Source organism: Mugil cephalus, chromosome 20 (genome assembly GCF_022458985.1).
Source record: "Mugil cephalus isolate CIBA_MC_2020 chromosome 20, CIBA_Mcephalus_1.1, whole genome shotgun sequence".
NCBI lineage: Eukaryota > Metazoa > Chordata > Actinopteri > Mugiliformes > Mugilidae > Mugil > Mugil cephalus.
In genome coordinates, this window is record NC_061789.1 from 5,495,046 (window position 1) to 5,561,052 (window position 66,007).

The following is a 66,007-nucleotide window of genomic DNA, read 5'->3' on the forward strand; positions in this document are numbered from 1 at the left end:
TCGGTCGGTTGCTTGCTTGATCTCTTGGTTGGCTGGTTGGTCTGTTGTTTGTCTTGTTTGTTGACTGACTGATTGAGCGACCACTTACACCAACCAGGCATAACATTATGACCACCTTCCTAGTATTGTGCCTCCAAAACAGTTTCAACTCATTAGATAATGGACATGGGCCTTTTTGAGGGCAGGGGCCTCTGTGGACCATCCCACAGATTTGGGATCTGGTGAATTTGGAGACCAGGTCAACACCTTGTGATGTTTTTCATGTTTTTTTTTTTTTGCTGTTCCTTAACACATTTTTTGGTTGCATCCTGCTGGGGATGGCTGCTGCCATCAAGGAGTGTCATTGCTATGGGGTGGGGGTGTCTGGTCTGGTCTAGACGGGCGCTACACGTCTAAGTAAATCCACATGAAAAAATGCCAGGTCCAAAAACACTTTTTCTTCACCTAGTCCGCATCTCCTGTCTGCGGTGATTATGTTTCATATGTACAACCCCCTCCCTGCCCTCCCATCGCTAATTCCTTCCTCACATGTTTGGCTCAGTGCATGAGACAAGGACTAAAGAGGACGAACTGTTAATCCAGTCTTTCCCTTGTGCTTTCACAGGGCACGCATACGTACACACGCGCTCATCATTAAATCAACAGCGGCAGTTTACCGGCTTTCGGATATGATGGGGTACAAAAAGACGCTCCACCTCAATAACTGGATTAGTGGGACGAATGGCAGCAATAATTATATGGATTAGTTCGCTTTAGAAAATGAATGTAAGCGGTTCAGCTCGTCTGATCGTTAGAGGAACAATCCCACTGGTTGAATGAGAGGAAATAATCCCACTGTGAAGCATGACACATCATCATTGTTTTTAAAATACTGCACCCTGAACACATCCACCAAATCACTTTTATTCATCCAGCTATTTATTTACAGTCACATGATATAATACACACTGAAAGTGAAACCACAAACACACACGCATCGATACGTACACTCAACACACGCCGCAAACAAGATGTCATCATCCAAACACAGACAAATTAAATTGAGACAAATTAAAGACAAGTAAAAACACGCAACTGCTAGACATACGACAGATTTCACTGGAGAAAAAAAAATAAAAAATGTTTGGAAGAGCGGGTAAACAAGGGAAGAAAAAGAAACTCTGCAACAGTATTTTAGAAATACTCAAACAGAAGGGACAAAACATTAGGGACACCCTCTCAAGAGATCCTTGAGGGCATCAAGCTCTGGAGGCTAGTTTTTTGTAGCTTTGTTAGCTTGTGTGCTCACACTATGAGACGTGAACAAATAAATCAGATTCCAAGTTGTATTTTTTTTTTTTTTTTTTTAATTTCTACTACTACTACTACTACACATATTTCCCCTTAAAATTTTTGCTGACCTCCGTGTACAGTTTTAAGGATGACCCTAGAGTGTAGTCTACTCAGCCAACGTTTGCAGATTAGCTATCAAACAATCAAGAGAAAACAGGAAGTAAAAGAGATTCTGGGAAATGTGTGCAACCATCATACCAAAACATCACAATTAACAAATTAGTGGTATTTCTAAGATATGTTTAACTTCCCAACTTTATGGAAGAGCATTACTAAATTATAGGAGTGCAACTTAAATGTGTGTTAATTAGCAAGTCTTGCAGTTGCATCCATCTCCCCTGTGTATGAATAAATGTGTTCCCGTATTGTCTTCAGGTCTGTTTGACTAATTCTGTGTTACAACTTCCTCTCAAGTGTCTATTGGACACTTCATCCATGGGAACCACATTTATATCAAATTATGTGATATAGAAACATTCAAAATGGGTCAAATTTGACCCTGAGGTCAATAGGAAGGTTTTAAAAAAACTATTGAGTGGGTTTAGCGGATGGGGGCCTTCAGAGCAGCATCCACCTCCTCCTCAGTCAGCAGCGTGTGCCACTGGGCAACAGGACGTCTGGGGTTGGCCAACATGTCGGACCAGTGGCGCAGCCCAACGCCCGACGCTCCGTAGCCAATCCAGCACTTGCCGATGGGGTCGTTGCTGCCCAGCTTGTCGTAGTCGTACACGGTGATCAGCACCTGGAGTTTCTGTGCGAGGAGACGGAGGAGGTTCAAATGTACTCTTTCTTATACTATTTGTTTGTTTGTTTGTTTTTACAGTTATACAAATCACCAAAGCAGCACTGCATTATTGAAGAGAACATGCTAACAGCTCTGGTAGATCAGCTAAATGCTAATACTTACAAGCTAACATTTGCAAAAAAAGACAATGCTAACATAATCCTGCCTTTAGAAGGCATCATGTTTACCACGTTCTCCATCCTCATATTTTAGCATGTTAGCCTTTCGCTTTTTAGCTTTTTAGCATGCTAACATTTGATAATTAGCCCTTAACATGAAAATGTTGAGATTAGGGGAATGGCTTTTGTTCCTTCAGCAAACAAACGCAACTCAAATTCAATGTAAACTTGTTTACATTGAGTAGTTTGAGATTGTATCAAAGTTTGACTTTGCCGACATTTTACAGATGTGTGACATGCGCAAAATGACGAAAACATCACATGACTGATCAAAGATGAAAGGTGTCTTGTCTAATCAGCATAGTGGTTGATATTGTTTTTACACTCTTATTATTAAAGCAACGGCTTAATTCGTAAAGTTTGTCATATCCACTTTTGCTGTTGTGCTGTTTAGCCTCATAGTAGCCGATCTTGAGTGTTTTTCCAGTGGATCCTCTGTTCCTTTGGTTCTAGTGTCTATGGAAAGTAGGGGATTGTATACAAAGTCCCCCACTATAAACAGGAAGTGGTTAAACTGTGTACAAACCTGGATCTGGGAGAAGGGGATCTCGAAGCTGAAGCTCTCATTGAAGTAAGGATTCAGAGTGTTTTGTTTTACCGACGTCTTCTTCTTCTTGAGTCGCTTGCCGTTGTGCTGTAGCACCACCTTAACGAAGGGATCTGAGAGAGAGGTATGATATGTAGATTAGCCGAGCCACCGACTAAAATTTCAATCTTTAGCGTAAGCGTGCAATTAAAGTATGCGTCTTCACCTGACAGTCCTCCAACGTCCATCTTCTTCAGATTCTTGGCCTCCATGATGTTGACCGTCAGCTTACCGGCCGTGGGGACGTAACGAAGGGAAATACAGATATCACCCAGTTTCTCTTGCTGTCAGGGGCACAAAAAATTATATTTAAAACATTTAATATATACATATCAGTTTAAACGTTGCTTGTCTTGATGGATAAATAAAACATGTACCTCCTCTTTTTCTCCTCCGACCAGATCCTTCCATTCGTGTATCGGCTGTCCGAGGTCTATAGAGTTCATCGGGATCTTGATTTCGCCGATGACATCGTGTTTCCCGAAACGGTCAAAGTCAAATACTTGCAGCACCAGAGTCTGGCCACCCAACTCGCTGTAGGGAATCTAGGGAGAGAAGGAAAGTATTAAGGTTTCAAATGTTTCACACGGACAGCAGGACTAAACAGATTAAGTGTACACACCTTAAAGGTGAAGGTCTCATTGAAGACAGGACAGAGGTTCTTGCGCTGGACTTTCGTCTCAAACTTCTTCTTCTTGTCCGGCAGCATGTAGACTTTGACGTAGGGATCTGAGGTCCCACCTATGTCCATGGCCGGGAGGTCCTGCGCTTGGAGGATGCCTACTACCAGCTGCAAGAGGAGGATGAGGCGGTTATTTAAAAAGCCCTTCCTCTCTGATGCTGGCTTCATCGATTCCAGTGAGGTCATGTGAGTGAACCTACCTGATTATCAGTAAAGTTATAATCCAGTGAGTACTCCAGTTTGCCAAGGAACTCCTTCTCCTCCTCCTCCTTCTCTTCTCCTTCCTGGAATTCAAACATTGTTCTTATATTTATTCTCATTTGATGCCGCAAAGGATCACAATTCCAGAAATGTCCAAATAATTGCTGCGTTCAAATGTACGAGATGGTCTCTGTTTAAAGCCGCGACTCCCCACCAGTCATGTAGAACTGAAGAAGCTACTCGGATGAAGCATCTTTTGATATATACCATAGTCTGGATGACTGGGAACCTTCAGAGAACATCAGAAACTTTCAATCGTGACAACACTGGAAGTTGGCTTCCATAAGCCACCAAGACTGGGAATATCAATATTTTCCTCAGACATTTTATAAAATTACAAATAACAGTCTACTCGACTAAATAACAAGAATTTAAGATGATGCAAGTCAATGGGCACTTCGAGTCCCTTCTGTTTTATGTAATTTAGGAACTGTGTGCATCGAGATAAACTGTCACTAGCCCAAAGTATTTTACAAACCCAAAACAGCGTCTAATCTCAAAATGACAGCAGCTATCATCCCATCTCATCGTGTCTACCCTGGGCACGCTACAGAGGTTGTGCCAAGTTTAAATTCCAGTCATTGCTTGTCTCGACCTGAATAAAACCTGAACAGCTGGGGACAGTTAAGCAGTGATTACGATCAAACTCCATCTGTTATGTTTGACATGTGGAGGGAGTAGGAAGCCAAAATGGAAAACCCTGCTCCCAAAGGGATATTTCACCATTATCTATTTTGTGGGCCAAGAGCTAAAATGACAACACTGATGCCAATCATTAAATATGATACTTAGCTTAGCACGAAGATTACCAACAAAGGAATGAGCTATTTTTCTTACCTTATGACACAGGTGTCAAACATACAGGCCCATAAACAGCCCACCAGAGGGTCTGATGTATTTGCAAAATGTGAAAATTACATAGAAGACTGCATTTTTCTATGAAAATAACTGCTGTCCCTAATTTGTCCAGTGTTTTAGTCAGAGAAGTGGAAAGAACACAACACTGAGACCAAGGACTAAACACCAATGTGCCCAAATTACACTTTTACCCTAATTTACTTGTTCTTCTAATTTAATTTAATTTATCATTTAATTTTATAATTTAATTCTTGTATTTTTATTTAATTTTTATATTGTTTATTTAATTTCAGAATTTAATTTAATTTATAATTTTAATTTATATTTTTTTATTTCTTTTTTTTTACATTTTCTAATTTAATTTGGTTTCTATTTTTTTTTTTTTGCTCCTAATTTACTTGTCATTCTTTGCACTAAAACAACCCAGTACAACATTAAAATTTAATGAATTGTGCTATTGAATTGCGCTATTACATAACATGTAATAAGATAAGTTAAGATAAGATAAGATGTGCCTTTATTTATCTCACAATTGATGTTAACAGCAGCAAGATGGTTGTGCAATAATGAACAACCGGACACATCTTAAGAAAAAGAAATGCAATATTGTGTTATTTCCCCGACTCTTACTAAAACTAAGAACAGCAGTTACTTTTATTGAGAAAAATTGCAGTTAATGTCTTCTGTGTTCTAGATGCCAACCTTAGCCACCAATCTCTCGCAATAAAAACACCCCCCTCAAAAAACAAACAAACAAACAAAAAAAAAAGTACCACAAACACTCGCCATTGTCTTGGAGCATCACACCAATGGGGCCACCAAGCAGCACAAACAAAAGAACTCCTCTTCCATATCCCTTTCTCACCTTCTTCTCTTCTCCATCCTCTCCATCCTTATCCTTCTTCCTTCGCCCTCGTCCTCCTTTCCTCTCGCGGGCCTTCTTGGGCTTCTTGCCCTTGTTGATGCACTTCTTGTAGATGCAGAACCCCATGCAGGCGACGAGGGCAAGGACCACCACCACAATGGCACCCACAGCCCACATGGGCACTGGAGCGAGAGGAAAGAGAAAGGTAGTTCTTGCAAAAGAGCGACGGTGATGCTAACTGGATGAGGAGGCTAGCATCAGGTCTAAATATCTAAATATCCCTAGTATGTGCTCAGCAGTAATTTAAATAGTGCTTGTTACCAAGTGTTGGCAAACTAACTGGATAAACAAAGAGGGTAAAGAAAGCTTTAAGTCAGCATGTTAGCATTTAGCTTAAAGCACATCCTTATAAAACTCCTAGCATGATTGTATATTGTTAGCCTAAGAGCATAATTGCCTGAGCCATATTTGAATGTTTTCAGAAAACATTTTAGCATGCCCATTATATATTTTTTTTATTTATTTTTTTTGTTTGTTTATTATGGTAACAGTAAGTCAAAAATTAACTGAAGCAATTATGCTATTAGGCTAACAACATCTCATCATATAACTCTTACCAAAATTTGGTAATAATGATCATATAAGTAATTATACTTTTATAATATTCATTATTTTTGTGATATTTTGGCGCATTTTGGCTTCCATACCTTTGGCAAATTTGCCTGAACAGACATTATGTAAGTGAAGTTCCCTTCACGTTCCCACCAGGATGACTTGTAATAATACTACACAATAACCCTTCTTGTCTGAAAGACACGAAAGTTTTGATACATGAGATGGACTTACTTTTGAGTTTATGATCTTGAAGAGAAGAGCACGGTGAGAGAGGTGACATGAAGAAATGAGAGAGGACAGGATTAAAAAAACAAAAAAAACAAATGATTGATGGGAGTGTTTTGATACCAACGGTAAGGGGATGAAGTTTGGAATGAAGAACTAGACGTTTTCTTTTATCTCTTTCTCTCTTGTTTTTTTTTTTTTTTTTTTTATTGACGTGCGACACATGTAGGCCTTACTTGGCAGGTGTGTGAGCTCATTGAAGAACTTGTTCTTCATGCTGGCAAACTGGTGGCTGTTGTGGTGCGATGGGGCTGGAGGCGGCGGCGGCGGCTTCTCCTCCTCCTCAGCCGCCCGGCGGAGTCGCAGCCCCGCCTCGTTGACCAGTCGCATGGTTTGCTCTGCAAAAAGTCAAAAGAAAAACGATTCACATTCAAAGCTAAACGGTGCATTAACATGTTTTCTTTTTTTCTCAGAGCTATATCCTCCCCCCTACACGTCTCCCTTTTTCAAATGTGTCCTTTGGCGAACTTCATCCTCTTTGGCCTTCCACCTGGCGGTAATCTCTTTAATCCTCTCGTCTCACTCCACTGAACACTCACTCTGTCCTCGGCCCCAAGCTTTATTCTGCCAAGCTCATTGAATATACAAGAAAAATAAGTAAAACCAGCAACAAAAAGATGTAAAAAGCTTTAAATATGTGTGTTGCATTCGAACTGCGTTTCCCTCTGAAATTAAGCGAAAAAAGAAGCACAGTTGGGCAGAAAATTACGGCAACAAAGTGAAGGGCCTCAAAGGGGCGCACGTCCTAGAAGAGGCTAGCAAGGATATAGTGGCAACAGATAGTGAGCTGTGGCACAAAATACAGATAAATAAAAAACCTGTAGCAGCACAAAATAGGGAGGAACTTGCCTAAACTTAGACTGAGTTAGTTGTTTGGTGCATGATGCAAATACAAAGTTCCCTGAACGTTTACCATCGTGGATCCTAGCCCCAAATTCACCAGCATGAGAACGTTATGTAAATGCTTGTTGTTTGTGTGCTACTCGGCAACTGTTGCCTACAAGCTAACAAGCTAACAAGGCTAACAGCTTGACAAGCTAATGGATGATTAAGTTAATGTTAGAAGTCGTAATAAAACAGTGAAGCTGTTGGTATTATCTAGGTTTTCATTACATATAAAACGTATGAAACATGATTTCACTTGTCAGCAAACGGTAACAAATAGGCAACAACGGAAAAGAAGTTAGGTGATTTATCTGGGCGTGACAACAAGGCTAGCTCCCACCAGAAGGTCCAGTCGTTAATTACGAATTACTGTGTTTTTCTAATTTTTATACTAAGAGTCTGAAAGAGAGATCTCTTGAACGACTTTTTTTTGTGAGTGCGTGGAGAGAAACTGAAAAAAAGGGGGCTGTTGTTGCGCACAAAAGATTCCTTCTTGCTCAACTACAAGTTTTTTGTGCTCGAGTTTAATTTTTCCTCAAAACGTAGTTTGTGTGCTTGCTCAAAACGTTTTTCTGCGCTCATGTTATTATACTGCTCGCTCATAAGTGAGGCTCAAATATAACTACATACATTTTAACTAACAATTGTGAACATAACACAACATTTAGACCCAGGACTGAACCGTAGGTGGCAGCAATGCACCACATTTACACTTATTGTTCTTGAGGCGTTGCAGGTTGTTCATAATATATTTCGTAAAGGGAAAGTTCATTAAATATTCTTCCCTTTTCCTCCTTCCTCCCTAAGTGTTGCTTGCAAAATGCACAACTGGTCTTGACTAGTAACCGTTCTAGTAGCTAAAAGGAATCCATCCATCCATTCTTCCTAAATAATAATAAAATAAATACATTTACATTATTAATTCCAGCTTTTATTCCATTTATCTTCTTCTTCTGCTCCTTAGTTTTAGCGTTTAATGAGAAATGGTTTGAATTGAACTTATTAAGACTTTAAGCAGTGTGACAAATAATAAAATAAAGAGCAGGTTTTACCTTCTGCCTCTGTCACCGTGGAGAAAAGCAATAATTAAATAAAAAAAAAAAGGAGAAGAATAAGCGGAATAAAAGCTCAGTTTGTGGTGATCATGCCTTATTCTTTGAGGACTTTTGCTTCAGGGACCTCCAGCTGTCAGTAGTTGCAGTCGCACACATTTTCATCCCTCGTCCCTCCGTCGCTGCACGCAGCAGTGTAACGAGATTAATTGCCAGAGGTAATCCCAAAATCCGAGGCTTAAACAAATTAAGGACAGTTCGCCTCTCTGGGCGTCCGCCCCCTTTTCTCCTCCCACCGCCACCACTCGGCCTGTTGTTCATCCTCCATCGTGACAGCTGACGTAGCGACAAACCTCCACATTGACGTACACTTCATACACATCCTGCTACATATTTACGTAATGAGATTTGGTTTAGGTGGCAGGCTTGGTTACGTTGACCTTTGTTGACTCTTATGGATTAGAGATTAGAGATGGAGGCCTCGATGCTGTATTTATTTACATAGAAACCTAATCTTCAGGCGTAAGAAAAATATTTAGTAATTTCTGTAATTGATGACTTTTAAAAAATGGATTTAGACTAGAAAGCTTTTATTCTTTATCTGGAAAATCCAACGCTGTCAGTAATGTCCACTCTGATCTGACTAAATACTAAACCAAGGAAGAGTGATTTTACAAAACAAAATACCATTCGATTATGTAATTTAACTTTTTTGCTTATTTCACTATGAAAGGTCAGAAAATCTCCTGTGAGTAAGTACTTTTGACAGTTTTTTCCAGACTAGACTTTATCTTTCAATATCGGGTAGTTATTTAGAATTTACTGCTTGGTGTAAGAGTGTAATAAGCTCCCTGTAGAGCTACATAGGAAATTACTCAGCTTTCAGAAACTGTTGCAAATTTTCAGATGATGCAAACCGTGGCGTAGTTACAAATCAGTTGCAAACCCATGCACATTGTATGTCCTGCTTTGCAAGATATGATCATATCAGAGGTGACTTGCCAGTCCATTAGTTACCCTAGTGAAAACAAATCTTTGTGTATGGTACGATCTATTTATTTAGCTGTGTTTTCATTTTGGAGGTTGTGGTTGTGGTCAATGAGCTCACACACATTCATTTCTATTATCATTATTTTTGACAGTAAACTGTCATGAAATAAGATTCATTGCAGGATATTGATATCATCTTTGCGTAACAGCACACACCGAATTTATTATTTTTTATTTATTTTTATTTTTTTTTGCATTGTTCTGCATGCCCGGGCCGTGTGTGTACTTTTGCACAATACATCATTCCAGATTGAGCAATGAACTCCCCCCAAAAATCACACATCTGATTTCTGGGTCGCTGCGGATTTAGACCGAACTCAGAGAACAGCCGAGAACTGACGTCAGAGAACCAGGAACCTGGTCGTGGATGTGTGTGTGCGTGTGTGTGTGTGTGTGTGTGTGTGTGTGTGTGTGTGTGTGTGTGTGCGTGTGTGTGTGTGTGTGTGTGCGCCTCTGTCCAGAAACTGGAGACTAGACTAGTGGAACAAAAATCCTCCCCAAATAATTTATCACTGACCTATTTAGAAATCTAAATACCAAATAAATAAATAAAATGAGTTGGAAGATTATGTGGCGAGAGCTCTGAGGGAACGCTTCAAAATAACAGATGCCCATCCAAACTGAGATAATAAAAAAAAAAAAGAGGCCTCCAAGTAATATCGGCTTGTCAAAACAAGTCAGCGGTTTCTTCAGTTCTGACATATTTAACAAAACTCACATCATGAGCAACAAAAGAAAGAGCCACCGAAGCCTACGTGTCAAGATTCTGCCTCGTTTCAGTTGACTCCTTATTATGTAAGAAAGGCTTAACGCTGCCAGTCACTGCACTTTATTAAAAAAATATTTTAAAAAATGTTGCGTAAGTGAAAAAAAAAAAAAAAAAAGAAGAATAAAGGGTCATTTTGTGGTCTTGATTTATAATGTCACTTATACGTCCTTATGCTAATGGTGGCTATTGGTCAGTCCTCCGGTCCAGACAGAAATATGTTGATTATTATGCAGTGTTTAAATGTTGTGCAGACATACATGGTCCACAAAGTTAGAAGTGTGCTGACTTTGATGAGTCTAAATTTTACTATCATCATCAGATCGGACCTTTAATTTGACCAACACCCTGTGATTTGCACTAATTAGCAAATGTTAGCTTAAACTAATGCATGCTAGCATCGAGTCTTGACTATTTTTTTTTATCCACGCTAAGAGATATTGCGAGAACTTTAGTAATCCCTGAACATTTACCATTTTAATTTGACTCATTATTGCGTCTGATTTTTTTTTTTAATGCTCATTTAGCATTTTTTTCCTGTTGCTCTTCCTCGTGTTTGTTTTTATATAATTTGTACATAATTTCCCATGTCACCCATCGTGACGAAGTCCTAAGTGGGCGGAGCCTGCGGTCGCTATGTTGGATGAGCTTTGCTCCGCCCACACACGGATATTCCAAATATGGACATGGAAGGGGGGTCGTGTTGGGGCGGAGCTAAAGCCGTCTGGACGTTAAGACCCGCCCACCCAACTCTACACTACCTGTTAGCTCAGACTATTACCTGTCAAGGTAGAACGCCCTTAATTATGCAGAATTTTGAACCTTAATTAAAAAATAAGCGATCGAGTTGGAAAACAATTCGCCCGCCTGTACAGTTGTCATGAATAGAGAAATAAATGATTCATACCAAAATCGTTTTCGTACCCGGCTGTAAACATGTTTAATAATGCTGTAAAGTTGGTCTTTTTAACAAGGGGGTCACTGTGAAACCCAGCAGTGAAGCCAAAAATATCAATTCATCCGTCATTAATTGGTTTGTTTGATTAAGTGTCATAAGCCCCGCCCCCTTCCTTGTTAGCAGACGGGAAATCAGAATGAGCGAAACTAGATTTGAACACTTGATGACATACACTGTCATTAAAGCCTTATCGTAGCCAAAACTTCGAAAAAAACATCGACACGATTAGAAGAGTGTAATGTATCTGAGGTCTACATTACCATTACCAGCCACCAGGCGGCGACAAAGATATTTTAGCTTCATTTATGTGGAATGTCCTTATGTATGGTCTATCTGAGAGAAAAACAATATGTTTCCGGTGTTTTCTAAACTTGGGGTCTTTTACAGTTTTTCTGTAAATTCACAGCTTTGTATAAAAATCTTCAAGATGAGAATCTGCATTTTGACAAAAACCTCAACAACTAACATTGGTGCTATAGAGAAGTATGGCACGTGCCTTCGCAGGAACACAGACACTACAAATAGAGGTGTATTAGCCTCCTGTAATCCACTTAAACTAATCTTTGCCACTTTTGAAAAACACCGTCACACTATGTGTAAAAAGGTAATGGTTTCTTCTCTTATTAGAAACTTCCTCAGTGAAAATGTTTGATCAAAAAAATAAAGAACAGCGTAAAGATTAGCCTTGAAGTCTAAAAAGTTACTCATTTTCATTAACACTGTGACCCTGTGGCTGCTTCTTACCAGATTTTCAACACAAGTAAAATACTGGTGAGCACACACAGGCGTACGGGGGAAAGAAATAGGAGGAATATAATGTAAAATTAACAGAAAATTAATCAGAATCATTTTAAAAAAAAATGATAAAAATGCCAAATATTTTCAAGCCTAAGCATATTTAATATGTGCTGTTCTGCTCCCAATGAGTTTAATTTTTATATCTGTATGCTTCCAACTAGTGGTACAATAGAAAAACAGCTATTTTCTAAGCCTATTTCTAACTATACCAATGAAAGAAAATCAAAATTAAAAATAATAAAATCTAATACAGTGAAAAGTAGACTATAACTCACCTGATTTAGCTTCAGTACTTCTTACTTTTTTGCCTTTTGTTGTTGTTATTATTTTGCATCCAAATGTACTCCACCAGAGATTCACCCCGACTGACTAAATACAAGTCGTTGTGCGCAACTCCATCCCCCCCTCCCCCATCCGTGTTAATCTTTGCAATATCCCTCACTGCCAGCTATTTACTGTCCACCTACGCTGCAAATAAATAAATAAATAACACGCCAGTCTTTTCCAGACAATTTGTCTATTGTAGTGTAACTAAACTTGTTTTTTTTTTGTAATTCTGTCATACACTGGTGACTGGTATTAGAAGAGGAGCGATTATTTTACACTGGTGGACGTTTTTTAAAATTTATTTTAAAGTGAGTGATTGGACCTTACGCATATTACGTGCAGTTGACTCTTTGGGCTCTCATGTCTTCACTGTATCTCAGTGGGTGGGTTTTGACCTGTTCGCTGCTTAAATTATGTTTTAATTACAATATTTAATGGTTAAAATGGTTGAATTCTCACTTTTAAAACATCACATAACCTGACCAGTGGAGTAGTTTTGAAGCTCAGTGTGGTGGGTCTAGCTGCCGCCATCTTGGCAGTGCCTGACTCCGCCTCCTCCTCATGGCTAATTCAAAAATAAGCAAAGTAGCAAAAGAGGGAGCGTGAAAGAAGCCGACGTCTGGCTCGGCAACTCAAAGCGGGCCATGACTTTTATACATAACTTTAACCCTTTAAAACCAAATGTGTCTACTTTATTATAAGGATTACGGTAGTAACGTCAATAATCTTTGAACTGTCTTAACTATCTTACAAAATTATAAATAATATAAGAAATTAATTAAAGAAATATATACTCATAATGTATTTAAATAGGTTCTTAAAATACATTTTGCTTTTATTTTAAAGAGGCCTGTAACTTTCTCATTCACACATGAATTTTAGACTTAATGTTCTGGGGAGTTTATGCTGCACATCAAACACTAAATTAGAAGCCAAAGGATTTCTGAAACTGACACAAACACCTTCTGGGTGTCTTTATACTACAGCTAACTTTCTAGCAAAGCTGACTGAACTGTCGGCAATAAAAATATATATATATATATATATATGTTGAGCCATCATCTGTAAAAGTGGTTCAACATTTATTCTGTTGTAGTTCTTTTAAAGGCAGATTATCCTGGAGTTTCATAAACTGACAGGCTTTGTGCCTCCATGTTCATCATTAACATTAGTGCAGTACCGAGCTCCTCCAGCAGATGGAAATGGAACACCACAATGGATAGATAGATAAAGAGTTATATACATATATATAAAGGTATGTAATTTGTACTTCTGCATAAAATATACAACTACTGTATACAATATATACAAATGCTACATATCATACTTCAAAATATGTCTCCTTAGTCCAGAGCCACCAATTTAGAGTCAGCTTGCTATAAAACAAATATGTACATTATGTGTAAATCTGGGCCAGTGTCGCACTTCAGTCACTGGGGTGAAATATTTAAAAATGTAATGCTTCTCATGTGGTTTTACTCTAAACGGTGTTGTGAAAGGCGCCTATAAAATGTCTTTAGTCCACTGTCCTTTGGACCGTTTGCAGCTACAACGCTGCACGTTTTCCTACCATGTGATATATGGAAGGTTTACCTCATCTTATGAAAGGAGCCAAAATGAACACTAGCATTTCATCATTCTTGCTTAACAGACTTTTGTCATAAAAATCGAGTTGTTTAAAGTAAAACTGCTTTTTGAGTTTAACACCATAATCCAAGGTAAAGAGGAAAATAAAACTTGCACGCTGACGTAACAAAGTTAAACACGGGACCAGTGCCATGTTGACTTGTGGTTATGCAAGCAGCTTGTGTGACCAAAGTTATCCAGCTGCAGCTCAAAACAAGCTTTATCTGGTCAATATAATGCATGACTGCGCTAACATTTCACAACATCCCATTTTCTAAACGCACCAGAACGAAAAACATACTCGACAATGCGCCTGGTGCTTCAAATACTAACATTTGATTAGGGACTGAGACAAACGCCAACAAGTATCCAGCTCAAAATGTTTATTCAGGTTAAGAGCAGATCAGAATCAGTCACAATTTACGTTTAAAAATGTCAAGTGAGAAAGCCAACAGGTACAAAGACGTTACCATATAAACTTCTACACGACATTTAAAAACAAAAACCACAACATGCGAGATCAAGATGCCTACGTCATCGGTTAAAGCAGATTAAACATCGCGTTAGGCTCAGTGAACAGACAACCGGAGGGTTTAGTTTGAAGCACGTGTAGACGATTTTCTTTTATTTATTTTTTTCCTTCAACCTCCAGGTCCACTCGTGGGCGAGCTGCCGTTTAGCTCTTGCTCCCCAGGGTGTGCTTGTCGAAGAGGTACTCGGCCATCTTGTTGTTGTGGGCGTCCATGCGGGTGAGGTTGGTGATGTGGTCGCCCAGCTTCTTGATGGCCTCCACCTGCTCGTTCAGGTAGTGGGTCTCCAGGAAGTCACACAGCTAAAAAGAGAAATGAATAAATCAGGACGTTAGTGTTGAAAAGAAAGCAGATTTAGATTAAAAAGTGGTGCGACGCCAGGTTTAAAAACTCACATGGGGGTCGGTGTGCTCGGAGGCCAGCTTGTGGAGGTCCAGCAGAGCCTGGTTCACATTCTTCTCCAGCTGCAGGGCGGCCTGCATGGCCTCCAGGCCGCTTCCCCACTCGTCACGCTCGGGTTTCTGCGCAACGAAAACATGCGATTACAACACCGAACCATCTCCTGCAACGCTGCACAACTACAACGACAATTACTCTCGTCTTGTACCAACCTTGATGTCCTGGAGGAAGATGCGTCCGCCCCTCTTGTTCTGGAAGGACAGCAGCTTGTCGGCGTGCTCCCGCTCCTCCTCGCTGTTCTCCTTGAAGAAATGGGCGAAGCCTGGGAGGGCCACATCGTCACGGTCGAAGTAAAAGGCCTGAGGTGGACAAAACAAAAAATAGAAAACAAAAAGGTGGTTATTTACATGGGTCAACCATTATAATTAGGCACAAAACAGCTGTGACAAGTAGTAGTTGTGGTCAGGATCACGAGCCATGACTCATCTAGTCTAGTCAGTGACTAAAGGAGCAACCTAAGCATGACACAGCAGGTTGTTATCAGCGAGCCACCAACCAGGAAGTGCGGTAAGAACAAGCGAAAACACCACAAATTAAAAAATAGATAAAAATTTAACAATACACACTATTACTAATGGCATTTCAAGTGTTTTTCAATCTTTCTCACCATTGAAGTGTAGGTGTAGGAGGCAAACATCTCCATGTTGATCATCCGGTTGATTGCGGCCTCGCAGTCGCGGTGGTAGTTCTGACGCACCTGGGAATCCATTTTAGCTGGCGTTTCTTGTGCTTTTTCTTAACAAAAACGGTACAAAAATAGAGCTTTGCGTAGACTTTTTCCTTTCACAGTAGTGTAGAGAGTAGACGAAAAAAAAAACAACAAACGTTTCGTGTCCTGGGTAATGATGAAGTTTTCGGGACGAAGAAAAAGAAGGTTCCGTTCAAACACTGTTGAAGCAAGAACTCCTCTACGGTTTCTTCCCTGGTGTGAAATGGAAGACGGAGCTCTGCCTCTATTTATACCCAAACCGCGTCCTGGTGACGTCACCTGAGACGTTTCCACCAATCACTGCCGACCCCGGGAGTCTCATGACAAAAAAAGATGACGTTGCGCTTTTTTTTTCTTCTTCTTCGCATAAATGAAATGTAGTCACCCGACCCGCTGCCGTGACTAAGCACTTTTTTGGCTTTTTGTAAGAGAATTTATTTATATTTTAACTGTAATTCTAATTATTATATTTCACAAGCTTAATCATGTTAAGTCAAAGGTTGTTTCTAAACCGCATGTAAAGTCAACCTCAATTAAATCAAAATAGCGAAGTGCTGTACAAGCAGAACAAGATAAATAATACAAAACAAGTTAAAATAAGCGATAAAATATCAAATAAAACTGTGTTTTTGCATAGTAAATTCAAGATTTCCTGCTTAACTTGGATTGAAGGCCAACAAGAAAATATAAAATATATATAAAAATATATAAAAGGGTCCGCTGTTCCAGAGTTTGGCCGCCAACGCCAAAAAGGCTCAATGGCCTCTCTGTCTGAGCCTGAATTGTAGGGAAGTCCAGTAACAGCTGGTCTGTTGATCGCAGAGCTCTAGCTGATGTGTAGTGGCAAAGTAATTCTGAGAGATAAGCCGGTGCCCGGCTATTAAGACTCTTAAAAGCTAGTAAAAAAAATTTAAAATGAATCCTAAAATAGACTGGAAGTCTGCGTGGGGATGCCAGTAGCGGTGTAATGTGATCTCATTGTTTTTCCCCAGTTAAAAAAAGCTATATGAAAGAGGTTTTAATGTTATTTTCAATTCAATGGTCAATTCAATCTTAAATAAACGTCGATGGACTACTGGCTGGCTATCAGTGTCTCTACTGTGGAATCACATTTCCTTTTGCGTCATCTAAGATAATTCATAAAGCAATGAAAGTAAATAGGGAAAGGAGTAGTATTTTGTATAGCTAAATTCAGAATTTAAAGTTTGTGCATGGTTGTCAACGTTATCAGTAACAAATCATTGGATAACTTGTGGCCTAGTTAGCCCACACCTACCGACATATTTTTCATGCCTGGTTGTGTAATGTGCAGATATAGCATATTACTATAAGCTACGACCCATTAAAGGAGCATGGTCACGACATGACACGATCAAAGCTAAAGCAAGTATTTGCTAGCAATGCGTTTATAAACCAAAACCAATCAAACCGTTTTTATAAGTCTACCCCGCTTACCACCATCTTGGTTTCCCGCTTCCTGCCGTCTCCTCTTTTGTTTTTGAAAACCAGAGGAATTTCGCTTCATTGCGCCAGTTGCTAACAAGCAATGCTAACAAGTGCCCAAACCAAATGTATTTAAAATTGGCTGTTAAAACTAGCAAAGGCTAACATGTGTGGGGACCCCTAGAGGGGATTGTGGAGCATTGTCCTTGCATTGTAGGAACATCATAGGTTTTATTGTCATTGCAAAATGAACCAGACGGTAGCCATCCGAGGGCCGCCTTTGTCTTTTCCCTGGCGAGGCACCAAGCGGTTGCTCAATTTGCCAGTCCAGACTTTGTGCTGATTTCTGGGCTCACCACAAAAACCCACTAAATACAGTACTTGGTTTAACTTCATGAGCAACCCAAGTGTTTTTTTTTTCTTTTTATTGAATTACTCAATACTGGAGCTCTGTCACAAGACTGTGGTTTATCCCAAGTCATCGCAGTTTGTTGAGATAGTGTATCTAAGGTGGTAAGCAGTAACAAAAAGATCAGACGGAGTTCAACTATTGTGAAAAAAAAGCTGATAGCAAAATGGGACATGTTATATATACATATATGTGAGTTAATTAGTACTTATAGTGGTGTAAAGCTAATCTAGTGAAAGCATGAAATGGTCTACACGCTCTGTTAATCATTATCATCTGCTCGGCTTCTAAAGGGAGGTTAAAACAGGTTATCTGCTTTAGCTTATCCCAATCTTTTTTCCTTTTTTTTTTGAAAGTATAGCTAAGCACTACAAGAAAACACCACTTATTTGTTAGATCATTTTAATTTTCTTGTAATGTGGACGTACATCTGTAGCCTTGCTGTTAAGTAGTCATGATATTACTGACTGATATAAGGCCACGTGCTGGTGTGTTGTTTACCTAACGAATGTACTCAAGCTACGAGGAGTTCAAGGTGTCCCAAAGATCTCAATCCAACCCACTTGAGTATTTTCTTGGGATGTCATGGGCAATTAAGTCTGATCCTTGGAGGCAAAATCTCACAACTTACAGGATCCAATTAAGGCTCCAGAAACTGAATCACGCCTCTAGAGGTTTAGTGCCTCAAAAAGAGAGCAAAAAGAGAAACCTACAAGATAAAAAGAAGGTGGTCACGATGAAAAAAAAAGTGCTTTTACTTGTATGTATTGTAGATTTTATTGTGTATTGCTGCCATAGTTTGTATCTTTTATTGCCTCCGAACCAGAGAGCTGCTGAAGCTGATGTATTTCTGCTGGACAATGACAATAAAAAACTTCTTCTTAAAAGGCAGGTGGTCATAATGTTATATCTGAATCATTGTTGCATCAGCACTAGCAGCTAGCAGCTAGCTTAAAGCCAGGTAGCATCACATGCTTGTCATTCAAGTAACCAACTTGCGTAACATACATTCCTCATTATTATAAGGAAGTGGCACTAGTTTTTCAAGAAGAAACGCTGATAGTGCGACTTCCTGTGATCTCTTGATCCATAGAGCCAGATTTAAATTAAAGAAACTACACCTGTCCCTTTTAAATAATGAATGCATCCCCAGATTCCTAGAAACCCGGTTGGCTTCAGGTGTTTCTTCTTGGAAGTTCAAAGTTTCCAACCTGCATCGGAAACTGTTGAAGTTGTAAGATGTTGTCACTGTACGCCTTATCTACGTATATAAATAATGACTATGCCAGCTTTTATGAAAGACGCACACGATAAACTCTTTGTTCCATAAAACTAGAGTGATTTTAAATTGAACTCCTGCTATTCAAAGGAGGTATTTAGATATGATCCTTCTTATATTCGATGCTTTGTCATCCGACACCAGTCAGGCTTCTGGAGAGGTAGCTCAAGTTCAGCTGCCGATTTGCGCTGAGTCATTGCCGTGACTCAGCATTTCACAGCTTCATACTTCCTGTTTTTTGTTCAGGGAGGAGACTCATAGCCACAGAAACCTCTGCTGGCTGGAACCAGTTTGGGAGAATTTAAAAAAAAAAGGAACAAGAAAGCAAGGAATAAGGAACCAAAACTGGACACGGGTGATGGAAAACACTGTGTTCTGACCAAAGCTTGTAGAGTCCCACAGCTTTAGACATGAGCTTCTTTCACATTATCCCCCTCCTCCCCTGTGGTTACACCACCTTTCCTTGAATCCAGTGGAACTTTAAATATTAATATGTCACCAACTTAGATTTTTTTTAGAACTAAGTCCTAATAATAAATAAAGGTTTTGCTCCAATAGTGATTTGCAGCACACAGTTATGTATGTAAGTAAATCTCTACATCTTGACTTTACTGCCCTTAAGATATAAACCCTCTCCAAAAAGACTGCTATGCTAGCAGCTCTGTGATGCTAAACTAACTGCTAACGTGTTCACACCGTCGTCACATTCTTTCTCGTTTTTATCTGGAGCACCAAAAACTTATTCTGGACCCTTCTTAGATTCCGTTTCCACCACCAGAGACAGAAAGTTCATAGAACCACGGTTACATTTGTAACTTTTCCACCATGCTTCCCACCTCTTCAAATAAATTTATGTAAAATGCATCATTGCAGATGTATTAAAAAAAATTTAAACTCTGGCATGCCACTTCAACTCATAGAAAAACGTACCTTTATCCGCTGATTAGCTTAGTTAGCACTGCATACATCTGTTAGCGAGAGCTTGAATGTATGTTATTTCTATTTTATTTATCACAAGTCCCACACTATAGATTTGACTTCCTGAGACCCTGCGTTCTCATATGGGGACATTACGTATTAGGTTTTATTGCTGCTTATTCTGCTTCACAAAAAATAAAGTGTCCTCATTAGTGGACACTTTATGCTGCCATCTATGTTAGCAAAGGGTCAATACACTAGTTGGTAAGAACATGATAGTATTCCATCGGATTCATTCTACAGATGATCACAGGAGAAAAGTGGACGACTATCTATCTATCTAACTTATTTATGCTTATTCACGTTTCTAGTTTGATATGACGCACAAATTTAACACATTTTATCAATAGCAGCGAGCTACAACCTCACTTATTAGGAAGTACTTGTTTGAGGAAGTTGGGACTTCACTGTTCTGACTTCAATTCTGGTTTTGCTCAGTCATGTCCAGGTACTAAAATAAACAGTTTTATATTTTGTCACACATTGGTGACTTTATTATAATATAAATAATGAAATAATCCCAGTGTCCACATATGAGGACATTATTTTTCTTTTTTTTTTTCCCAAAAAAAACTACTACTTCCTGTTGAAAGATGATACTTAGCTTTTATAATTCTAAGGTCCTAGATTTAATTTACCATGTTAGCTTGCAAACATTTGCTAAATAGCACAAGCTACAATATATAACTGAGGAGGAAAGTTGGTCGTCTGTTATGTTGATTTGGAGAAATACTGCTAGCAGGACAACAAAGCGACTAGAACAGTGTGTGAATTCATAAAAATCATCTTTTAATTATGGCTTTCAGACGACGAGGTCCACAATATCCTTCACCAGAAACTCACAGTTTATCTTGACTGGGAATGTTTAAACCTCGTAACATTGTACAGTAATAAAGACACACGGCTGAGACAGGGTAATTTTTTTGCTAGGTCGCAGACTCTAAGGCAGATAAGGGTTAGAACTGCAGACTGGAAAAAAAAAAATACATGATGCATGAAAAAGAAGAAACGTAATCAAACCGTACTTCTTAGTGATTCTCTGTAAAATATAAAAATTGCATTTAAGTAAGTATTTTCTTTTACTGCATGTCAACATCTAAATGTGGCACCTGGGTTTTTATTTCACTTCCTATTCTGGAAATGCAAAAGGAAAAACCTGCCTCGACTGTTTTAACCACAGCGAGTAGTTACATGTTCAAATCCACTTATATTTTAGCATCGTTGTGAACATGTGACCTTCAATTCATCAAACCTGTCCCTGTTTTAAGTGCTTTAGGAGTTAATTGAGCATCTGTGTCTCACTCTTCATTTTTTCTGACTGTTTCTTTCACATCTACAGTGGGTATATGTAACTCATCATCCTTTTTTTTTTTTTTTTTTTTTTTTAAATCTTGTCTTTGCTTTTTCATGCAGTAGGAATCCACATGCTCTTCCACTGGATGGCGTTTCTCCACATTTCCTCCAGTAAAGCGGGATGACAGCGCCTCCAGTCCTCCCCGACGTCTTTCCCCTCCTTTTGGCAGAAGAGGCGCAGGGTTTTCAGAGGGCTGGTGCAGGTGTGTTGCAGGTACTGACAGCCCTGCGGCAAAGGAAACCAGAGAAAGAAGATTAAAGTTAATTCGTTAGATGTTAGGGCTGCACAGTTAATTGAATTTTTAATCGTGATTGAATGAATGAACCTGATAGTACATTCAAAACACGGGCTCTGCTGCATATTTAATCAAGCAGTTCCTGGTATCGGAAGTATCGATATTTCAGTATCGGTTTGCACATCACGAGTTCTGGATTTAGGACGAGTGACACGATACGTTCAATGGCAACCAGACGACCATGTGTGTAAATTTTATTGTTTATTATTAAGCATTTATTCTAATTTAAAGTTTCATTTTTCACTGGTCGAATACCATTTGTTTGAAACTAGTGCAATAAAAATAAATTTTTTAATTTTTAATTATTTATTATTTTTTATGCGATGAATAATCGTGATACTGTTTGTTTGAAACTAGTGCAATAAAAATACATTTTTAAATTTTTTATTATTTTTTACGCGATGAATAATCGTGAAACTGTTTGTTTGAAACTAGTGCAATAAAAATACATTTTTTAAAATTTTTTTTACATGATGAAAAATCGTGATTAAAATAATGATCAAAATAACCGTGATTATCATTTTGGTCATAATCGTGCAGCTCTAGTAGACGTCCAGACCAAGTCAGGTTGTCAGCGTTGGGTTCTTACCTCAGCGCTGCCCCAGTACCAGACGGCCTTGATGACACTGTGATTAGCAAGAGCAGCCGTCAGCTGATCTCGACTTCCCGTTATGACGTTTACTAGACCTGCGGGCAGGTCTGACGACTGGAGCACCTGAGGAAAAACATGTGATTTAGAAAAAAAAAGAAAAAGTCGATTCACTCATGTCATCATTATGCAGCTTTTAGTCAACACTACACAAGTGAAATCATCACTTCAGGGCAGTTTTTAGTTGCTAGAAGAGAGTCTGCTTATTACTTATTATTCAGCTCAAACACTGACCTGAATAAACGTCAACGCCGGCAGTGGGTACTTCTGACTGGGGACCAGGATGACAGCGTTGCCCGTGGCGATGGTCGCCCCAAGGAGCGTTACCATGGAGAGGAGGGGATTCTTGTCAGGTAGCACCACCCCCACGACTCCCAGAGCCTCAGGGACGGAGAGGGCCGAGCCGGACTTTGGCATGGGCTGAAACCACAAGAGTCAAATGAAATATTTACGACCTCTCCTCATCATCCTTTCAATGCTACAGTACTGTGTGGCTAAAGTTACTTCTCAGTAAAGCTCTTAGCGTTAGCATCTTTTATTCAGCTTCATTTATCATAACTGAAATGACCTAAAACTAACTTAAACTAACTGAAACTGAGGTTAATCCACTTTTTCAAACCTATACTAGTTCATATGGATCATTGTTGAGTCCAATTGTCCTTAATTTGATCTGATAATCCACATTTTCCCTGGTCTCTCTGTATTTACTGCTTCATTTCACCATGTTTTTGCCACCCAGGGGGCGTGGCCTGGGACCCTCTTACAACACGTATAATATCAAAGGCCTCACCAGAGATCCTCCCTGGATCTTGTCGCAGTAAGCTGCCCAAACACTGAGCCTGGCCACGCTGAGCTCCACCTCCTTGTCAGCGTCCTCCATGGACGCGCCGGTCTGGACGTTAATGGACGCCGCTACGTCCTTCCTCTTTGCCTCAAGGCCCTTAGCCAGAGAGTAAAGAGACTGAGCGCGTGCAGTCGGGGTCTTTTTCATCCAGCTACAATCAGGATGTTCAAAGGAATAAAGTGATTATAGAGGAACTTTATTTAACTTGTTAGAATATTTATTTTTTTCTTTTTACAGCAAATATAATACAGGAAAATCACTGTTAGCAAATAAATTAAACTCTTGATATTTACTTGTGTATTTTACTGATTTACCGAGCATGTACAACAACAAAGTACAGAACAAATGTGTTTTTCTATCAGCTCCCAAAGTCAAGTTGGACTTTGTCCGGTGATAAATACGCACACACAGAAACCTGGGCTGTAACTTATTACACACATGTCTTTGTGCGTCTGAAACCTGCATAAAAGGTTTTATTTTTTGTAAAGAAGACTACGTTTTTGAGGAAAATGAATATTTCTCTGTAATAAATCAGCTGAGATGAGAGAGAATGAACAATTTGGGATGAAAATGTGGAAGATTCAGATCCGACGAAGCTCAAAATATCTCCACGATGTTTATGAAACACTTAATATAGAAAGAGGTTATAAATATGAAACCATATGGACTCAGGATAAATATGTCCTTCAACGTTGAAAGTTTTCCCCTGAACATGAAGATTAAGAGACTGTCGGGTCGTCAGAACTCTTTCATTTCTGTTTTTAACTGTTTAATCTGACGACTGTGGTATATATACATATATATATCTCATATATCAGGGTCTGATAAAACTAGATGAATGCAGGTAAAAGTGAAAAGTGTTAATGATTACTGTCGGTTCACATGTTTAAGTTGCTCAATGCTCCGTTTGTGTTCATGGGTATTTTTGTGCGGCTGCAGCTCTCACCCGGGTTGGACTTTGATAGCAGCCTCCACGGCGTTACGGACATCTTTCCGTCCTCCGTCTGGACAATAGGCCAACACGCCGTCGCCCCCTGGTGGCTGCACCGTCACACTGCCGCCGGACACCGACTTGCACGTCTTACCGCCGACAAACTGAAGGTAGGACCGAGGAGAGCTGAGAGGATAACATATGACATAAATATATGACATATAATAATAATGATAATAATAATAATAATAATATGAGAAAACATTACAAATGTACCTAGCAGAGTTTGGATCTTCGGGGATAATAACTGTAGGTGCAGTTGTTCCAAATGTTGAGTAGTCCATAGAGAGAGGTGAGGCGCGAGGAAGAGGAGAAGCTGTAGAAGATGACGGCCGCAGAAAATGGTAAAGACCCTGTGAGAAAGAAAGAAGAGCAGATGATTTATCTGCAGAGTGGTGTGTAGGGAACAGGTGGTGCACTGGGGCTCCAAAACAAACTAAATATAGTAAAAGGTTCTTAGAAAAGCAAAAATATGACAGAATACTTTTAAAAATTGCAACTGTAATTGTACCACCTTATGTCGATGTACGACTAGTATACTCATAGAAACTAGGGTTACAGCACGATAACTACTAAGCTTAGAGACGATGCAGATGTGACAGGTGTGAGATGGTTCATAGTATTCATAATTTATAATTGTAATCTAAACGCTATTTAAAGGCTACTGTTAAATAAATAGAGCTCCTCCTGTTTTTCCATTTGTCCTCATATTGCCTGAATGTCCTGAACAAAGCTAAGTGGCTAACAAGCTTTTAGTAATTTTGCTTATTTAACTCAGTTTGCACAGATCTCAGAGAGAAACGTCATTTCATTCTTTCTGCATTGTAGTTGCATGAATGTCAAAATGACAATAAAGCTGAATAAATATTTTACTACTCCCCAGTCGGACATGCGGCTCTGGAGGCGTGAGCAATGACTGTAACTATAGACTGGATATAAATATGGACATCGTGTCCCCATTTCCTTGCACAGGCCAAACTGATGTGGGGGATATGGGTGGTGCCATTTTCCTCCAGACTCACGATGCCCCGCCCACACATCCTCCAGACTCATATGCCGCCCACTACATCCCAATCAGATGCCGCCCACATCTCAGACTCACGATGCCCCCACTTCTCAACTCAATGATGCCCGACACATCCTCCAGACTCACAATCGCGTTTTTATTTAATTAATTCTACATTCATCTCTACAAGGAAATGTTGGATTATACGCTTTTTTTTGTGCTTTGTTTTTGTTGGTTGGCATGGCAACTGGTAGTCATTATGTTACGTTTTGTTTCTATGGCGTCAAATAACTTAATTAAAATGAAACTTTGACAATAGTCACTTGAACACGCATCAATATTATATTTACTACCTAAAATGACAGAACCCATCCTCAAAAAAATTATTTGACGAGCATTTTAGTGTTTTATTTTTGACCCAAGTCCCGCCCACTAACACAAAAGGGGGTGGAGCTTATGATCTATACTGCTGCCAGACACCAGGGGGAGCTCTACTTGCTTTAGCTTCACTTCAGAGGAGCTGTTCATCCATCTTTACGTGGTCTATGACAGTAACCCACCTCCTGGCCTCCGTCAGTGCAGGTGCCGCTGTCTTTGTGACCGCAGGCTGGGAGACAGGGGTCGGACACGGAGTGAGAGTTCACCCAAACTGAGCCGACCGACAGGCTGGAAAGACACGAACGTGAATCCATCAGTGAGAAGAAATTTAAATAAAGTGGAACGTGAGGACAAATAAAAGAGTATGCACCTCTTGGCTGTCTCCAGAGCCAGGGTGAGGTCTTCAGTCCAGATAGACGCTGCCTGGCCATACGGACTGTGATTCCCTGCATGAAACATTACGTTAAAAAAAAAAAGCAAAACACTTTAAGCTTTATGTGACAACTAGTCCTGGTTCTTACCGAGGGCCACTGCTTCTGTGTTGCTCCTGAAGGCCATGAGAGGCAGCAGGGGTCCAGGAGGGGGGCTGACGACGAAGGACGAGGACGGGGCCGCCCCACAGAGAACCGTGGGAGGGTACAGAGCACCTGAAGACGGGACGGAGCAGGACTGAATCAACTGTGGGAGGGAGAGAAAAATGAATGTCAGGAAACACGAGATTTTGTTCTCAGCTGACCAGCATACAAACAGAAGAGGACGAAGACGCTGTGATGCTACAGGGACGTGGTTTTTGATTGGGACAGACACAAAATACCGTTCACTTGCACTTAATCTGACACAAAAAGACATTAAAGCTTCACATCCTTCGTAGCAAGACGCTCCTTTTCCTTCCTGGTGGCTCAAAGACCTATATTTTTCAATAATTTCAGAGGTAGTATACTGAATGTGTGCTTGTTATTGTTGTACCTTTTAAATTGCATAAATCAAAGGGAGTTCCTCTTTGCTCTGCAGGTTTCAGGCCGGTTTTTGTAAAGCGTCTTGAGACAATTTACATTGTTATTGCCTCTATATAAATAAAACTGAATTAAACTGAATTAAGTAACCAGTAACTTGATGAGCTGAGTGGAGGCGTAGGAGGTTCATTGTTTATTATTCATTGTACTCTGTAATTTAATTTAATTATTCCCTTCTACGTTCTTGTTTTGTTGTGTTTTTTAAAAAAACACAAATTTTAGGTTATTTTCATTTTTATGTGTGTATGTGACCGTGTAAATATGCATGTTTTGTTTTTGTTTTTTAAAAAAAGGAAAAGTTAAATTGTATTTGTGTAATTATTGTATTTTTCCCAATGATAATAATAATAATAATAATAATAATATGTTTTCCACATATGGAGGCCTTGAACTGACAAAATATAGTTAAAAAATAAAAAGAAAATAAATACATCAATAAAAAGAAATTAAAAAAGAAGTCAACTTCTTAACTTTGTTTGATAAAAAGTCAGAAGATGAACTTGTTCTGTGACAGGTCTTCGTTTTGTGACTCACCGTGGCCCCCTGCTGCTGAGCCTCCTGTACTGCAGCGTCCACCAGGACCCGGTCTGCATCACTGGACAGCGAGACACACTTCCTCCCCGGCATACGCAGCTTGAGTCGGGCCACGACGGCGTCCAGCACGCTCTCCTGAACGCACAACACCCAGTGGACCTGAGGACGGAGAGGGGACTCACTGGTCACACGGGTTAAGTCTTCATCCTTCTCTCAATCCATCATTTTAAATCCGCGTCACCTCTTTCCTCTTCTTGAAGGCGGCGTCCATCACTTCTTCTATGGCGCTGTCAATATCAGCCGATTCGAAGATGATGAACGGACACGTCGCGCCCACGCACGAGGACACGGACACGGGGACGCCCGCCCCCGCTGTCGCCTTACACAGCGTCACCCCATCCTGAGAGAAGAGAAAAGGACAAGAGGACGTTATCATGGGAAATTAAACCTCAGGTTAGAAAAGTAAGACCTGTTTCCTTTCACACACACACCTGCTTGTTGCCGCTGTAGGTGACGTAGCTGACGCTGGAGTTCTTGGCCACTTTAGCGGCAAGCGTCACGTCACTTCCTGTTAAAACGTTGAGAGCTCCAGCAGGAAGTCCAGCTCCGGTGAGAAGCTGGGACAACAGGAGCGCTGGGGGGGCGGAGCTTCGACCAGGGACCACGATCACAGAGTTACCTGAAGGAAGCAGCCATGAGTCACAACACCTCATACACCAGATTTAGAAACATTCAAAGCAAAATCACAACATCTTTGGTTGATTGGACATTTTTTTTTATAATTTTCGTTTAATTTCTACTCAACAAATTTATATTTATTTAAATAAACATTAACATGAATCCAACATATTTAAGTAAAGGGGTAGCTTAATATTGAATGCAAAATGATGATAAACAAATAATAAAAATAACAAAACAAAAAACTAATACATACATTTAACTTTCCAGTTTGGGATGAATTAATCTAAGTAACATCCACATGAATCAAGATGCCACGAGACGGTTTAAATGTTATTTTCCTCTAATAGTGATCGCCATTCAATTAACAGCCTGGTCTCTTATAAGGGCGGGCGGTGTGGTTCGGGTCAAAGAAAAAAAATAACCATATATTTGAGTCACTGTAGATGCGCTAGTGTTTGTTAACGTCTCAGTCGGTTATAGACGCAGTAACAACCAGCGCCAACAGATGGCAGTACGAACCCAGGTTATCATGGAAACACCATCAAAACAACAGAGATTTAGCAGCGTGGCGCAAAGAAGAAAACTTGACGTGAACTTCGAGGATAAATACAGGAGAGGAAGCTGAAAAACACTTTAATATTGACCCGTGAAGAATAAGATACTGGTACGTTATGGCCATTTAAGTTGCTGTAAATTTTTCATATGTGTACGGTACTGATATGAATGCTTTTTTATTTGTTTGTGTTTTTCTTTTCTCAAAAAAAGCAAATATATCAGTATGAAACAAAGGGACCTAGAAATAAAACCTGCCTCCAATAATGAGCATGTATTCTGGGCAGCTGAATAAATAAAGGCCACTATTAGAGGAAATACGGTAGTTCTCCTGTCAGTGGTTATAATGTTGTGGCTGATCGGTGTGTGTGTGTGTGTCTTACCCATGGCCAGAGCTGGGAGGACTTTGAGCATGAGGTTATAGAGGGAGCAGTCATCAGAGGTAACTACTGCCACCACACCTGGAAACAGGAGAAAGAAACTAAACCTCAACCAACAATTTAACAACCGAGATGTAACGTGTTGTTGTTGTTGTTGTGAACTCGTTGTCGTCCCCTCACCCAGCGGCATCCACTCAGCGAGGAGCGTGTCTCTGAGCTCGGCCCAGCCGCCGTAGAACTGCAGCAGCCTGACCAGGGCGGAGGTGGAGCAGGCGGCCTCGCACAGATCGCACAGCTCCGACAAACACTGGCCGTGCTGCCCGAGGACGCTCACCGACCTGGAGGGAAACACAGCGTTAGATCGACCCCGGCTGATGGAAAGGAGAACGTTTTCCACCGACGTGTGTGAAGAAATGTGTCGGACCTGAGCAGCACTTTGGATCTCTGGCAGCAGCTCAGGCCGCTCCATTTCTGGTAGCCGCTAACGGCGGAGGAGGCGCACTGGGAAACGTCGTCGTCCTCGGCGCATGTTGTGGTGCACACGGTCGCACCTGGAGACACGACACAGGCACATTTTTACACTGATGCGGCACAAATGAAAGGAGATATAGCGTCCGTGTGAACTAGATACGCGACGCTCGACACTGAGGCTCCGAAAGCCTGTTTCACTCTATTGGTTCGAAACACTGCGTCGTTTTTAGGCTTTTTATGTCACAATGAAACAGATTTTCATTCATTAAGAGGAGACGCAGGTGTTTAATACCGTCAAGAGAGAAATAATAGAGAATTATTAAGGAGAACTTGTTTATAAATAAAAACATGTAAAAAAAAAAAAAAGTAGTTTTCTTAATGACAATCAGGAAAAAGTACATCGTCCAAATCCTTGTTACCGTTGCAAGTGGTTTTCAATGAAACCTCCGGTCACTGTATCAGTCATCTCACATCGTAGCAAAAAAAATGTAAATCAAGTTTCAAGTAATAAGTCAATTTACATTTCAAAATGTTGACACGGATGCTTGAGAGGGATTTGGCTGAATCATTTCGTGGCTGCTATAACTGCAGCTGGCCACTAGATGTCACTGTCCACGTTTAAGGCTTCAAAGATTTGATTTGATTTTTTTCTTTTTTCGGTACAATCGGGAAGAAGAAGCCCCCGAAGCTTCACAAGGCTTCATCCGCCCGTCTCTAATGTAAAACGTTGAAATCTGTCTGTTCTTTCTCACCTTTAGCATCAACCAGGGAGCGGCTCTGTCTTTCTGCTGGACGGACAAACTTTCCATCGATGAAAAGACCCAGAGAGCGGGAATGATGGTCGAGCCAGGCCTGAAAAAGGTAAAAGTTCAGCTCTAAAGCGAAAGGATTTGAACGTAAATGATAAATAACACCTAGAAATAGAAACACAGGAAATATTTGTTTTGTTTCAAAGCAAAACAAATGAATCAAGTGACTTTAAATCAATCAAAAAAAAAAAAACACCTACATGGCCGACAGGTTTTGTTTTATTGATGTTCCTTTATTTTTTTACTATGCAATTTTCTTATTTTAGCACGTTCAAAATAAAGTCTAATCAAATTAAATCAGTTTTCTCGTTTTTTAAATTTACAAAAAGTAGTTACAGGGTGCAACTTATAGGATGCAAGTCAGGCGGAAACATGCAGCCATGAAAAAGAGCTGCATGCAACTAATGAGTAATTCATTGGTCTAATTAAATGTGCAGCCACAAACCGAAAACTGAAAATAAAGAACAAGAAAACAAATCTTTACAAATTTTTCCCCTTTTTCTTAACAACAAATATTTTTATTTACACTAATAATAATATTACCATAATAATAATAATAATAATGATAATAATAATAAATCAACCAAAAGGAAGCAGCTCAGCTTGCTTCCAATTTCGACTGCAGTGATAATTATATAAACCTGAATGAGGCTCATGTGGCAGCAGGTAGGACCGGTTCCAAACCTCATGTTTTATTGGTCAGGAGGACGCCACCTCTGCTCGGGAGGTCCGAGTCCGAGAGGACAGGAGCGTGTCAACTATTTACACATAGACGACCAAAGTTCAGAGCTCAGCTCGTCCCTAAACTGAAGAGTCACATTGAACCGGATCATTTCCACCAAGACGAAAAAGAGAATAGGGATCTGTCAACCTCTGAGAATATCATTTATGAGCCTCTTGACAACTGATTAATGTATTACAACAATGGCATTTTAAAAACTGGGCATGTGTGGTCGCTAATGTAATTGCTGCCAATTTAATGTCTGATTATAAATACAGAAGGATGAAGGGTTTGAAGACTGCTACTTCACTTCATAAATATTAAACTGTTGCACTTTAATTAAGAAGTAATTGCAGAAAACAGCAAACATGTGTCTACAGGACAAAACAATTGACATTTTGTGTCAGCGGATCAGTTTGAAATGTTGTAGGGAGTAACGAAACAAGAAGAAGGAACAGCAGCCACGGTGATAACCTGTTGGATGAGGAGCTGCACACCTCCACCTGCTCAAACGTCAAGCAGCTGGTGGCTGACATGATGAAGTTGTGTGGAGTGTGAGATCACGGTGGCTCAGAGAAATAAATCGCCTGATGTCTTTATTAAAACAAGAACAGTTTGCTTTGCGCCTCTTAAATACGTGCAGCATTAAACTGTATTCTGCTACCGACAGTAACTACGAGGTTTCGCTAAATTAAAGAGGAATTAAATATGTGTGTATGTAAATATGTAAAGTTTGCAGTTGTTAGATCTTAAACTACCCAATTAGGAAAAAGAAAAATAAGAAAATTTGCTACAGGACTTCTTTCATATCCAACTGTACAAATCACCTTTCTGTAACAGATATATACTGTATATTCTTCTATCTGTATTTGTTCTACAGTTGTTTTTTTTATGCTTAACTAAGCTATTGTAACCAAGTAATTTCCCTTATGGATCATTAAAGTCTATCAAAGTCTAAAATTATACAAAAATAAATAAATAAATAAATTAGTGACGTTTGCTGTTTTTGGAAGACAGAAACTCTTATTTGTCCCACTAGAATCAGCTTCTTACTACACCGGTCTCTAGTCTATTTAATTCATGAAAAGTAAACTGTTTTTGAACCTTTACCTCCCTCCTCTTGACACATCACAAGTAACTTCAGTTCACTCAAGTTAAGTCACATGTTCGTCTGGTTGGTCGCAGCTAATGAACTCCACATGGTTTGACTAGTTCCCCTGCAGAGCGCAGTGCACATTTTAAGCATCAGACGTACTTCACCCTCTCTCTCTCTTTTTTTTTTTTTTCTCGCTGTAACATGTGAGTCAAATAATAAATTAAAGAAGTTTACCTGCGCTGTTGCAGCGCTGGGAGTTGCTGCGGGTCCCTTGTCCATGCTTTGGAAGATACTGTACACTGTCTCGGTGGCGCTGCCGGCCATAATACAGGGAAGTCGGCGAGGAGGAGGAAGCTTTGCGCCTGCTTCGAGATAAAATTCCGGGCTGAAGGATTTATTTTGAAGTTAGAAAGATTCCTGCGTTAAAATCAGGTGCGACGTGCAACCACCCTTCACTCCTTCTTCTTCTTCTTTCTTCTTCGTCTTCTTGTTGTTGATTTCCGGCAGATTAGACGCGTCCAAGGCGCAGTGCTGCCCCCCACAGGCTATTGTTGAAAGGTCAAAGAAAAAGTAAAAATAAAAGTTGGATGAGTTAGCGATCCAAGCTAAATTAAGCTAAGCTAAGCTAAGCAAACCAAGCACTCGTTTATTTACTATATTTACATATATTTTCTCTCCTAAATTGTTTATTTTCACTTATATTCAAGTAGTTTCATTTAAAACTTAAAGGTTGTTAGCCTAGAAACTAATACGTTTTATGTAATGTATGTATCTAATAAAACTTCTAATTTCTTTGTTTGATTTATGTCTTTTTAAATGTTTTTTTTTTCTTGGCTTTATTGATCATATATTCTTTAAACGTGTCTAGTAACTTAGATTCTTGTGTATGATCCGGTACGATGAGGAAAACCATGAACGGCATTCAATCCACGCCAAGATGTGATTTCAGCTCATTGTTATTCTTGGAGGAACAATAAAAATAATATAAAACCTAACCTTATAGTTCCTTTTTCCCACTTTTCCAGACCTTATTTCTAGATCTATATTATTTTGTAGTAAAGCCTGTTTTGCTGTCTCATCTGCTTCTTCATGACGCCGAATTACAACATGAACCGGGACCCAAACAAATGCTACAGCTCTGCCACTCTGAACTATTCTATTTAGCACAATCATAATTTTTTATCACTAAATCTGGTCTAGTATCACTCCCCTCACTTTCTGGTGCCATCAGAGCCACTGCAGAATCTGAGCATACAACTGCACCCACAGGATTGATTTCTTCCCCCTAATCAAGTGCTCATAAAATTGCCACAAGTTCTTCCGTGAAGACTGACACACAATCTGACAGCCACTTCCCATGTCAGATTTGAATTTGTGGTATGCTCATCCCTGTCGCCGCCTTCCCAGTATTCAAATTTTTGACCCATCTGTGTAAACCTTTATGAAACTCTTCCACTTACTCCTACATGTTATTAACACTACACGCACTGCTACTACTAACATTATTAACTCTACTACTACTCTTCTTATTTTTTTTTTTTTTATTATTTGTTGAAATTAACTCTGTTGGTTACACTGAAAATTTTAAAAAATGATTGTATGTCTAATCATTATTATTATTATTATTATTATTATTATTATTATTTTTAAGTTCAATTATTTCCTATTACATTTATGCCAAAACTGTATGACAAGATAAGACTTTATTGGTCCCCAACATGAAATGTAAGTGTTATGGCAGCAGGGCAAGACAATGAGCCCATAAAAAAAGTAAAGATAAGAAAATAATAATAAAATATAACATATCAAAGGTACCAGAAATGTTTACACCAGAGTTGGTGGTGAATATACGTTATGAATATCATGAATAGTATTGTAAATAGTATTGTAAATAAGCCGCATACCTCAGCTAAGATAGAAATGTTTTAGGTAAATACTGAGTATATTGACTAGTTACACATTAAAAAGGCTCAAAATACAGATCTGTTTGAAAAATTACTTAAAAGACGGGGTTGTGTCTAGGTTTTAAGCTGTGACATGTTTTCTACACGGAGTCATTTTGGCAACGCACCACAAACATGCGCATGCGCAGTAGTGTCTAGGAAGTGCGGAGAAATTTATGCGCTTTTTTTTTTTTAGCTGAGTTGGCTTAACGGCTGCTCATTTGTGGCTGCCAGGAATTGCACATAAACGCTGATAACTGGGATAATAATTTGCCGGAGGCCCATCGTTTAAAAATGCCCCGGAGAAAGGTAAGACGGACGTTTGCTCCGGACTCGAGGGTGCAGACTGCAGATCGCGCTACAAACAAACATAACGTCATTGCTAACGTTAGCCAACACAGAGGCAGAAATCAAACTCTGGGTGGGAAATACCAACCAGCCTGTTGGGCTAAAGTGTGCAACAATGAGATGTTTTTATTCAGAAGCGTGTGTGTGTTGGATATTAATGCTGTTAGAAAAACACAAGAGCTGTTTCTCAAAAGAAGCTAATGTTGGCTAATGTTTATTGCTGAGTTGCCAGAATGTGCTGTGGGTTTTTTTTTCATTCGTGATAGAGGGGAAATAGCTGCAAATTGCTTGTTTTGTGCATTTGGTGAGATTTATTTTAGGGAAAAGCGCGCAGCAGCTAAACTGGGAGTTTAACGTCTTTAACGGCAGCTTTCCCTAACTGACAAAAAAAAAGGAACAGGCTGTTCTTTGGCGTGCGTGATGACGTAACGAGCGACCGGACCAAAACAACTCTGTGATTGGTCAGAGTCGGGCCCGACTTGACGCTCATTGGTTGGACTATTCCAGACCCCACCCACTTTTTAATTTGATTGGTCCGATGCAAATTGCGTGCGCATCCTCTTGTTGTGAAGTTGTCAAGTGGGCTAGCAACATTAAAGAACTGCACGTTGGGGTTTTGCACAGTAAATAATTAACAAAATTATATCTCAAATTTTAAGGCATTGAAAACAATTGTACTTCTTTTTTTTAATTAACCAATATCATTAACATTAACATTTATTTTAAAACTGTATATATTCAGTTTAGAGTAACCAAAGTAACATTTAAAGAGTTTAAAGAGTTTGTCAAATCTTAAATCAAACTCTATAAAAAGTGAAACAAAATGTTAAATTATATGATACATGGTTCAAAGAGGAATAATGTACTTATTTTCATTTTATCTTTTTAATTTATTTATTATTATAGCTTATTGTTGTTGTTTTCCCCCCGATTGGTCTCCTACTTCATTTGTTTCAGTCTATAATTTTGTTCTTATGACCCGTGATTGACCAAGTTTGCATTATTTACATGTATTTTTTTCCCATAAAGTTATGAATCCAGTTAAAAAAAGGTCGGGCGGGGAAGCTGCCCAAGCTAAACTAAATTAAACTAGGCCAAGCTAGAACAGAATGCCCTTTATTGTCATTATTATTATTATTGTCATTATCGTCAGTGTATAATGAGATTAAGGAGCTAAGTGCTCTTGTATTTATTGTATTTACATATATTTTCAGAAATTACTTTGCTAAGTTTAATGTAAAATTAATTATTTTACACAAAATCTCTCAAAATGTAATATAATAACACTTGTGACTTCTAAGTTTGATTTATTATTTTTCTTATTGGTCATATATTTAGGTACATTCTTTGAGTTGATCTCTGTGTCACATTTCCTAATACAAAACTACAGCAAAAATATGGGAAAGCTAAAGAGAAATAAAATAGATACATATAGTTTTGCGTATTATTTCCCCATGTAGTAGCAGGTTTTCCTGGTGGATTTTTATTTGAAGCGAGGGAAGGGGCCCCTCCAGCACGTTATTTGTGCGATGCTAATGTGGGCTCTGCTGGAGTCCCCCCCGTTACCCCACCCCCACACGGGCCGGGTGAGCCCTCCGTTATCAGCGTTACCCCCGTTCATTGTGTGTGGCCGGCAACCCTGAGACAAACTGAGCTGCAAAGCAACTTCATTTGATATCACTTCATTTTCCTGATGTGCTCGGAGCTGATGGCAATTTGTCTTCAAAACAGAGTATTTGGGAATTGACGTGGAAGGTGCATCGTAGGCGTTGTGGTTGGCACAACAGACGTGCGGGCGGTGAAAGGTTTATTCTGAGTATTTCTTAACAAGTCAGTTAAGGTAAGAGGGGAACTCAACTCTGGAGGAGATGTGGAGGTTCTGATGCTCCTCCTCCGTCATGGGATCTTTATTGAATTATCCGCTGGTAATTAAAATAAAAAAAACAGTTTTATCTAAGTTAATCTCACCAAAGCGTTCTGAATGTTTCAGTTGAATAACAGCAGATAATTGTCGTTGTTTTCCTAGAGGACCGCAGGCAGCAGCTCGGACGGGACGGAGGACTCTGACTTTTCCGCCGACCTCGAACACGCCGAAGCTTCGGAGATCGTGCACAGACGCAGCAGCACACGCCTGACTCGCGCCTCCCTGCGCCTGAGCCAGAGCTCACAAGGTAAATTATTATTATTAGAACAAAAACATAGATATAGCAGAATGTTTGATTCATTTCTCCATTACACCTCTTATTAAAAGCAGTTTTCTCAATCACATGAAAAGTGCTGGGAGGCAGCGTGGAAACATGAACACAGGTCAACCCCATAGCTTTTGGTTATGTCCACAAAACATATATATATATATCCACACACATATAACACCTTTTCCAGGAAATGGGAGGAATGGACGAGTTTTATTTAAACAGAGGATACTACACATTAATAATTAAAGACACTGGTTATTATATACAGTGATATTATCAACATAACAGCTTGTTGTCTCCCTGTTTTCCCTCCACTTTAATCTCCCTCCTCATTCTAGTTTTATGCACTGATGAGCCATAACATTATGACCAGTCATAATCCCTGTCTCACATTACTGTATTCTTGTATATTACTCACATTACTCAGCCGGACATGTCTACGTGTAGCATAGGTTTGACTGAGTTCTAGTTCCAGTTCAGAAGTACAGTAGGTGAACACACAAGTGAACACAAATACCTTTTTTTATTTAACCATCCTGCATTAAATTCTATCATCATGAAGGTTCTGGTATCCAGCATTTAGTTTAAAATAATAGACAGACCTGTTGCTTCAGCTGTGTTTTCAATTTAGAGACTGTGGTTTGTTTATTATAGTAACATTTGTTCCCACTATTTTTTATTAAACAACAGAAACACTTATTTGTTTGAATTCAGCTACAAACTACATCCTCCAAAATTCCCGTTGAATCATCTCCTCTCTGTTATCGCAGTCACGAAGCAGAGACTTGGTGCAGGACTGTCTTTTTCTGAAATTGCAAGCGAGCGCATAATGGGACCCGCCGAGCATGAATGAGTTCAGACAGGCTGACCTCCCCCCACCAAACACTCACATAATCTTTACTCCCACCCCCTGCGTGACCTCCTTCTGCTCCGGCTGCCGGAGGGGATTTACGACGGGGAAAGAAAGGCTAGCACTGTTTCTCCTGCGTTTTGTCAGCAGGAGAAGACGACTGTCACCGCCGAGTCTCCTCACGCGGGCTCAGAAACAGCACAGAGGCCAGTTATCACGACAAAGTAGAGGATTCAAAGCTTCTTTTCTTTTCCTTTTTTTGTGTCTGGATCTGTGCCTTCATGACAGCTGAGGCTTTCTGCAACAAGTAAACCCCGTCTTCTTCTCAACATTTTTGCTTGAAGTTGATCGCTTGCAGGCCACTGGGTTCTTTTTTTTGTTAAAGTTTTTGTGTTAGATTCGATCCACTTATTTTAATTGTACTTGCATCTACCAGTAATTAATCTGTAGATTAAAAACAAGGAGCCGCAGTAATTTAATGCCTCAGTTTCAAAGCAGGAGCAAGGACATGTTTCAGTAGATTCAGAGTTCTTTCTAAACATTTTTTACGATGCTCGTATCTCAGTTACTCTGACGTCCATAACATTTGTTAGAAGGAAGTCATGCAGAAAAATCTTCTAAAAGTTTGTGGTCAGTTTTAATAGTGATCACTTCTCTTAACAAGCGTCTCTTCTCTTCCCTAGATAACTGCAGCTCTCCTGCGGCTGCGGCTCCTGACGAAGGCCACGATTCAGCAGCAGAGTCGACGGCAGCAGCAGCAGCAGCAGCAGCAGCAGCGTCGGTCTTTTCCTCCGGGCGCAGGATCACTCGCAGCCAGCAGGGGGCGTCAAACGCCACGGCCAAGAAGTACCCCCTCCGTCAGAGCAGGTCGTCCGGCTCGGACACCGAGGCTAACGGTACGTCCCACTCCCGAAGCAGATTCATTTGTTGTCGGAAGTCCGGGACGTGTTTATGAATGAGGAGAGAGTAGAAAAGGTTGACGCAACATTAGGGGGATTGTTCTGATACGACAAAGAAAGTAAATAAAAATCCCGGAGGAGGACGTTGAGTTGTTGTCACGTCTGTGATCACAGCGTGTTCCTGATTATAAAGAAGACTAATGTGTCTCGGTAGATCTCCTGGACGTGTTTTATTAAGACTTTACACAGACCAGGAACTGTGGAGGATCACGATCCACGTCCATTAAAGCGGAGAGAGATTATTAGATGAAAAGATGTCATGACACACCGTTAACAAAATGTGTTCAATTACTTTATTTTAATTGACAGGACACTGCCTTTGTCTGTGTCTCGTAGTCTTCCTGTATTTGTTTGCTGAGTACAAAATAGAAACAGTTAAACAACTTCTCTTTTTTGATATTTTTATTTTTTTGATTATTTTTATATGTGCCCTCTAGTTTTCAACCAGGAAATCCTGTTTTAGTGTCTCTGTCATAACGTAGGGTTAGTTAGATGTGTGTGAAGTTAAATTAGCTTAATCCATTTAGATAAATATCTGAGGTTATTGGTAAGGTTTCTTTTAGAAGATACAGTCGTACTCGGCCCTAAGACCAACATCAAAGAACTGCTCACAACTAAGGCAAACTCTAGTGTCACCTCACATCGTCTGTGTCTGGACAAAAAAGTCCCAGTTGGACCCCTTGGTGGACAGATTTTAGTATGTTTGACGTTCCTACATTAGATAAAGGAGAAAAACGTGAAGTAACGTCATTTTTGACCTCTTACCACCACACGTGGTGTTGATTAAGTACATTCAGTCTGATAAAATCAAGGTGTCCACGGTGGAGGAGCCACAGAAAAACAGTCATTTCCCAGTGTTTTAGTCAGAATATTTAAAATATTTAGAATTTATCACACTTATTAATCCCTTCATTTACTGTCTTTCTGCAGGGTTTCATATTAAAGTTAATCTTTGTCAACAAATAAAACGTTTCAGCTGCGTTTTTCAGTTGAACGTCTCAAGAACCGATGTCGTTTGTTGGCGTTAAACTGACGTCTTAAATGTCCCAACGGGACCAGAAGAAATGGAAACAAAGCTGAAATATGTCCTGCCAGAGTCTCCTCTGCTCCAGTAACATTATTCTCTACTATTGGATTTCTCTGCTTATCTCATATCTATGTGGGTTAGGGTTGCAGCCTGCAGAGATTCCGTTTAAAGTTGATTTGTGGCAGGAGACGGCTTCATAGACGCCTTTATCACACAAATATTGGTAACGCGTTTGTATCGCTAACCGTGATGTGTTTCCCTTGTCTCGATTGACTCCTCAGACATCAAGCGGGGGGCGGATCGGGACGAGACCCCTCCTCGCACCCCGACGGGAAACGCGCCGTCCTCAGAGTCGGACATCGAGGTTTCCAGCCCGAGCAACGACCTGGTGTCGTCCAGCAACGACATCGTGGTGTCTCAGGAGGAGGACGAGAGGCTGGCCAAGGAGCTCTCGCTGAAAGAAGCCGCCGCCCACGACCTTTCCCACCGGCCCAAGCGACGCCGTTTCCACGAGAGCTACAACTTCAACATGAAGTGTCCCACGCCCGGCTGCAACTCACTGGGTGAGGGCACGGACACGTTCAGCTTCGGACCAGCAACTTTTATTTGTGTACTTCACCTTCCACTTCCTCCCTTTTCCTCTCAGGTCATCTAACAGGCAGACATGAGAGACATTTCTCCATATCAGGATGCCCCCTATACCACAACCTCTCTGCCGATGAATGCAAGGTACACACGTAAAAATAAGTCAAAATAAGAAGTGTGAAACTGTGATTTATGCCAAGACATGAAAGACAAACACAAACCAGCATCCAAATTTCACGGGTATTGAAGAATCACTTATGAAATATGAATTATAGGGCTTTAGCAGCATTTAATACATTCATAGCTGTCGGATAGAAACTATTTTTTGTAGCGTCCAGTGGGTGAAGCCGAAGGAAGCCGTCAGACAGAAATTGAAATTGTCAAGCTGCGAAGCCTCCAGGAACAACGGAGGTGTCTGCTGCCATGTTTGTGGTGCGGGCCGGGGTTGTTGTTGAGTCGTTGGTGGTAGACGGTCTGGATGTTTGGTTTCAGGGCAAAGCAACGACGCGCGACAAACAGGCCGAGGAAAGGACGCTGTCGCACCGCCAGGACGAGAACAGGCACTCCACGAGAAACCAGGTAACACGTTTCTTAAAACGCACAATACACAGTAGCATCAGACGCAAGCTCACACCTCAAACAGACAGATGTGTGTAAGGTAGTTCTCTTTGACAGCTCAAGTGAGTAAATTCAGGTGGAGGCTGTGACCCTTTGACCATGACTTCCCCAGTCTAAATGTGGATTGTGACACAGTGTGTGTCTGTGTGTATGGGAGGGAATCCCCTTAACGTTACTCTGAAAAGCAGCGATGCCTCAGTTCATGTTGTCAGTGATGTCAGGGTGAGAAGGAAAGTGCTGCTGTTGGTGAAGTCACAACCAGTGTGTTATGCAACAAAGGCCACGCTCATTAATCACTGGAGAAAATGTCGTGTTGTAATATTTATTGTAGAATAAAACCTTGTAATGTAAGTAATGGACAAATATAGCAGCAATCCATTACTAAAACAAAAGAAACAAAAATACAGAACTTGCTTGATTTAAGATTTCCAAATGAGACAGAGCTGAACGTATTTTGTCATTTCCCAACTTCGCGCACAATCAAGGAAAGTAAGATAAGAAACATTTTATGAATGTGTAGGGGAGGAAATTTAGTTTATTTTTAGATCTGAAGTATTAGAAAACTTAATTGGGACGTCCTTAATTGATAACTGTGTCATCATCATATGATGGATGGATATATGGATGCTTTATTTATCTCCTCGGCCATATATAAGTGGCCTAAGTATAGTTCCTTGCGGGACGCCGCTCACAATTGACTTGTGATTATCAGCTGCAGATCAAATATCAATTTAGTATGGCATTATTACTTTGTTTATTAGCATGAGAAGGTTAAATCGAAAGTAGTAATCTTTCTTTACCTCTATCTTGCCGTTCTTCAGAATTAGTGAGCTGAATGGCTTATTACAGAGCATCAGTATTAAAGTCGTCTCTGTGCTCTCAGGCCCCTTCAGATCGTCAGCTGCGATACAAAGAGAAAGTGACAGAGCTGAGGAGGAAGAGGAACTCTGGCCTCAATAAGGAACAGAAGGACAAGTACATGGTAAGTGGATAAACGCATGCATGCAAATAAAAAAAAAATGAACGTCACTTAAAAACGAAACATGTTTTATTTTAATATTTTAAACGTCTTCGTCCTCTGCTGCCAGGAGCACCGTCAAAGCCACGGGACGAGTCGGGAGCCGCTGCTGGAGAACATCACCAGCGACTACGACCTCGAGCTGTTCAGGAAAGCGCAGGCACGTGCATCGGACGACCTTGTAAGAGAGAAAACTCATCATCAACTCCCTCCCTTACTCGCTTACTTCCTCCCTTTCCTTCGTGTGCCGCTCCTCCCCCCTTTTCTGCCTTATTCTTGTCCTTCTCTGTTTCAGTCCGCAAAATTCTCCTCTGCAACCGCTGGAGGAGTCTGAGATATTTTTGGTAGTTTGGTTTGGACACTCACTTCCTGTCACTGTGTGTTTGTTTTTTCTTCTGCTCTGTTACGTTTGAAGATAATTGAAGCGATTATATACACGTAAAGTTCATTAAAGTGGTCCGAGTACAGATCCCTGTGGGACGCCGGTACAAGTTCAGATTCTCACTGATAACGTTTACACCCTAATATTTATACATTGATAATTTTCCTTGTAGTTCTTCATTCTGCATTTTCCTCCCCCATCATTTTATCGTGTGACTGAGGTTTATCGACGTCCGATCCTCTTCCCTGAATAATTTTAGTTTCTCCTCTCCCCTCTCTGCTTGTCCTCTCTGCACCTCGTCTCCCTGTCCCTCGCGTCCTTGTATGGCCGAACAGGAGAAGCTCCGTCTCGCCGGCCAGGTGTCGGAGGGCAGCAACATGATCAAGACCATCGTGTTTGGACGCTACGAGCTGGACACCTGGTACCACTCCCCGTATCCGGAGGAGTACGCCCGCCTGGGGAGGCTCTACATGTGCGAGTTCTGCCTTAAGTACATGAAGAGCCAGACCATTCTGCGCAGGCACATGGTGAGGCATTTCCCACGGTTGCATTCGAAACTTTAATGAGAGAAAGACAGTGACCATAATCACTCCTTTTTGGAACATTTAGACATTCAGGTCCAGGTAGATCCAAACAAAAAGTCGGAAACAAGCAGGAGTTGTACAGACTAGTCGTACTGATGCCTCAAAAAAGACAGATGTGGAGTCCAGTGGTCATTGTAGCAAAGTAGCAGCAGTTCATCAAGTGTGTGGAGTGGTAATGCTTCAATCAATCAATTAATCCCATACTACCGTGACATGTCAGTACTGAAATACAATCAATGCACACTCATCTAAAAAGGCACCTGCTAATGCTAACAGAGTCCAAATCCACTCAGCAACAGTCAATTAACAACTTCACCAAACATCCTACGGTAACGGACAGAAGGAGGCTTCACATCAACAATTTACTGGTGACTTTCATTGTCAGAGGTTATGTGACCTTTAGAGGTGGTGCTGATATCTGTGTTTCAGTATTTTGGTGAAGTTTTTGGTCCCTTACTCATCCAGTATCTCCATAACTGGAAGAAGAAAACGCAGCACTAAAGACAATATTTCTTCGCCTGAAAAGTCTTCTATTGATAAAAAAAATATTAAGCTGTTTCGTATCAGTGGTATTAAAGCCTCAAAGTCAAAATGACACAAAAGGAGCCTCGGCTTTTTGCCTCAGTTCAAACTATAACTGTACTATCTCAGCACCTAAGGCCATTTATAATGGTATTCCTAGACCATGCAGACTGCATTTAGATCGGCCCTTTGCCCTTCCAGCGCAGTTTAGAGCGATAGACCTGAAAGTCAGGATATCAGCTCTTCTGCTTCAGTCTTGGTCTTTCTTTTTATCTCTTGTAGATTAATTCCATCTTGCTTTACAGAATACACATTGCACTGATACTGATCTAATCCGATCAGTTTAAAAAGGCCTGGATCTGCCCTAATACCGATCAAGACATCCATAGTTTTAATGTGTTTAATATATACTGTACGTTTACTCCTGCTCTGCACTGACTTCCTCTCGTTTGTCTGTGCCGTCCCTTGTGAAGGCCAAGTGTGTGTGGAAGCATCCTCCAGGCGATGAGATCTACAGGAAGGGCAACATCTCTGTGTTCGAGGTTGATGGAAAGAAGAACAAGGTGAGAGATCAACGCACGTCTGAACCTCAGACTTCACTCAGCAAGTCCAGCAGTCCGTGAACCTCATGGAGGAACATTTAAACATATTATAAACCTTTTCCAGTAAGTTTGTCCTGATATGAGTCTCAGACATATTTGTTGCGCTCTCCCTCTGTTAGATTTACTGTCAAAACTTATGTCTGCTGGCAAAACTCTTCCTGGACCACAAGACTCTGTATTACGACGTCGAACCGTTCCTCTTCTACGTCATGACCGAAGCAGACAACACGGGGTGCCACCTGGTCGGGTACTTCTCCAAGGTAACTCAAGATTCAGAATCTTCACCACCCCTTGAGATGCGGTACCAAGATGGCCGCCCCGTGTGTTAACAGTAATTAGAAGCTCCTGTAATATTCTGTTTATTAGCAATTCTGATTAGTTTTAGTTACATTAAATCGATTGTATGGACTATTTTTCCACAAACATACGTTGAAATGCTGTTTTCATGTGTTACATGGGACATATAAGCACATGTTGCACTAACAAGGACTAAAAACAATACCCTGGTAAAGTCACAACAGTGCAAATTGAGATTAATAGTGGTTTTGTTTCTACATTTAAATTAAAAACATTAAAAAGTTTTGAATTTTTTTTTTAATATAAATTTCTGCCTCATGTGGTAGATTTGATCACTATAAATAGTTCTATACTGGTCATAAAAAACTCATGAGTTCCATTTACACTTTGTGTAACTTAAACTGACTAAATTTAGTTTAACATTATACCAATAATATTAGTTAATATCAAGATTTTTCTCTAATTTTACTTTGCGCTCAAAAAATGTAAATATTGAACACATCAAGTTTCCACCGAGTTATATTCAGACAAGGCTAGCGCTTTCATGGACACGGCCTTCTGTAACTGGAACACCGGTAACTCAAACTTCCGCCCTCTGAGGTAAATGGAAAGCACCAGCAAGAGGAGTCTGGTTTGCACATTTTTGTAATCAACCTTGAAAGTCCCACGTCTGTCAAACCACCATCTTCCAATATTTGTTCTCCCTCCGCAGGAGAAGAACTCTTTCCTGAACTACAACGTGTCCTGCATCCTCACCATGCCACAGTACATGAGGCAGGGCTACGGCAAGATGCTCATAGACTTCAGTGAGTACAGACGCCTCTTTGTACGATTGTGTATCTCGTAAATTAAACCAGGGACTGGATTTTAGGAGGATGTCCTGAGCTCTGATTGAAGCGTCCTTGTCCAGGTTACCTGTTGTCCAAGGTGGAGGAGAAGGTGGGATCCCCTGAGCGCCCCCTGTCTGACCTGGGCCTCATCAGCTACAGAAGTTACTGGAAGGAGGTGCTGCTGCGCTACCTGAACAACTTTCAGGGCAAGGAGATCTCCATCAAAGGTCAGTGGACTTAACCTCATCTGTTCCAGCGTCAGAGGAAGAAAAGACAAAACGTTCCTCACTGTGAGGGAGGAATCCGAAATATACCGATGAAAGTGTTTGCGTGCTGATGTGTGCACGTATGCATTCAAGTGTGTAGCGGCTGGTTCAGAGAGCACTGAGGCCACAGCGAGTCACTGTTTCAAGTGATAAATGAAGGCGGATGCCCGCAAGAATCCAGCAGCAGTTTCTAGGAAAGTAGGTCATCCCGGAGACGTGAGGAAGCTCCTGCTGTCTGAGTGCATCGGTTTTATTTCTGCCGGTGAGATTCTTTCCACGAAAAAAAAAAAAAACATGGTTATGTGATGAAAACAAAAAAAACACCCAATCCTTCAAGTGAAGTGCTGCATTATATCAGCCAGCGCACATGCTCATAGTTTCTGTGTTTGCATTTAACTAGAAATGTGCAAAATCTAAATATCACAATAAAAAACACCTACCTAAACGTACACTTACGCTCTCATGAGGTGGCTTTTCAGTTGTAACAATATAACAGTGTATCGCAAAAGTCACTGGAGATGAAGCAGAGTGACCAGTTCATTTGAAGTCCATCTTCCTCAAAGTGAAGTCTCGCGTGACGAGAATTTAAGATAATTTTGGGATCTTGAAAGACGAGTCATTATGAGAGTTACAGCTCATTCGCAAAACAGGAAAATCCAGGAATATTGCTTTTATTTTACGAAAAAATGTAATGGAAACACAGCTAGAGAAAACATAAACGAGATGTTTGCACTAGACACAACATGCTACTGAGGTTAATGTGAATATTAAAATAACAGTGTGTCATCCTCTGGTAACTGGGGGTGGGTATTGGCAACAACTTCACGAAACGATACGTATCGCGATACTTGAGTCACGATACGATACATTATTGCGATATTATGATATTGCAATATTCTACATAGTTCACTGAGAAATTTTAAATGCAAAAAAAACATTGTATATATATGTACATCAGATGACGATAATAATTCATCCGACAAAAACAAATTTAATCTAAATTGTATCGTTAGAAAAACCGCAAATCGCGATATATTGCCATATGGATATTTTTTCCCACCCCTAGTGGTGACTATGAGCATGTTTGACAACTTTATATAGTTATATAAGTAATTCATCTAGTAGTTATTTAATTTAAAACTAAAGTGGTGGATCAAACCTGGTAATGATACACACCTGAAATTTACTAAAAAAACAAACAAAAGCACCACAACACAGTGAGGTGCATCAAACTTACAGTTGTCTCTTTATTTAGTTCAGTTTCCACGTTTCCACCATTGATCGTAATTAAAATAACTCTTATTTACGTCATTTCATGCATCTTTTTGTCACTTTATGTAGTGTGACAAAAACATTGTTGTCGCAGTAAATAAGAAGTAATAAAATCATCGAAGGTCAGACAGCTTCCACTACAGTGAATGGTTCATTATTAACACTCTGTTCCCTCACATCAATATTTCCTTTTGAGCTTCTTGTTCCAAATTCCTTATTTGGGTTTAGGGGGATGTTTTCAAGTCGCACAACACATTTCCTCAGTCATCTTTATTCCAGCTCTGCTTATTATTCTGTGACTGTAGAGTTTAGCAAACAAAGTGGGTTTCATCACCATTCAGATCTTTTCATTAGTTTTAAATAACACGCTTTGTTAAAACTTGACCTGGAGAGTGTAGTATTACTGTCTTAAGGTTTTACAAAATATTTTTTGTTTCTTTCAGTTTTGTAGAAATCACAATAACCACGACAGTGATGAATAAACAACAAAACATTCTTACTTGGTTTTAAAACTAGTGGCTGAGCCGTCAGCTGTTTGTCCACAGGAACATGTAAAAAACGTACATGTTAGAGACGTTCACAGCGCAGGAACTTTTTCTTTGTTCTTGTAAAAGTTCCTGGAACTGAGAACAACCACGAGAGACGAAAACCTTGACGGAAGTTACATGAACGCAGCAACAACTGCAATTAAAAAATAAACGTAAACACGAGTAAAAAAATTAGCCGTGCAAAAACCAAGTCTGAACCATTAGCCTAAAAAAAATGAAACAAAACACAAAAAAATGGGCCAATGAAATCCAGGTTTTCTCCACCGTAGTTTTTTGTGATGTTGATGTACCAATCATCACCTAACCCTTGATTATATGGACTTAAGTTCTCTGTGGGTGACGTCTAGTTTTCCCAATATTCTTCTTGGTCCATATTATGAATTTCCTGAATGATTTTTTTCAGCTATTTTTAGTTATAGCTCCTTTTTCTACCAGTTAGTGGTATCTACAACAAACATCTCTCCCCTTTCTTTAACCCAGCTGGTGTCTGAAGGTTCTCAGGTCATGGTGATCCAAAAGGTGTTAAAGAAAGGAAGGAACCTGGATTTGTAGAATTCTTTGAAGACGTTTTGCCGCTCATAACCTATGAATGATACTCTAATGAAGCCATTGTCAGTGGGAACATCGACTCTCAAGGTGTGAATAGTGTTGAAACTTCTTTTTTTAGTTTACTGTAAATTGACGGCAGATTAAATCTCAGTCTAATTCCTCTGTTCAGAGAAGGTTTCTCCAATGTGGCTTAGATGACTCCCTAAATATGTAACTCTGAGAGTAAAGTTGGTCTTTGTCCTGATGATGCCAGCTGCCTTTCTACAGTGTCTTTAGATTAATATCCAGATATTAGGAGCCTAAGAAGGTGCTGCTGAAGTTGGGTTAGTGTTAATCAGATCATCGAGTCTAACTCTGGTTTCCCTCCTCAGAGATCAGCCAAGAGACGGCCGTGAACCCGGTGGACATCGTCAGCACACTACAGTCCCTCCAGATGCTCAAATACTGGAAGGGAAAGCACCTGGTTTTAAAGCGACAGGTAGGAAGCACAGTTCACTTTGTCCGTTTGCTAGAAAGTCGTTGTGGTGACGACAACTCTCGTTCGTTTTCCTCCTGAAGGACCTCATTGACGACTGGAAGGCCAAGGAGACCAAGCGTGGTAACGGCAAAACCATTGACCCCACAGCCTTAAAATGGACCCCGCCTAAAGGGACGTAGAGGAGCTTCCGTTTCACACACAGAACCCACCCACCCCCCCTCAAAAAAAAAAACACACAAACACACCTATAGACAGATCCTCCTTCATACTCACACAGTAACACAAAGTCCGTCACTGCTCTGGGTTCAAGCAGCCACTGAGTCCAACAGACAGGAGACAAAACTGTTTGGAAAACAGGAAAATGTACATGAATGTGGACTTAAATCTAAAATGACTTATATATATATATATTTAACAAAAATACATGTATTTGACCAGGTAAATATGAACTTAAAAACTTAAACTGTTATTGTTTGGATGTGCTTGATAAGAAATGTGTCAGAAGACAACTCATCTGGCCAAATGAAATGCCAAAAACATTTTTAGGAAGAAGAGTTTATATCTTAAAACATGTCACAAGATAAAAAATCAGCTTCTTTTAATCCCATTTTAACCTTTTATCCAATAACGTGCCCTGTTATTTCGTTAGCAACAGCTGCTACCACCGTTAGCGTCTCCAGATGGATCCTTATTTCATAGTGATGAGTCAAGTTTGAGTAGTTTGTTTAGTTATTTCATAAACTGTTGGTTCATTTACATATTTTAAACATTTAACTTTGCATGGGACGCCTTTGTGTAACACCAAGTATCACACAAAGAAGCTAGTGTAGATTTGTTTATGGTTGGATAACATGGACTAAACGGAGTCGGCCACACAGAAACCCTAGATGTCGGTACATGTACGACGGCTCGTTTCACCTCATTTGTTACCTAAAAAGTGAAAGTAATTGTGCGCCTTGTTAGCGCGTCTCCTCCCAGACACTAATCCAATCTGGGACCGCCTGAACCGAACGTCTGCTGCGTCTCATTCTGCTCTCCGGGCCGTCGACACAACGCAGGTCGGGCCTCGCGCCGACTCGCTTAAACGGGTTTTCGGGCAGACGCAAACCAGCTGGTTTTGATTAAACAGGACAGGGGCTTCTGGCGCGCATTAAAGTTTCGTGGAAAAGGACGGGAGGTTACCGCTCGGGTCACATGACTCGGAGAGAGTTCCCTCACAGAGTTGATTGGATTATTCTCTGAGAGTTCTAATAAAAACCCACCATGAATTACTGTCATAAAGTCCGAGATACACATGACTTTGGCGAATAAATGACGTCCGGACCAAACAGTGGCTCTTTGAACCCAGAACCAGTCAATAACCTCCCACATCCACCCACGTCGTGTCGAGTGTTTAGCAGCCGGTTAGCCAGGAAGCTATAGCTGCCACTGGCCTGGTTGTACTCTGTTACCTTTTTTTAATCTCAGCTGTGCTATTTCACGGTTTCTACAATCTCATCCGTTAGCAGAGCGGGAGCTTACGAACGTGTCGTCATTATTCAGTTCTCGATGATATTTCATACTTTTTCTACCTCTAAAGGTTTTACCACTGTTAAAACAAAACAAAAAAAACAAACAAACAAAAAAAAAAAAAGCCACGGCCCATTTTAAGCTTTTCTTCTTTTGTTTTATGTGTGGAAATATGTAATATGTGTTTTTCCCAGCGAGTGTTTTCCTTTTTGTTTTTACTAGATTTTTTTTTTTTTTTAAAATATGCTATTTATATTCTTTTTTTTTAAAAAAAAAACAATATATACGTTAACTGCGTAGAACGTAAAGGAACGTAGAGGAATGTCTGCTTTGTAGGACTGGCTTCCTTGTGGATATAAATATTTATCTGGATTCATAAAAAAAAAAATTGTATGTAGATTTGAATGTGTGTAGACGCTCTTGAAAGGTACAGGAGGCATCTCCCCTCCAACAGAGACATTTCAGAAGTTTACTTCCTGTTATCAAAAGTGACACACGATCGAATCAGGACGTGTCTCTTTTGCACGTTGTCACTACTTGTTACCGCCGTCATCACTGCTGAGAGCAGATAGAAAAATACAATGACAACCTTCTATTTACTGAACGTAGCTGACAGCCTTTCGTTTTTGTTTTTTTTTTTTATTTTCTGTTCTGATAACTCACTGTGATTGATTGAAAACTGATATTCGAATCAACTTTTTCATTGTTTTTACGCACAGTTAATACAAAAAAAAAAAAAAAATGGAAGGAGTAGTTCAATGTTTTGGTAAATATGTTGAGAACTTGACCAAAACTTGATGCTACTCTCATGTCTGTACCATTAACTGTCCATAAATATGGGTGAAACCTGCTCGACGATGCGTAGTTCTCTAATTCAGAAATGTCAAAGAGGTGACGTGTAAGTAGAGCTGAGCCTAGACGCCTCATTGAAGCTTCATATTTTACTGATGCCCGTGATTTATATAAAGATGGACGAATGGTTTTGAAGCTAAGTGTGGTGCCTCTGGGCGTCGCCATCTTGGCATTAAGGACACGCCCTTAATGAGCCAAGCTAGCAATTTCCATCTCAGCTAAGCTAAGCTAGCTTGAAATGGTACTCATACTGAGGTCATGGTTTCGACATGGGAAGTCATCCAGAAGCCACAGAGGCTAGCAGTTAGCAAGCTAGCGGCTTGGTAACTTTATGTATTGGACAGGGGCGGGTGAGATGGGCAAAAAAAAAATAAAAAATCAAATCATGATATTATTTTTAAAAACAATTCTGATAACAGTAATCTGATGATATCCTTTAAAATGTGATTTATGTACAAAAAGAAAAAAAATTATTTGTGTGGTTTGCTCTTAAGTGGTGGAACAGATTTGTCGTCAAGGCGACAGTTTGTCACAATGAGGTCGACCCATGTGTCGCCACTAAATCATCCACCGAAGTCGTTGCTGAGACCGGAGTTTCCTGCATATTTCCTCCATGTGAGACTATCGTTTTTATTTTGTCTTTTTCGAGATATTATAATTACTCGATGATTGCACATTGTCATAACTTTTACGATACTATCGTAGACGACGCCCACCCCTAGAACGTAATATGTTTATGACTAAATTACGCTAGCGAAATCCGTTTTTGGTTATGGGGTGATGAGTACCACAAGAGGGCGCTGTTCAGATCGTTTTTCGAAGCCACCCATATTTACTGTACAGACATGAGAGCGGTATCAGTCGCCTCATCAAACAAAATAAGTTTCATTACCAAAATGTTGAAGTATTCCTTCAGACGTTCATAAGCTTAGAAATTGGAGGTGTTAGATTTAATCAACCATCACGATTGTTTTAAATTTTTTTATTTTCATGATCTTTTCCTTTGTTTTGTGGCTTTCTCAGCATAAACTTTTTCTTCTTTTGTGGTGTCAGAAATGTTGCCTTTAAAGTTCACAAAGTTGATGTTTTTTTTTGTTTTGTTTTGTTTTTTATCTTTTTATTCGTGTCTGTCTTTTTTAACTGTGACGTTTTCTTTCTACCAGGACTTCTTGTTTATATTTTTACTAATCCTTTTCCTCACGAGGGAGAAAAGACGAGCGACGGCACTGAATCAAATTCAAAACACGAACAGGCCGTGGCTTTCAAAGACGTACGTTCACCATCGTTTTAGCGCCTGTTCTCAATAAATATCTATAATGTGCTGCTGACTGAAATTCTTTTTGTTATTTTCACAACTTTCACGTGCACTGAGTGGAAACGGCAGTTAAAAAAATGAATCTCTATCCTTAAATACACCCCTGACGTAATTTTAAATGATCGGTCTTGAGAATTAAAGATTGTATCTAACAGGCACATGACTTTTTCTTAGCAGGAATTGAACCTGAATGCATCGTTTTCCCCTCACTGGACAACAAAAGCGTAATTTTTTTGGCCAAAGCATCTTTAAACTTAAAGACAACCAACCAACCTGAACGCATCCAAAAGTCCTTAAAAAAATAAAGTGTTGTCTTGTTGTTATTTTTCTCTCTGTGCCAATGGCAGCTATAGACGGGCAGTTTCACAGCAACCTTTGCTAGTTACCAACACATCTTAATAGGATCACAGATACCTGGACAGACGGGACGACACGTTCCTGCGTCCTCCAATCCTTCATTTAACCGCCGGCACATAGCAGCAACTCACAAAAGTAGCGTGGCATCCGTGGTGTAGCTCATTGTGCTATTGTAGTTGTTTTTGCCTCTACCTTCCCCTTCAATAAATAAAACAAATGGCCAGCGTCGTCTGATTGTGTTGTTTGTATGTCGCCAGTTTCCCCTGGCAACGATTGTCTGGACATAATATTGAGCGTATAGACAAATGGCTAACAAGGGGGTTACCATGATTTTTTTATTTAATTTAAAGTGGTTTTTATAACATTCGACAAAGCTGTCTTTGAATCCACCACAAGTAAATTTGCATATGTGTTTGTATAATGGCACTTTTTTAAAGTTACATTCATTAGAACACGTTAAAGACATTAGCTTAATAGCATAACTGCTGAAAAAGACATTTTTGAGTTACTGTTACAATATCAGAAAAATTAACCTATGTGCTTGCTAAAAACTTTTTCTTACGCAAAATGCTATGCTATTAGGCTTCTTGGAACTGCAATTTTCAGCATTAGCTTCACTTCAGCTAAAGGAGTTTGTTGGTTGTTCTGTAACAAACTACGACGCTACAGCCTTTTGCTGTTTAGCTTAACTTAGCACAGAGATTGGAAAATGGTAAACTAGTGATGGACTGTATTAGCTAACAATTTCATTCTCATCTGTGCTAAGCTAACGGGTAACTAGCTGTTGCTTCAAATTAAAATCAAACGGAGATCATGTCATGACACAAAATCCTGGCTATCAAGTTGCTCCAGTTGTCGTAAGTCATGACAACGCAGCCAGGCAACAGTTGACACATTTTTGGAAACGGCATCTAGTGGTGTTTCTTGGAACTGCAGTTTTTGTAACTTCGCCATTACCTTCACTTCAGCTAAAGGAGGTTGTCGCTTGATTTATAGTGAACTACGGCGCTACAGCCTTTTGCTTTTTAGCTGAGCTTAGCATAAAGAATGATTGTATAGCAATTTCAGTCTCACCTAAGCTAACCAGTTACCAGCTGTTGCTTCAAATAGAAATCAAAAGGAGTTTGTGATCATGTAATGACACAAAATTCTGGCAATCAAGTTGCACCAATAGACACCACCCCTAGGCAACTGTTGACTTCTTTTTGGAGCCAGCCTCTAGTGGCCTTTTTTGGAACTGCAGTTTTAGACGCCCTTTCCCATTTCGGGTTTACCCCGAAGAAACCTGTTGCTTCTGCTGTGAAGAAAGAAATGTCGTAGGCTGTTCTAGAAATAACAGGGGAAGTTGAGGAGTAAAATCAAATAAATTATTCGTCATGCTGATGCAACTTCTAAATCCAGAGAACAAATACGCAGTCGGCTATTGTCATGATCTTTAATAGATTTGGCATGAAATAAGCAAACTCTTTTAAAAGACATACAGGACGATTTAAATAAGATTAAATATTACAGAATATTGAACAGAGGCAGATCGCCAACGAATAAATCAGTGATTTACAGCAGCTCGCATTCATTTCAGGTGTTCAGACTGTGGTTCTTGGCCGAGGTGTGCGCCCCCCCCTCCCTCCCACTCAGCTTCCCGTTGATCAACAACGGAGGACCGAGCGAGACTTGATCGTTTTAAGGGGAGCTTTGATTATGTTCAGTTTTGTTTCAGGTTTCAGTAAGAATCAGACTTCCACTCGTCTTCTACGTCTGGAAAACAAAGGGAAAAAATTGGATTAGTTAGTCACTTAACAGATATCTGGTTCTTCCGGCTAAAAATTTTAATTTCCTCTGGGGACACTTGGGTTTGAATTACCTCCGCTTAAACCCCTTCTGCCCATGAGTCCGACAAACATCTCGCCTTTATTCCCTGGTAAGAATAAAACAGAGAAAAGCTCTTTGTCACCGTTATATTCCAGCCTGCGTTAATGTCTTCCCCAGTGATGTGATTATACTCACTTTTCCTGCCCAGTCTCACCGGCTGAGACGCACCTGGAACGAAGACAGAAAACTCAAAATTAAAGCAATACAACAGGGAGGAGAAAGAAAAAAAAAAACAAAAACAAAACAAAACCATAAAACTGTAATAATAATACTAATAAAAGCTTCACTTAAACCCTTTAAAGTACTATTATGTGTATTTGTTTCTGTACCCGAGCTTCTTCCCATCAGCCCGTGGAACTGCTGTGATTTGGAGCGTTTGATGAGATCTGCGAGTCGGATGGTTATTCCTCTGTCCGGTGGGTAACCCTGCACACAAACACACAAACACACAAACAAAAAAACTTATTTATTAATTTATTCTTAAGAGGGGTCAGGTGTCATGAGCTAAACGGTCGCTGAGGTATCTGATTAAAATCTTTTGACTATGTGACTACGTTATTCACTTTAATGTTAAATTTTGTCTCAGGATCAATGTTGTGTTACCCTGAATTTCTCCCATGAGGGATCTTACTAAACATTTTCTTTCCTTTTCTTACATTTCGTTTATTTTCTTACTTTTTATAATCTGTCATGTTTCTTTTCTTTTTTACATTGCCAAATCTTATCTTTGCTTTTTTTTTAATTAAACATCTTCTCTTCTTATATTTCTTTTACTGAACCTTTTCTTGTCTTTTCTTCTTTTTTCATTACACTACATCTTTTTTTAAATCTAATTTCATCTTAACAGCTCTAATATAGAGTTAAAACCAACTACTACTTCGCTTTGAAATTGAATCACGTGACACTGTGATTTTTATTTATTTATTTTAATTTTTGTAATCGTTTATTTATTTATTTATTGGCACCACGCCGATCCCATGTCCTCCAATTCTCTACGCAAATGTTGGCGTTGAGTCATTTGCCTGCGATTAACCGGTTGCTCGTCGATATTCCGATTAAAATAAAATTAACGGTTAACGACCATTTTGGCCAACTCGCCTCTTTTTTGCATCAATAACACATCTGGCTTTGCCCCAAACGTCTTTGTTTGCGTATTAATAACTGGCCAACAAAACAAAACATTTATTATTGACATATATCAAACACCTACAGATGCCCATTCAGTTCTAAAGCAAAGCGATGTCACTTGATTATTACACTTGATTTATTGGGAAATATGCGACGGTTTATAACCGATACTGAATTTAAAAATACTCAAAATAAAGCCACAGTAGGTCTGTAGTTGAAACAGTCTGTAATTCTCACAAAAAAACTTCATCATAAAGTTTATTTTTACTAGTGGATGTTTGACGATGTTTTCGTCGCTGTCCGCGGTGCTGAAATGAAATCGCTTCTCACAGGCTGCGGATAGTTTAATAAAAAGCAAAGATTGGAGGTTTTGTTGTTTTTGTCTTTGAGTTAAACTAGATCTAAATTCAGACCGGCGAAAGATGTTTTCACTTATTTACCAAACGATTTTTCCGTCTACATTCCCCCCTTTTTATCTCAGACCTTTTTTTACCCTCCTCTCAAACAAATGATCCAGTTTTACCTGCCAGTTCTCCACCGTCCACACCTCCCCGTCTCCTTCCTCACCGGACAGCGGAGTCCCCAGCGCGCCGAAGACCTGGACGAACACCACCACCACCAACACAACCACAAACTTCAGAGCCTCCATGCTTCTTTGAACCTAAAGGTGCTAACAAAAAAACAAAACAATAATAGTCAAGAAGAACTCCTCTGATCTGGACGCATACAGGAGCCAACTAACTTCAACCCGCTCCAGAAAGAAAAAGGCGTTTTTTCCTGTGCGTAAATCCCGAGTGGAGGTCTTTTGCGCTTATAAACCCCCGCTGGTCGCTCCTCCCCCTCCTTCTTCAGCCTCATATTTTAAAAAAAATGCCTTTGTCTGACTCATATGCGTATTTTTTTTTCTCTCTTTTTGTCTGAAGGTGATGTATGGGAGTTTGAATTGTCTGATGAATGAACCACAAGGAAAAGAGGAAGATTTATTAGTGCTTTATTTTGCAGGTTGGAGACAATACCCTCAAACAAATCACAAACAAAACTGACACGGTTATACTTTCAGCTTCTACAGGAAGGTATTCCTTCAAACCTTTTGTTTCTTTCATTTGTCTTTCTGGTTTCTGTCTCTTTCTAGTGGTGAAATTTGATTTGTGTGACTCTGCAGGTGGACCGAGAGGAATTTATGGTTTAAATGTTCACCTCAGCAACAACTTCTGACAAGAATCTTAGCTTGAAAAAGAATAAAAATGCTTTTCTTTGATTAAGCTCCACTTAGTCAAGCTGTAGGACTTGGGCTGCTACGCTAGAAGCACTGTATTATTTCTTCTCAGCATCCTGCATGATGGATTGTGTGTTTATCACAGTGGTTCCCCAGCTGACTTTTAAATCTGAGGGTTGGAAAGACAACTGTAGTGACTCAAAAGTTCAGTCCTAGCTGATCAGTTTGACCTCATCTGTCTCTGTCATCTCTGGACGGGGATGCTGTCGAGGTCTGTTAGGGTCAATCTACAGTTTAGCCAATTAACTTCACTATTAGTCAAAGCGGGAGTGTCAAACACTCACAAAACTGGCCCAATCTAGCAAAGTTTAAAACCTATATAGAAAAACATTAACTGCAATTTTTCCAAATAAAAGTAAATACTGTTCCTAATTTGTCCACTAGGGGTCGCACTTTTTGCAAAATTTTTCCTTAAAATTCTTCAGGTTGTTCATAAAATTGTTTTGTGAAGAAAGTTTAGAGGTTATTCTCTATACTGGTTTGGTGGCCCCTGAAACTAAAAAATGAGCTTGACACATCTGAGTTAGGTCCCCCACGCCTTTAGACGGATGGATCATCTAAAACAGACGCACCGAGTAACACAAAAAGAACAAAAAATTACAGCAAAAAGAAATAGTTTTGTACCATGGACTGTATTAATAAAGGCGGATGTGAAGACAAAAGCAGGTAGAGCTCCCCCTGGTGTCTGGCTGCAGTATAAACCATAAGCTCCACCCCCTCCATGTTAGTGGGTGGGACTTGGGCCAAACTAAAACACTAAAATACACTTCAAATAATTTTTTCTCGAGGTTAGTTTCTGTCATTTTAGGTAGTTAATCTGATGTTGATGCATGTTCAAGTGACATTTTTTTTGGATAAGTTTAATTTTAAGTTATTTAATGCTATAGAAACAGGATGTGACATAATGGCAACCACTCCAGAAAGCTGTCCTGTGAGATTATGAGAGTTGTATAAAACTATATTTTTTAAAAACAAGTTCAGTGTATAATCCAGCATTTCTTTGTAACTGATGCAGTTAGAGCAGAGTGTAGAACTAATTAAACAATAATACGAGTGTCGTCAATATCGTACTCGTCAGACTCTGCCTCCAAATTCACAAGGTGGCGCCACCTGTATCTCCAGGACAATAGTGTCCGTTTGGGCAATGCAAGGACGTGGAGACACGTCGTCCATATTTATATACATACATATACTTACTGTAGGTATTTCTAATGTTATTTTGGAATTTGTCATTTCCTTAAAAAAAAAGGGTGATGACACTTGATGACTCATCCTGCACCAACGAGTGTTTAACTTTCTTGTTCTCCATCCAGTGAGTTTCAGCCCTGTCCGACTCATCTGTAAAGTCCTTTAGCATAGCTGATGTTTTAGCTGTTACATAGGAACTTTAAAATGTGGAAGCAAGAGACCATAAATATTTGAGCAGGAAATGTATTGAAAACAACTGGAGCAGGCTGTTCATTCATCAGCTGATCAAAAGTTTAAGAGTGGGTTAGGGGTGAAAAATGGTGGAGCTACTCGTTACTTTTCATCATTTTTTCGACCCATTAATTCCTGTTTTGATGTATTTTTTTGAGCCATGGTCTTAAACTTTTCAACCCTTCTTCTTGTTAACGACTCAAACTCGTAGGTCATTGAGTTGGTTGATAGAAAAAACGATAAAGTTGAGAGAAAAATCACCCTTTCTCTGACACACTTTCTCCCAAACTGCTTCTTCTCCAACAGCGACCAAACCAAGTAACACATCCAATGACGTAAAATAAAGATGTACGCTCCAAAAAGCTGATTTTCTTCATGTTTTATTCCGGTATTATGTTTAAAATATGTTCACTTTGACTGTGTCTGTATCTGTTCTATTTGTTTCATGTCCTGTTTAAACTTATTTTAACACGTGTTCCTGCATTATTCATGGATTAACATCATGTCTTAGCACAGTAGTTTTATTTGACTAGTATGCTGCTCAGCCGCGCTGTTACTATTAAAGCAGGAAATGTGTGATTTTGCCGCCACTACAAACAATCTCCTCAGCTCCACTCTGGTTTATCTCTCCCCTCAAACAGCTCTTAACCTTTACAAACATGAGGAAGCTTTCTCCAAAGAAAACAAAACAAAAAAAAACACTCGATTCCTCCCGGAGCTGAAGAGGGATGGAGGAAATTGGACGGAAAGAGACTTGAACCTCACACAACCAAAAAACACTCGTGTGCGTGCACGTGTCGGACGGATAATGGCGGGCTTCAAGTGTCCACACGAGACAAGACGTCCCTCCAGCCGCCTGCTGCTCTTCTCCAAGTGGAATTGTTCTCCACCAGTTGTTGGACTCATAAAAATGAATGAAAAAAAAAACCATCAGATACAGTACGTCCACAGTGAAAAATGTGAATCACTGTGATTGTAAATCATCACTAAATATCTTCTAATGTGAAATTACACGTCTGAGGAGCAGCAAACACCCTCGATCTGACACTTCAATTTCCTTCACAGGTGACACATCGTCAATTTCCAATAAATTACTGTACTGTAATGACAGTCCCTCTGTTTTTGATTGTGGCCGGAGCACGATTACAATCAGTCTCTTTTCAATCAGCACCTATTGAGAATTAAAGAGGAAGCGTCGGCCTTTGTTTAGGACTCAACGTGCAAGAAGTACGTACGAAAAAAAAAAAGTTCGGTTAATACACATGAGGGCTCAGTAAGAGTCCATAGCAGCTCATTAGCATGCTAGCATGTGCTAATTAGCCGTAAACAGACGTTTTATTTGCTGCAATTAGCAAAAAATGTGTTGTGGAATTCTATGAATAATTAAAGGTGAAAACTAAACTATAAAATAAGTTTATGCTTCCTCCCACTCCATTTCAGACATTTGTTTAGTTCATGTTTACTTATTTTTTTTTTATTTACTCTTCTTTATATTCATTGTGTCCATTCCAGTATGATTATTTTGTTTTTATTTATTTTTACCTGTTTGAACTAAACTAAATAAAAGTTATAGTTGTGACTCATCAGAGAGTGGACATGGGTCTTCTGAGAGTGTCCTGTGTGTAACAGATACCTCTGAGTTATTAGTGTTCATTATTTCTCAGACTTACAGACTTTAATAATGCACAAGGAAAATTAATTGGTCCAAACAGCTTAATTGTTGGATAGCTGGATAGATTAGGGAGTAAAAGAAGTTCTGTAGCGTTCGCTGTGGGAGCGGAGATGAATCAGTCTAATGGAGAACGAGCTCCTCTGACTCTCTAAGGTTTGGTGTAGTAGATGGGTTTTCCATAATGGAGAACAGTTTATCCAATGTGCTCCTGTACCGAGACAAACGTCCCCAACTCCCCACCAATAACATGTCCAGCCTTCTGGATCAATGTGTTGATCCTACTCATGTCTGGACGAAATATTCGAGTAATTTGCTGCACACTTTGAAAGACCTGAGTCTACTCAGGCCCTTCTAGTCCACAGCATCACTGTTGTCCCTCCAGTCCAGTCCAGTCCAGTCCAGCCCTGGATGGTTGATGATGGGCTCCACTGGTGTCCTCTTCCTCCTGGAGTCAATGACCAGCTCCTTGGTCTTGTCCACGTTCAGGAGTAGATGGTTTGTCTGGGACTCACTCCACAAAGTCCATCTCTGATACACCCTAGACCTTATTAATCCTTCCTATCTAACTAATATATATTTACTTTTGTCTTTATTTCTTGTACATTTATGCTAATTTTATTTATATTTCTTATTATTTTTTACTTCTCAAGAGTATTTTTTATGTCTCCCTACTTCTCCAGTCTATGGTCATAATGTTGTGGTTGTATAATCACTGGGTAGTCATATTGGTCCGAGTGCAATCAGGCTGAGATCAGCCTCTCTATCCTGCTTCATTCTCTAATCATTTCTCTCTTTACATTTAAGTATTTTCTCTGCGTGCTCCTCCTCTTATTAATCCGTCTCTGCTTTCTCCCCGGATTGGATTTGACCTTTTTATTTTTGTTGGTTTCCCGTGTTTGCGTTAATCCCTGCGTACCTCCGCAGCACCTCTGGGGTACTTTATACGTCATTAGATCTACTCTGAGACGCTCGGGGTTCTTACCTTGAGACTTTCAGGACAATGACGCAGGTGTGAAGGCAGCGTTAGCCTCCGCACGTAAGTGCACAAACTGATATCCACAGCTGTGTCTTTTATGGCAGTGAAAGCTTAAATCTGTCCCGTTTAATTCAGCGGTAACATGTGCAGGTTATGATATCAGGTCACGAGAATCACTTACTGCCCGTGAGAGCGTGTCATTGAGCAGGTGGTGGACAATCAGGAGCTCCTGGACCACACATGCTTCTGACATCGTTCTGGTCAGCTGGACCGCAAAATGAACCCGAGAGACAAAGAGTCCCAGTTTTTTCATCCACTGTTAAACTTCATCTTAAAGGAATGCGATTACCCAACTGAAGAGATAGATTTGGACTTTATTGGTCCACAACGACGGGAAAAAAAAGCACAACTAAAAAGAAATATAGATGTAAGGTGGTTAATGCTACTATGCTACTGTGACATTAGCTTGAGGCAAAACAGAGGGAAACTGGAGGTGAACACTGTCAACTGAAAAATCAAAATCATCTTTTTCAGCCTGGATAATGTTATAGATTAGACTAAACTGTGACTGAAATTATGTTAATCATTATTTGGTACATTTTAATACCAATGCTAACTGCTAGGTAACGCAACACCCTCCACAGTACGGCTTGTAATATCTTTGAAGGAGAGGCTTCTCTTGATAAAGACAACTCCTCTGTGTTCGTGTGGATTCTTCAAATTCTTCTATAGAGGGTTTGCATGTATCAGTAAATACAGTGAAACCGGGAAAAATGTTTGAGATGTTTTGCCTCCAGCTAAGCCCCGCCCCCTCAAAATACATCACACTGTTTACAAACTGTGAAGGGTAAGATTTGACATGACATGACGTCGGTTGATTCAGTTACAGAATAGAAACAGATGAGAGCTGCTATATATCTCCAGTACTGAGAGACATAAGAGGCTCAGATGTTGAATTTTCTGTCCTTGGACAGGAAAGACCACCTGGCGCTGGTGTGACGGCGGACTGCTGCGTGGGTCCCAGAGCCACATCACCAGGTCATTACCTCAGTTATGTTTAACCGCTGTACCATGATGGCGGGGAATCACATAACGGTTGAGATGATTGTTCATAAGAAAAAAAAAAAAAAGTGACGTCAAGCAGCACCAGAGCGAGGTCTGAGGATCTGTGTTCTCCTTTGTTATATATCGTATTATCACACACTCTGAAATTAAGGTCATGAGAAAGCAGAGTATTTAGCTCAGAGAGCTTCGCTTTCATTCTTTTATCCTGTTTTCTTATTTCTTTATGTACTATAAATTCTCTACCGGTCAAAGGTTTGGACAAGGACACAACTTCTAATGCAATTCAGTGAGAAGGAATGTCCAAACTATATACTTGCAAATAATATGTCTTATATATTTTATACAGTATAAACATATTTCTCTATATGTTTTTCTGTATCTTTTTATTTCTCTCTCTCTATATATATATGTATATATATATATATATATATATATATATATACATATATATTATTACAAATACATTTCAGAAATTTTGATTAAGCACAGCTGCGCTTTGCACACGTTTCCATTGAATTCGAACTGGTCACATGACCCCCAGCACCATCTCCAAAAACATTTCCATCACAGTTTTGCGCTAAACTTTTATAACGATGCGTCTGGGGAAAAAAAAATAAAAATGTCTCTTGACAGTAAAAATGTTTCAGCTGTAGATATTTGAGAGTTTTTTTGAAATAGGTGAAGTGGGTGTTTCCATTACCAGAAAGTTCCTGCAGAGAGAAAACACAGGAACTCTGACATGATCTGTCGGTTCATCCGTTTGTGCAGAGGAAGACGAACAATTATTGGCATCGAGGAGGTCTACTTCAAAAAATTGTTCCCCCACACAGTAACCTTTGATCATTTTATTGTCATTTAACATTGTAATTTTGATTATTTTATTTAGGCATTAATGAATACAAACATTCTTACACCATTCTAACTAGGAATTGTATATATTTATAGTCGGCTAACCAGCACTTGACGCTAGGCACTTTTTTATCTCGCACTTTACATTAGGAGCATTATTTCCGACTACAGATGGAAATTAGCTTTCTGCTAAATCTGGTATACATGATTAATGTATGTGCACATTGTCCATAAACCTAAGTAAATAATACTGAATAAATAAATAAAAATAAAATGTTAGGAGTGTGACTCTTACTGAAGCACTGAGTTAGTTTAATCTTTGTGTTTTTAGACAAGTGCGTGCAAACTCTTCATGCAAACACCACCCATTTGAGTTTTGGACCATTAAATAAAAGTGACGTGACCAATGACTGGGAACACTCTCATAAAGAGTCAACATTGTGTTTCTCAATATCTGCCAGAAGAACTGACTCTTCTCTGCTTTGAGCTTCCATTCAGTTCCAGCAGCTGCTTGACAACAAAGACAGGAGAGCGTAGAGTGAAGGAAAGACGAGACACTGCTGCATTGACTCCCAGCTAGCACACATGTGTGCTACATGTATTAGCAGGCCCTGGGGTGGGATCGGCTGCCTCCTCTACACGTATAATTCAGTACATGAGAGTCTCGACATCATCGAGTGCCCTGGGAGACATTAATCTTGTCAGAATGAGCTGTGGATTTAGATTCTGTGTGGATGTCTTCATGTCTCTGGCTCAGGGTTTCACCGGTGGCGTGCATTTATTAGCAACGGCATTACCTGGGTTTGGATGAGCAGGGGCTACAAAGGAGGAGGCCTCCGGGGTAAATGCTGATAAGATGTTTGTTTTCAGCTCGAAAGCATTTATTTGACATTTAAGCAAAACTCTCAGTCCGTTCTCTTGTCTCGCTTTGCTTTGGCTTTTTACGGTTTGTGGACGAAGATGAATCTGTACTCGGGTCCGAGGGAGCGAAATAAGAAGCATCACTCTGGCTTCCACCAGTTTCTCCAGGGAGGCGTAGACAATCAGCACACATTAGCATGTTTTCTCTCTAATCCATTTACGGGTTAATTTCAAACTACTTTAACAGCTCTGGAGAAAATAACGCAAAGCAACAATGGAAACATTCGGCAAATACTGAAGAAAACAACGTGCAATTTGATTGGAAGTGCTGGAATAAAAGGTTATCTAAACCATTCGTGTTGCTTTATTTGCAGCTCATGTCTTCTTTCTTCACGCCTTATTTCAAATAACACCAAGCGGCATTGGCATAACAAAAAGGAAAAGTAATTTTGCACCTCGTAAATGAGCCGTGGCATGAGCCGGGCGCAAAATTGGAAAGATCGCCAAGGTCCAGGTTTTCGAGGAGAGGGGAGAGGCCGCCGGTCGTCACTGCAGAGACAATCAGCTTTTATTCGTCTGATCCGTGAACCCGAACGGGCAGAAGGGGAACGAGTTCGAACCAGACGTCAGCGCAGGCAATAACCGAAAAGCAGGAGATGGAAGTGGAGCCGGTGATTTAGGATCGCTTCACACCACGAGTCTACTTTCTGAATCAGGCCACGCTACGTGTGTGGGGAGCGCTTTGGTCTGTTGCACGTCTCTTTTGCGATGTCGGTTACTTCGCATCCCTGGGTGTTAATGTTTATCTGAATATCTGAAGGAAGTTAATGTCAAAATTTGTGTTTGTACCTAAAATTTGGGGCAACTGCTGCAGAAGAAGAACCAGGACCGAACGTGAATGATTGTGTAACATGTGTGTGGCCTCAGCTTGTTATTTAACCTAAATACTGATGAATTGCTTTAATAAAATTGTCATTAGACAGCTGAAGCAGCAGAAACCTACCCCTGATATCTAGTACCAGCTTTTATTATCCCTGCTTTTATTTTTGCAAATAACTTCATCTAAGTTGGTAAAAATATTAAGAATCCTCCAACTCCTTAGACTTTTGCGCCAATTTCACGCATTAGCTACGGATAAAGCTAGCACATCTAGCTGGGTTTGTTCATTCCCTGTTTTATTTTATATCCACCAACTCTCTACTGCCTCTCACTGCCTTTGTGTTAACTGTATTGACATTTGTAGTCGATGTAAATGTACAGGCCACAACAAGTAATTAGGAAAATTCTTGATTATTTATCACTTTTGCGAACAACTGGCTAATTGGCAACACTACATTACAGCTAAAGCTAAGCTAAAGCTAGCAACTGTGCTGCCGGATTAGGACAATGCCTGGGCCGATTTAAAAATGCCTTTTCTCACTTATCCAACTTTAGGGAATACAGTGAGTCACTAAATTTTAAATCGGGGCGGTATCTCTTTAAGTAACAGCAATTCTATATGGATTTATACCTTGTCTTAATGTACTGGGAAGTCCAAACCACATGGTTGTCAGGTAGTTTGGAGGAGTTTGTTAACACAGGATGTGGATTCAACCAATGCAAAGAAAATAAAATGCCTCCGCACCCAGTTGGAGAGTCCTACACCCAACCAGAGCACTTTTGCTGTTCACAAATTCAACTCCACTGTGCTCAGATGATGACGATGACTATGCCCTCGGCACTCTTCTATAAATCAGAAGATCAACTTGGTACTGGCATTTCAGGATGGGCCACTGTAGACCAGAAAATGTAACATGCTTGGGGAGATATAAAACGCTAGGTTTGGTACTGGTGTTTGTTTTACATACAAATATATTAAAGCGATAAACTGCAGAGCTGTAGCAGAATTTTAAGGCGGCAAAAACAACTCTAAGCCCAGAAGCTCTTCCATACCGCATTAATTTGCTCCATATGTTACAGGTCTCCTGAGCAGCACCACCATAGGTAATGAACACCAGTCGTAAACACGACTGGATGTTTCCCCCGACTTTATAATTAGATTGCTCAATCATTCGCTGCAGAGATGTCGGCCTTGCTGGGGGCTCGGAGACAGAGTTACGTCTGTGTGCGCCGTGTTGTTGTGGCTACATGTGTGTAAATTAGTCATGCATGTGTGCAGGATTTACACCCATGTGCATCTGAACCAAAACAAGCATCAATCCTGATGAGACGCCGGCTTGGAAAATGCAGCCACTAAAAAAAAACTTTAAAGATGTGGACCTGAATTTGTGTTAGAAGAAAAGATAAATGTTGTTAATTTCTTTGTTATATCATGACTTGGAATCAATCCCACCAAACAAATGCTGCTTTGTTTTTGCTAATTGCCCTCACTTCGAGTTAGAGCGTTATTTCTGAAGAAGACGGAGGCAGAGGGAAAATGAAGCTCTAATTACGGACATTATTCTTTGCAACCATGTGGAGCTTACAATTTAAATTAATTTTTAGGTATAGATGCACCAAACTTCTTTCAAAAAATTGCAAGTGGTGAAGGTAGACTCTGATGTTGACCAAAAGAAGCTGCACCTGAATGGCACATATATAGAAGAGTATTAGGGCAACGCAATGAGAAATAATAAATTAATAAATAAAATTAAAAAATCATCATGCACTTTGAGAAAAAAGTCAAAATTTCGAGAAAAAAGTCCAAAGTGGAAAGTAGATTATGCCAGTAAACTGGCAGTACTGTATATACTGTATGTACAGCTGATACCACACAAAAGAATATTAGGGCCACCCATGAGAAAAACAATTTGAGGAGGAAGATTTTTTTTCCATCATGCACTTTGAGAAAAACTAAATTTCAAGAAAAATGTTAAAATTTTGAGAAATAAAGTTGAAATTTCAGGGGAAAAAAAGACAATATTTCAAGAAAAGTGGAAAGTAGACCTTTAAATTGGCAGTACCGTATACGTATGGTACTGCCGATACTACATGGAAAAGTATTAGGGCCACCCATGAGAAAAATAATAAGAGGAGGTAGATTTTTTTTTTTTTTTTTTTTTGGCATCATGCACTTTGAGAAAAAAGTCAAAATTTTGAGAAAAAAATTCAAAAATCCAAATTTTGAGAAAATAGTAGAAAGAAGAAAGTAGACCTTTAAACCGCCGATACACCGCGGAAGAGTACTGGGGCTTAATTAATATTAATTAAGAATATACAATTGTATTGTGATGTTTTTTTTTCAGTTATATTGCTATTCTCAAAATTGTGATTCACAAAATTTTGGGAAAAAAGTGCATGATGAAAAAAAATCTTCTATATTTTTTTCCTCAATGGTGGCTCTAATACTCTTTTGTACACATATATTCTGCTCTTGCATGAAATACAATCACTCTTACTACCAGCAGGTGGCAGTAGTCTGTATTTGTGGAAACAGGAGGTGCTACTATTAGCTTGATTGGATGAAAGCTCTAATTCAAAGAATTAGAAGCACTGCAAGCTACATAGAGATAGACAT

At 39.9% G+C, this 66,007-nt stretch overlaps 4 protein-coding genes across 8 annotated transcripts; 1 reads left to right on the forward strand and 3 right to left on the reverse strand.

The window, feature by feature from the left end:
* Positions 1-1,047: 1,047 nt before the first annotated feature.
* On the reverse strand, positions 1,048-12,346 carry syt5a (synaptotagmin Va). Of its 3 annotated transcripts, none has more exons than XM_047572380.1 (10): positions 12,232-12,346; positions 6,624-6,785; positions 6,394-6,408; positions 5,548-5,729; positions 3,764-3,847; positions 3,504-3,671; positions 3,259-3,426; positions 3,048-3,165; positions 2,822-2,955; positions 1,048-2,083 (listed from the first exon to the last, which is right to left on the reverse strand). In XM_047572380.1, the coding sequence occupies exons 2-10, from the start codon at positions 6,775-6,777 to the stop codon at positions 1,874-1,876; spliced, it is 1,233 nt and encodes a 410-aa protein (XP_047428336.1). In that variant the 5' UTR covers positions 6,778-6,785; positions 12,232-12,346; the 3' UTR covers positions 1,048-1,873. The 3 variants fall into 3 exon arrangements, with proteins under 3 accessions (XP_047428336.1, XP_047428335.1, XP_047428337.1); XM_047572379.1 differs by lacking the exon at positions 12,232-12,346 and adding an exon at positions 8,385-8,556; XM_047572381.1 differs by lacking the exons at positions 6,394-6,408; positions 12,232-12,346 and adding an exon at positions 8,385-8,558.
* Positions 12,347-14,277: 1,931 nt separating this feature from the next.
* Positions 14,278-15,840, reverse strand: LOC124997598 (ferritin, middle subunit). Its single transcript, XM_047571418.1, has 4 exons — positions 15,506-15,840; positions 15,051-15,197; positions 14,835-14,960; positions 14,278-14,741 (listed from the first exon to the last, which is right to left on the reverse strand). The coding sequence occupies exons 1-4, from the start codon at positions 15,605-15,607 to the stop codon at positions 14,586-14,588; spliced, it is 531 nt and encodes a 176-aa protein (XP_047427374.1). The 5' UTR covers positions 15,608-15,840; the 3' UTR covers positions 14,278-14,585.
* Positions 15,841-20,484: 4,644 nt separating this feature from the next.
* Positions 20,485-31,976, reverse strand: aldh16a1 (aldehyde dehydrogenase 16 family, member A1). The gene is made up of 17 exons (XM_047571417.1): positions 31,725-31,976; positions 29,617-29,716; positions 28,818-28,944; positions 28,574-28,731; positions 28,397-28,474; positions 27,272-27,459; positions 27,022-27,180; positions 26,781-26,939; positions 25,755-25,911; positions 25,604-25,679; positions 25,416-25,521; positions 24,066-24,202; positions 23,805-23,975; positions 22,805-23,009; positions 22,249-22,434; positions 21,955-22,080; positions 20,485-21,295 (listed from the first exon to the last, which is right to left on the reverse strand). The coding sequence occupies exons 1-17, from the start codon at positions 31,812-31,814 to the stop codon at positions 21,122-21,124; spliced, it is 2,397 nt and encodes a 798-aa protein (XP_047427373.1). The 5' UTR covers positions 31,815-31,976; the 3' UTR covers positions 20,485-21,121.
* A 1,599-nt stretch (positions 31,977-33,575) lies between these two features.
* On the forward strand, positions 33,576-51,617 carry LOC124998054 (histone acetyltransferase KAT7-like). 3 transcript variants are annotated; one of them, XM_047572183.1, is made up of 16 exons: positions 33,589-33,742; positions 35,513-35,706; positions 35,808-35,952; positions 37,510-37,722; positions 39,094-39,375; positions 39,459-39,541; positions 39,890-39,976; positions 40,899-40,997; positions 41,104-41,214; positions 41,751-41,942; positions 42,995-43,084; positions 43,243-43,383; positions 44,133-44,226; positions 44,331-44,477; positions 47,257-47,363; positions 47,444-51,617. In XM_047572183.1, exons 2-16 carry the CDS (start codon positions 35,680-35,682, stop codon positions 47,540-47,542), a joined length of 1,917 nt encoding a protein of 638 aa, XP_047428139.1. In that variant the 5' UTR covers positions 33,589-33,742; positions 35,513-35,679; the 3' UTR covers positions 47,543-51,617. The 3 variants fall into 3 exon arrangements, with proteins under 3 accessions (XP_047428140.1, XP_047428139.1, XP_047428141.1); XM_047572185.1 differs by having other exon boundaries at positions 41,104-41,193; XM_047572184.1 differs by lacking the exon at positions 35,513-35,706 and having other exon boundaries at positions 33,576-33,742.
* Positions 51,618-66,007: the final 14,390 nt, after the last annotated feature.

Excerpts from the sequence above, each read along its gene's own strand:
- syt5a (XM_047572380.1), bottom strand. The coding sequence starts at position 6,777 with ATGCGACTGGTCAACGAGGCGGGGCTGCGACTCCGCCGGGCGGCTGAG. Across the intron at positions 3,672-3,763 it reads ATAACTTTACTGATAATCAG|CTGGTAGTAGGCATCCTCCA; the intron begins GTAGGTTCACTC and ends CTCCTCTTGCAG. Across the intron at positions 3,427-3,503 it reads ATGAGACCTTCACCTTTAAG|ATTCCCTACAGCGAGTTGGG; the intron begins GTGTGTACACTT and ends TTCTCTCCCTAG.
- LOC124997598 (XM_047571418.1), bottom strand. The coding sequence starts at position 15,607 with ATGGATTCCCAGGTGCGTCAGAACTACCACCGCGACTGCGAGGCCGCA. Across the intron at positions 14,961-15,050 it reads TCTTCCTCCAGGACATCAAG|AAACCCGAGCGTGACGAGTG; the intron begins GTTGGTACAAGA and ends TTCGTTGCGCAG. Across the intron at positions 14,742-14,834 it reads CCGAGCACACCGACCCCCAT|CTGTGTGACTTCCTGGAGAC; the intron begins GTGAGTTTTTAA and ends TTCTCTTTTTAG.
- aldh16a1 (XM_047571417.1), bottom strand. The coding sequence starts at position 31,814 with ATGGCCGGCAGCGCCACCGAGACAGTGTACAGTATCTTCCAAAGCATG. Across the intron at positions 24,203-25,415 it reads GCACTGACGGAGGCCAGGAG|GGTCTTTACCATTTTCTGCG; the intron begins GTGGGTTACTGT and ends TCTTTCTCACAG. Across the intron at positions 22,081-22,248 it reads CGGCGTTGACGTTTATTCAG|GTGCTCCAGTCGTCAGACCT; the intron begins GTCAGTGTTTGA and ends GTTTTTCCTCAG.
- LOC124998054 (XM_047572183.1), top strand. The coding sequence starts at position 35,680 with ATGGGATCTTTATTGAATTATCCGCTG. Across the intron at positions 39,542-39,889 it reads TCTCTGCCGATGAATGCAAG|GGCAAAGCAACGACGCGCGA; the intron begins GTACACACGTAA and ends GTTTGGTTTCAG. Across the intron at positions 44,478-47,256 it reads CAAGGAGATCTCCATCAAAG|AGATCAGCCAAGAGACGGCC; the intron begins GTCAGTGGACTT and ends TTCCCTCCTCAG.